The following is a 71,389-nucleotide window of genomic DNA, read 5'->3' as shown; positions in this document are numbered from 1 at the left end:
TTTTTGTAAAAATGTCAGCAATGTTGTCTTCACTCTTAACTACGCCCATATCAATAATTTCGTCGAGCACTTTCTCACGAATGAAATGATGCTCAAGTTCAATATGTTTTGTCCTCGCATGGAAGACAGGATTAGACGTAAGTTTGATTGCACTCAGATTATCTCCATGAATAGGAATGGGTTGATCAATGGGTACGTGCAAATCTTCAAAGAGTCTACGAAGCCACATACACTCTTGAGCAGCCTGAGCAGATGCTTTGTACTCTGCTTCAGTCGTGGATAGAGATACTGAACTTTGCTTTTTGCTACACCATGATATACTTGTTGCTCCTCGCAGAAATACAAAACCAGAAGTTGATCTCCGATCATCCAAGTCTCCACCAAAATCAGCATCTGCAAATCCTTGTAAAGAAAACTCTACACCCTTCTCATAGAGTAGACCCAAGTTAAGAGTAGAATTAACATATTTTAAGATCTTCTTAGCCTCTTCGAAGTGTGGCTTCCTTGGCTCTTGCATGTATCGACTGACCATACCAACAGAGAAGGCAATATCCGACCTTGTTATTGTCAAATAAATAAGACTTCCCACAAGTGTACGAAAGGGACGAGGGTCCGACAAACATGTTCCTTCGTCACGACGAAGTCTTGTATTTACATCAAGTGGTGTAGATCGCTTCTTTCCATCAATCAAACCAAATTTCTCAATGAGTCGTTTAGCATAACTGAACTGAGACACATAAATTCCTTTATCCAGATTTTCAATTTGCAACCCAAGAAAATTACTAAGCTCCCCAAGTTTCTTCATATCAAATCGCAACGAAAGTTCTTCCTGAAGACGAGTGACCTCTGCATAATTGCTGCCTGTTAAAATTATGTCGTCCACATACAACAGAACGATCACCATGAGTCCTTGACGTTTCTTGATAAAGAGACTTGAATCTGCTTCAGAAGTTGCGTAGCCACAGAATCTTAAATATTCTGCAATTTTTCCGTACCACGCACGTGGAGCTTGCTTTAATCCGTAGAGGGCCTTCTTTAATTTACACACAAAATCCGGATGGTACTCGGACACATATCCAAGCGGTTGATCCATATAAATATGTCTATCAAGCTCTCCATATAAGAAGGCATTTTTGACGTCCAACTACCACAATTTCCAATCCAGGCTAGCCGCTAGTGCTAGAACAGTACGTACCGAAGTCATTTTTGCCATGGGACTAAATGTTTCTTCATAATCTTCCCCGTACTTTTGAGAGAAACCTCGAGCTACTAGCCTTGCTTTGAATCGGTCTATGCTCCCATCAGCCTTCCTCTTTATTCGAAAGACCCATTCGCACGAAACTGGTTGCACTTCAGGAGGTTTAGGAACCAAGTCCCATGTCTGATTTTTCTGCAAGGCATCCATTTCTTCTTTCATAGCAGCTTCCCATTCTTTTACTCCTTTAGCATCATCATAAGAGGAAGGTTCATCATCATCAATAGGATTAGCAAATAAGCAAGAAAAATTTGTAACAAAATTATCATCTCTATAACGAGATGGTCGCATAATATTTCGTCTCGGGCGTTAGTTGGTTATTTCCTCCTGAGAGCCATCATTTTGGTTTGGACACAAGCTCTCCTTTTCTCCTTGATTTTCTTTAGATATGTCTTCTGAGAAATGGGATAATGGCAAAGTTATCATATTATTTTCTTCCTTGTTGATATCTGCAGAATCATGGGAAGAAATCTCATCAAAGATAACATCGCGAGAAACAACACATTTATTAGTTGTAGGATCCATACACCGCCAGCCCTTTCTTTGTTCGTCATAACCGACGAAAATGCATTTGATTGCTTTAGCATCCAACTTACTTCTTTGAGAATCAGACACATGAACGTAGCAGACTGAACCAAAGACTCGAAGATACTTCACGTTTGGTTTAGCATCAAAAAGCAATTCATAAGGTGCCTTGTTATTGCTTGATCTGAGTGGCACCCGATTGATAACATAAGCTGCACATTTTATGCCTTCTGCCCATAATGCCTTGGATAAATTCTTCGCATGCAACCAACACTTGCAGGTCTCCACAAGGTGTCTAATTTTTCGCTCAGCCACGCCATTTTGTTGTGGTGTCTCCGGACAAGATAATTCTCTTTTAATGCCATTATTTCGACAAAATGAGAAAAATTCATTTGAACAGAATTCCCCTCCGTTATCTGTCCGTAAAATCTTGATTTTTCTACACAATTCTCCTTCCACAGTTTCCTTGAATTTTAGAAATTTTGAAAATACCTCTGATTTGTGTTTCACAAAATAAACCCATGTGAACCGCGTATAATCATCCACAAACAGCAACATATAGTGACATCCGGAATAAGAAGCAGTTAGAGTGGGACCCATCAAATCACTATGTATTCGTTCCAAAGGAGTTGTGCATCGTGAATTTGAACTTTTGAAAGGAAGTCTATGTGCCTTTCCAAACTGACAACCTTTACAAATTTTTTCATCCTCAACTTTTGATAGATCAGGCAAACCATCAACTAATTTTCTTTGAATCATAACCTTCAACTTAGTCATGTTTAAATGACCAAGTCTTGCATGCCACAAAGAGGAATTATCATTGCTACTCATCTTTTCAATGTATGAATTTGATGCAGATAGAACAAATAAATCATTCACACGCATACCAGTATGAACAACGTCGGCTTTAAATTCTTTGACGTTCCGAAGAAACTTCACATCTCGCGGTCCAAAGAGCACGAAGTTTCCAGCATCCACCGCATTTGCAACAGAGAAAAGGTTCTTTTGTATCCCAGGCACGTGATATACACTGTTTAGTGTTATTGATTCTCCACTATTATTATCAATAACAACGGTGCATTCTTTTTGAATTTTATGAATTGTATTATCAGCGGTGATAATACCCTTGCCGCTATCATGTAACTGAGAGCATGAAAAAGTTGATTCGTCTCCTGTAAGTTGATGACCACAACCGGAATCTACAATCCATTCATTATTGGTTGGATGCTTTGTGTGAGAAGTTTCTTTTGCTACTAAGCATGTTCCTCGTTGAGTATCAACAATATCAGTAAGAAAGCAATTCTTTCAATCATCTTCTTTTTCAAGCTTTTTGTCCACATCGGCCAAATTTGCATAATTTTTTGACTTTAATTTAACTCGATAATTTTTTCTAATATGACCGAGTTTGCCGCACCTATAACATTTGAACGTCTTCTTAGGTGCATTTGAATGATCTGGAGTACTTTCTTCTATCTTACCCTTTCCTTTATAAAAATTGCCTTTTTTAACAAACAAGGCACTCTTTGGCTCCTCCTTAATACTCGTTGTAGTCATTTGCTTGGCCAATGATTCCTGCGACGAGAGAAGATTTTCAAGTTCTTCTAGTGATGGTTGTTGAGCCCATCCTTGAATTGAAGTGATAAACGGAGTATACTCAGGTTGAAGACCACGAATAATATATCGCTTCTTTCTTGCTTCCGAGATTCGTTCTTCAGGATTTATAAGAGAGATTTCTGAACATAAATTTTTTACTTTGAGAAAATATTCAGAAATAGAGATACCTTCTTGCTTCGTAACTGCCAACTCATTTTCGAGCATTTGCAACCGAGCCTCATTCTTTTTATTGAACAATCGATCGAGAGTTTGCCAAATTTCACGAGTAGACTCACATCCGATTATATGCTCAAATATTCCATGAGAAATGGATCTCTTCAAAACAAATTCTGCCTTAGCATTTTGTTGCTTCCATTTCTTAAACGCTTTTGCATTTTCGATGATATTTGCCGGAGCGACAACTCCATTAGTGGAAACGACATCCCACAAATCTTAACCGACTAGATACGACTCCATACACGTCTTCCAGATCCGGTAGTTGGACTGATTCAACAATTCCAAACCAAGTCCCGCTACACGACCAATGCCTTCCATATCGAGAGAGCAATAACCTTCTTCACGAAAATAACCAAAGCTCTGATACCATGTAGAAAAAACCAGAATCGACGAAACTTCCGTCACTCCAAGAATATCGAAGTGACTTACCGTGAAGAAGCTCTTGATATGAAGAAATTTTAAGAGATAAAAAACTGGACGATGGAATAATAAAAACTCTCTTACATTGAAATTCAGAAAAGAAGGAGCCTATAAATAGGCTTTACAAACTATCACTAGATCCTATAAAATAGGATCACGTAAGACCATATCCTATAAATTAGGATCATAAAGATAAATTCTAATCACCTAAAGACTCGGACAAGATTATCCTAATTAAAGACTCGGACAATGATTAACCTTTCAAATTATAAAATAAAATATTTAAATCTTAACTAAAAAATTACGAACCAAAAAAATAAAACATCACTTTATAATTCAACGATATTATATTGCAAGAATCCGAAGGATATAATCACCATGGAAGATGTGCAAGAGTTATGATCATCAATATGAAATGAATACAAAAAGCATGTGAAACATTGAATATATTTGTCTCGTCTACTAAGTTGCACACGTGACAAATGCAGGGGCAGAGATCTAAGAAATAGCACTGCACATATCATACTTGGACTATCCATTTCTAGTGCCTATGTTGAGTATTTGGTACTCTAACATTAACACGGGGTAGGACGCTGAACCACTAAGATCATATGTAAACTAAAAACTCAGATACAGAGATGGACAGCTAGATCAATATCTGTGTTGAATATTTGTAACAAATTAGAGTAATATCGTGTACATGGTAGAGTGCCACCCATTAACTAAGATTCATTTGCTTGGTAGATGCTTGGATGAGTTAGGATTTGGTTACCACGAATTGAAAAAAGAAAAGATGTAGAAGAAGAAGTTGATTACCTCAAAGAGTATTCAAAATCACCACTCCTTGCTGCTATAACTTGATGCGCTTCTTCGAATCCTTTGAAAACGCTGAGGGAGACGAGCCTCGCTGAGGAAGAACAGTTGCTGCTTTAGCGAGGGGGGAGAAGCGGTTGCGGCACTTTCGAAGTAGTTAGGGCAGGGGAGGGAGAAGAGAAAACGGTAGGGGAGGGAGAAGTTGCTGCTTCAGCGAGGGGGGAGAAGTGGCTACGGTGCTTTCGAAGAAGATAGGGCAGGGAGGGAGAAGAGAAAACGGCAAGGGAGGGAGAAGTTGCTGCTTCAGCGAGGGGGAGAAGCGGTTGCGGCGCTTTCGAAGAAGTTAGGGCAGGGGAGGGAGAAGAGAAAACGGTAGGAGAGGGAGAAGGTGCTGCTTCAGCGAGGGGGGAGAAGAAGTCGCAAGGGGGGAGAAGAGAGTTAGGGCACGCGAAGAACAGATTTTGGCCCGAGTGAATTTCATTCGTGTCACGGAGAGAGAGGGCTGAGATGGAGGTGGACATGCGGGTTGCCAATAGGGTTGCGGAGAGTTGTCGCGACCAGTATCATTTCTCTACTAAATATTATAAGGAAATGAAATCATACATGATTCTTTTATCTTGAGTCATAGATAAACTTTGGAGATCGACAAATTATCATTTCAACCAAAACCAATAATTAAGGTCAAAATTTTCTAATTTAAATTTAGTTTCTAACTCTTTTCAATTTGAAATTTAGGCTTGGATTGTGAAATTAATCTACACAATGTTTATTTTTTTAAAAAAATTATGATGGTCCAGTTCTATGGAAATTTTTCATCGACCACTAGAGCAAATATCTAAAAATCTAATATCCTTTGATTGTATTTTCTATTTAGAGAAAATTCTTTTACAAATAAATTATAGGTAGGGATCGACACTACATTACTTATCCAGATCAATATGATCATAAAATTTTTTTATTAATCATTAGAATATATATCCAAAAGTGCTTGTAACTGATGTTTAGCAATTTAATATCCCAATTTTCCACTGACAATTACAAATCATTATAGTAAAATTTGAAAATGCTCGTATGTCGTAACGAACGGTTAAGCAGTCTAATATTTTAAATTTATCATCCTACTACAAATAAATATCCACTATATGAGCCCTCTGTCGATACATCACAGCCTGGGGCTCCTCTTGACAATTTAGATAATATTATCCGGGGTTGAATTTTTGCTTAAAAATATTGATGTTAAAAACACCCTTAAAATAAACTATTTAACAAACTGAATTTCTTTTAGAAATAAAACCCTGAATTTTTCTTTAGAAAAGAAGGCCAACCCCTAACCCTAAACCCTCTCGCCGCCGTGCCCTCCTCTCCCTCTTTCTCCCTCGTTCCTCCCTCGCCGAACGCCGCCTTCAGATAGAAGAAATGCCCAAAAAGAGTAGAGCAGTGAGTATGGATGAGCCTACTATTGCCGAGAAGCTTTCAAGCCTAGAGATGGTTAATGAAGAGAAATTAGAGGACAAACCCATCTCTGAACCAGCTGCGACCGTGGATCCCCCAAGGGCAGACTCCTTGCATGTTTTGTTAAGGCAAGCACTACGTGCTGATGATCGTTCATTGTTATTGGAGTGCCTACACGAAAAAGATGAGAAGGTACAATTTATTTTGTCTGTATTCTCCTGATCTTTGAAGCTGCTACTCTATTTTTGATTGTTTAATTAGGAAGTGATTTTTATCATGTAGTCCTGAATTGAGGTTTAAATTTTTCCTTATTTCGACACTTGTTGAGTCGGGTTAATTCTCAGATTTAGCGGCTCTTCCCTAAAAGACAATGCCAAACTGAATCTTGAAGTTAAAAGCTCTTGACTTAGTTAATTTCAAATATATAACTTTAGGCTACTAGGTGTTCTTGTGATTTAGATCGTTTAGATCAGCTTGTTTTATTATCAATAGTTTATGGAATTTTTTATTTTTTTTTAGTTTGTTCATATGCGATTCTGGAATATCTAATTCTTGCAGGTTATTGCCAAATCGATATCACATCTAAATCCAGCCAGCGTTGCCAAACTTTTGGAGCACCTTTCATTCATGGCAGATTCAAGGTAGTTTTCTACTTTTCTTATCATTGTTTATTTTTATTGGATGATATCAAAGTTGCATGAGAAATCTGTTAGATTAAACGTAAACAAATGGCCTCATTCATTTTTCTATAGTATAATCCTCCAAGATGAATTCTGTGATTCTCATTAGAGAATAGGATATTGAAAAGTTACCTTTGTAAAAGGTTAAAAACACTGCTTTATTTAACTTTTTTTTCTTTTGTGTATACATTTAGCCTGTATGCATTAGCTTGTCAAAAAAATTACTTAGTTGATGAGCTTACCCATTAAGGCATTGTGCTAAACATAATATATTAAAAATTAAAGCAAAAAACACTATAAAAAAAAGAAGAAAGAACCTTGATTCAAAAATTTATCAAAAAAAAAAAAAAGATTCACAATCTGAACTTTGATTTGACAACCTTGATTGTGGTCACTACTCCATTGCACCATGGAGACAGGTCTTCAAAGAAGTCACAACTTTAGTATGCAAAGATTAAAAAAAAACATTTTTTGGCCCTACCAAAATCCCACATTTGTGGTAGTTTGTGTGCTCAAATTGTTGTTTTATAAAATAAAATGAAATATTTACCTTGAATATTGTGGACAAGCCAATCCAAAGACATCATATATACTCGCATTAACAACTGCTTCATCTTTCATTCTTCCTCAGTTTGCTTCTTATGGTTGCAGGGGTGCAGTTATGATCTGCGTACTTGTATGGATTAGAACTTTGCTTTGTCATCAAGCAAGCAGCATAATGCTACAAGAGTCATCTCTTCGCACACTCAATTCTTTGTACCAGGTAATATTGAAGTATTTTACTGTTTCTTAGGGATATCACTCATATCAATTATTAGTTTTCTGATTTTTAGTGTTTTGTCAACTTGCATTTTGTCTTCAAAGAGGTCTTTCTTATAGGTGAAGTGCACGTGAATTCCATCTGAAATATGTTAGTTTCTGTAGGAAAAATATAACAAAATATCACCTGTTATTTTATTCACTTCTTTCTTTGCTTTTAATATTTGAATTCATAGTATCTTGCACATTGCATCTTGCTATAGTTGATTTTTTTTCCACTTTTAGACATGCGCCTCGATCTTGTTTTATGGTCAAATTATTCTTGCAGTTACTTGAATCAAGGACCTCAACATATGGGTCAGCTGTCCAATTATCATGTTCTTTGGATCTCCTGCTTTTTAATGTGAGTTGAGTTCATATAGTTATTCTTCAGTGAACGCTACTCTACTTGTCCTAGTCTCCAATCATGCTTTCTGACTGCAGAATGCCAATGATGAAACTGATGATGAAGGGACTGAGCAACCCGAACCTATTATATATGAGAACAGTGATGACGAAGAATCAGAAGACGCAATTGATGCTGAGGAGGAAGAAGGCACTGATACTGAAGGCCTAGGAGATGTCACTGATGCTCATGAGTCTGATGAGAGCGATGTCATGCAAGAATGACATAGAAATTGCTTTTTACACACTTAAGCTTCTCTACCGTGAACAATGGTGTAACTTGAGATAGACGGTAGGCCGAAGCTATAACATTAAATCCAGGTGAAATTCAATCTTATTTGCTTTCTTATCGATCTCTCGGTGATCAAATTTGTATCTCGAACATTGTTCCTAAGCTGTATCCATTATCTAAAAAGAAAGGAGTAGTGCATTCCTCCACAAGAAAGATGAGTTAAAACTCACTCTTGTGCTGCGTAACAACTGTATTATTTCTTTTTCTTTCTTCAGATATTTGAGGCGTGTGCCAATTTTGAAATGGTAGCTAGAAACTCGAGCGAGTGATGTCTCTACCATCTTTGATATCTTGGCTGAGCCGTGTTTAGCTGAGAATTTTCCAACCTGCTAAGCTAATTTAGAAATTTATTTATTTATAAAAAATATCGGTTAATACAATTTAATCGTCTCAATTTTAAAAATATAAATTCAATTAAAATTATTAAACTAAATATATCAGTCATTGATATGTCATTTGCAACTGTTATTATTTCTTATTCGGTGAAGTTGCTTGGTGCGGTCGTTGGGACTATAGCTAGGAGTCAGAATTTCTTGTACCACTTTTTGTGATATAGGGATGTATCATTTTTATTTATAGTCGGATCGTGATCGTGATCCGGTCGTAATTAGTTGCGAACCCTTCTAGGGTTCATCGTCCTCACCAGGTTATAGTTTTGTTCGGAGCGAGCGGTTGGAAGCCGCTCGGAGGACACCCTCGCTCGTCGTCCAGTAACCTGGCCATTTATCCACCACCGGAGGTCTTCGGGCGACCTCTGGTCACCCACTCCGAATAAAAACTATAATCTGGTCGGGACGATGAACCTTAGAAGGAATCACAACCAATTGCGGCCGGATCACGCGCAAATATGAGTGACACATCCCCTGGACCATAAAAAAGTGGTCCAGGAGATCTCCTCTCCTATAGCTAGGGGATGGAGGAAGGGCAGATCTTTACGGTCCAGGGGATGGTCCCTTGGCTTGGATTGGTGAAATGAATGGTCCTCATTCATAAAATAGGTGAAGACCATTTATCCCCATCAATCCATATCATCCTCTGGACCGCAAAAAGCGGTCCAGAGGATCTGGGCCCGATGGAGGATATAAAGAGTTCAGATTCTCTATACCCATTTCTCTATGTCCCCGTGTCTTATTATCGATGATTAAATTTCAAGGATGCTTTGCACATCATGAGAATATTGCACATATATTAAAGATATCATAATATCTTGAGATTTAATCTGATCCGTCCGATCGATAACGAGACATGGGGATAGAAAAAAATAGGGGATCTGAACTGGGATATAAAACCAAGCCATTCTCTGATTTACACCGGTAATCTGTTAGAATTTCCGTGGCCGGATCTGCCAACTGAAAAACAAAATTTGTGAAACTTCTGGGGTAAAGCAAAATTTTCCAACGATAAAAATCCCTTCGCAGCTTCTCTCACGACTTGGAATTGGATTCCGTTGGAAAGCCCTCGTTCAGCATGCGGCGGACCGCTTCATCTCTCCTTCTCAAATCCCTCTCCACCTTCTCCACCGAAACCCTCAACCGCCGACCGATTCCCCTCCTGCTCCCTTTACCTTCGGCCGTCCCAGTTAGATGGCGCCCGCTTCTTTCGAATCAAGGCCGTCTCGGCTTCTCCACCGGCGGGGCGGCGGTCGATTACCTCAAGGAAGTGGACGAGATAAACTTAAAGTTCGCGGAGGCCAGGGAGGAGATCGAATCCGCTATGGAGTCGAAGGAGACGATTTACTTCGACGAGGAGGCGGAGTGCGCTCGCGAGGCGGTAAAGACGGTGCTGGACATGTTCGAGGGGCTTCTGGGTAGGCTGCCAGAGAAAGACCAGACGGCGCTGAAAAGGTCGATGGGCCTTAAGATCGAGCAGCTGAAGGCGGAGTTCAAACAGCTGGATGATGAATGATTCTAGAGGTGAGTCTTCTTCTTCTTCTTCTTCACTGTTGTCGGATCTGTCTTTGTTTGAAATCTACTTTTTCATCAGTAAAATTCTGTTCTCGCATTCACTGCGTTAAACATTCGATTCCATCGGATTAAATTGCAATAATATATGTATTCTTCCCAGTGGATCAGGTTTGTGTTATCGTTGTTGTACTCTTGTGCATTACTGAGGGGGATGGTGGTTTTGAAAGGATAAATGTGTAAGCCTTTGTGTATTCTAGCTGAATTCTGAACAATTTGCATTTGTAGAAAAGGAAGTAGAGATTGAAGTTGAATGATACAACTAAATTACAAGATTTGGGTTGGTATTCCCTAGAAGATTAAACTAGTTTGCTTTGACTCTGTCATGTCAAGTTTTTTCTCATCAGAGTTATTTTCTCTACATTCATCATGGAGTGTTATTGATATCTATGACATTCTTATTCTCTTTAATCACTGTAGTTGTTTTGATTATTAGACCTTATTGTAAATAATATCTGATACAATGAAAGTTAATATACTCCGAAGGCAATTTGTGATATCCTCATGGTTGTCAATATTCACATTTTTCACATAGTTATGTATGTAGTCTGTACATATATACCTCTTATCTTGCAGTTGGTTTAAGTTATAGTCTAGGTTTGTTTCGAGTAAAGGCTATTCGAGAATCTCTCGATGATTTGTTGAAGAAATTAACTAATCACTTCAGTTGACATGAGTGGCAATCATCTATTGGACAAAAACAATTGTATACTTCTATGGTGCTTATAAATGGACTAGATTTGACACAATATATGTAACCGTGCTACATTAATTCACAAATAGCAGGGCTAAGTGAAGTGACTATTGGCGATAAACTTGTATCATAGCAAACACACACTAAACATGAGAATGCAAAGAGATTTATTTGGAAATGTATACCCTTGATGTATTAAGGTGAAAAAACATGGGAGAGAATGAACTACTATTTAAATTTGAAAATTTTCATATTAATTTTCTCCATGATCTCCAAAATCATCTTGGATGAAATATGATTTATCAGATAAGCTATAGATTAGTACCAAACGACAATACATAAATCTAGAGCCCATTGTTGTTGTGAATATTAATAGCACAACCAGATTTGGTTAGCAATGTGAAAAATCTCCTCTTTGTGAAATGTGGCACAAAACTCTTATCCTTGCTCGAGGACCAGTACAAGCACTCTGATGTCCTCTTTTCAATTTCTAGGTGGCTTCAAGGTTCTAGCTTGTTGTTGTGCAGACATCTATTCGTCATAGAGCTCTTTAATACTTTTAATGCATTCTTGTTTTAGTGTACACTTTTAATTCTCTAGTTAACCTCTACAAACCACTAAGTTATATTGCGTAGTCGTCTTTTCCAAAAGTTAGGTGAATCATCTTCATACATTTAGCACTAACTATTGCATATGTTTTGTAAATGGTGCATCATAGTTTTCCTTTTGCTACCACTATTGATGATTTTCTCAGTTTCTGTTCTTTGCAATGTTAAAAAACCTCTATTAGTCCACAGAAATGTAATGCACCTTGTATTTGTCTGAATTTGCATATCATTATTTCCAGTAAAGAGAGATTCATTTGTCCAAAGCCTCTAGGGTCTAGGTGCATGCTTAGTTAAATGTTTTTTCTTCGTGTCTTTTATCTTTGACTTATCATTTGACGCTCACTTCATGCTCTTTATGACGAGTTTGTTCATCAAATTCACCTCCAATCCACTAGAATCAACATCCAATCATTACATTTAGTTGACTCCTCAATCAATTGACATATTTTAGTTGATTAGTTTTAGTGGGTGATCCCTCCTCCACTTGAAGTTCCTATGACTCGAGACAAGTTGTACTCTGATCAAAAGCTTCATATGATCATATCAAACCGCCAGATAGCCTACCCCATACCTAATTAAACACTTTAGTTACTTACAATAATGTTGCTTAATGATAAATGCATACATGTAGGTGCTCAACACCTAATGTTTGACATTCTGGAGTTCACCTTTTATTAGGTTTTCGATCCATCGAATGCATCAACCTCCTTGAGCTCGTTCCATACCATTAGATACTCCATGCTTATAAGTCCACCTCTTTTGAGGTCACCAAGCCATCGAGCACACAAACTATGCAATCACATGCTTCATGCCATACAGTCTACATCATGTAAGGCCTTTGGTTCTTCAAATGCACCAAAATCTTCTAGTTTGCTATGCGATCCAACTTGACCACATTGAGTCAACTAACTCCACGAGGTTCACATGCATTGTTTTAAGTCATTGCACACTGGATGCACATATTAATAACCCATACAAAATTTAACTTCTTATTGTCAAATATATCATATTAACTTGGTCGAATTTGGCCACATTCAAACATTATTTTCCCAGCAACAATAACTTGAAAACTATTTAATATGTTGGACATGTTCCACCAAGTAATAGAGTCCAACAAGCATACTAACAACAAGAAGAAGAGTACAATAAAAGTCATATATCATTTTTCTATTGCTTGGTTGACTTGCGTTCCTGTAGTTGAACATCAATACATCAGAGTTGTTTGTAAACAAATTGTCCGTAGGGGACAAATAAAAGACCAAAGTTTGAATTTTAATAGGGATAAATATTATGGAAGTCGGTCTTTAAATGTGCATAAATTATGCTTTGGAATAACTCGGTAGGCGAAGCTGGAGGGAAGACCGTCTGCCTCTAAGATTAATCGAGCAAAACTTGGACACTTGGATTATAAAAATAAAAATAAAAACTTGATATTTAGCCCCCATAGGTTGTTGGTCCTCTAGCGGCTGGCTAGAAGGGGAGGGGGGCTTCCTCAAACTTCGGACTAAGTTAGGCAAAATACTTGTAAAACAACAAAAAAGAAATGAATAAAATAAAGATAGAGGCAATAAAGATTTACTTGGTTTGCAATCAGAGGATTACTAAACCAAGACAAATAAAGCTCACTAAATCTCCTTCTTCCAAAGGTGGAGTAGCCTCTTACAACGTTGAAAGCGTAAAAAGTAGAGAACAAAACTAGAAGTGTAAGCACAGAAGTTGTTACAACTGTTGTTCTAACTACAGAAATCAAGACTGCATTTATAGGCCTAATCCAAGCACCTGGAAGGGTTCTTGGCGCCTGGACGTGGATAAAATTTTATCAGTGTCGCAATGGATTGCGACGAAACGGGTTTGGATAAAATTTCTGGTCTGGCCGCTTGGAGGGGTTTCGGGCGCCCGGACCGCCTTCGCAAAGGGGCGCCTTGGCGAGGCGTCCTAGATAAAGCAGACCGGTCCGGGTGCCCCACAGTTAACTTCAAGTTCACTTTTCGTCCGGGTCTTCCACTTTGGCTCCGTTCGCTTGGGTGATTTCGGTCATCCAGAATTGGGCTCACCCTAACCCATTTTTCGGCCTTCTCGAGCGGTCTTCCACTCCGACTTCTCGTCCCTCGGAAACACCACGCGCCTCCTTCTCATCTTCCAGTGTACTCTTCCGCAGCGCCTCGTCCCTTTGACGCACCGAGTCCGTCGGCTCTCTCTTGTGTCGTCCTTCTCTCTAGCTGTGTCTTTCGTTCGACTTCCTGTGCTCCTAAGTTCCTGCACACTTAGACACAAGATATTAAAATAACAACAGGACCTAACTTGGCTTGGTTGATAACATCAAAACCATCACGGGATACTTACATAGGTTTGGTAAAATAGTAAAATAATACAAACAAACAAGAGGATTAGAGTTCAAATCATAATAGTGACAAATGTTATGGAGGTCTATCTCGAATCATAAGTTGTATTATGAAATTATTTTATAGTTGAATCAGGGAGATAGACGAGGTCGTCTATCTGAATTATTGTCTTAAAAAAGAGTAGTTTGTAATACAAGGAACAAAATTTTACCCGGAAATGACTTCTAATTAGTTGGCCAAGATTAACTTATTCTCAATTATGATGATATAATCATTTTTAATATATTAACACAATTTGTTATATTACTTTAGAAAATCACGCATATGAAGTAAGAACTAATCATTACAATTTCCTCTCATTCGGCTAAAAAACTATAAGTAATGCATAAAGCTGAGTTGATGCAGGACAGTAAAAAGAAAAAAAACACCAATTTTGGATGAAGAATTAAAGGCAGTGATAAAATAAGACATTCCACAACCAAATAAGCTCACATAATCTCACCAGAATCATACAAGTATGCAATTCTTAAAAACTCTTGAACACCAGAATCATATAAATATGCAATTCTCAAAAACTCTTGAATCTTCCTTAGTCGAACTGATTCACTCGCTTGTTAAATGCATCGATGTGCTCTTTGGAGACGCATCTGGCTATCAGCCGGGTGCCCTCAAAAGGCACCGGTGCTTTCAGAAGAATGCAGGAAGCAATGTAGTCGTTGTTGGTAAATGGACCACAATACACCGGAACCCCCCATCCATAGTCAACTTCTGAGAATCCCAGCTTAGTCCAATCTGAGATGTATATGGTTTCATAGTTGAATGTCATGCTGAAGGGATCAACTTCGAACTCATCATTAGCCCACTTCTGGACGTCGGTTGCCATCTGGTCCTTGGCCTCCTTGATCAAGTCCACAATCTCGACGACTGACAAGGTATTAATCTTCCCACTCGTTGCTAAGACTTTCACTGGGAAGATTGAATTGCCACAGTAGCCTTTGTCGATCTTCAAAATATGGCGAGTGCTCGCGAAGAAACACAGGCGGATATTGACATCAGGATCCGAGTAAATAGCCCTAGTGCGGCATTGCCAAACTTTGGCGATTATGATGTCAAAGGTGGAACACCATTTGCCATTGCTGTGCACCTTGTACTGCTTTTTTAGTTGGTTGAGATAGCGTGTGGGGAAGTCGACCGCAGAGTACTCCAAGGCCAGCTTGGGCAAGTCGGGGAGCGGAGCAGGTTTGATCTTTGGATTGGGAGAGCTGTCCCGGTTCCAGACAGGCTTGACGATCGGCTCCGGGAGGCCACGAGCAAGGTCACCGATGGCGGAAATGACCTGTGCCGATCCTAAGCCATCAGCAAATGCATGGTTGGTCCTTAGACCCATGACGAACCCACCACATGTGAACTCGGTGACCTATTGTTTTGATGCAATTACCAGAAATAGTTAGGAGTAGATAATTGCATCATTGCAATAGCCAAAGAACCGGCTTAGTATGAAGTTATTTATGTTCATTCAATATAAAAGGTCAATTAAATAAATAAGTTTAAATATCTCATTAAATAAAATAAATAAGTTGTTGAACTTATTAATGTTGATTAACAATGTTCACAAATAGAAAGTTTGTGATCTGTTTGTAAACTATATTCATCAATAAAGTTTTTGTTAATATGATAAGCAAACAAAGAAACTCTCAAAATCAGATTCACTAATCAACTAAAAAAAAGTTGAAAAATATAAAAATTTCAAACAAATTGAGAGTTCGATAATATTTAACAAATTAATTTCAAGTCAAACTTGAAATAAATTTAAGCTCATAAAAAGAGGTCAAGTTAAGCTTGAATTTGAACAACTGTTTCAACGGTTTGGTTCGTTTTGGATAAAGTTTGACTCGTTTACCTGCCATTCCCAAAGTCATGCTTGGCTAGCTAAACGTTTGTTTAGCTAAACATGCGTTCAAATTTATTTATTTAGTTAAATAAATTGTATTGAACCAATATAAATAAATTTTTATTAAATCAAACATCAAGTTTTTTCATGAAGGCTCGATTTATTTACTGCCGTATCCAGAGACCAGAATGCATAAATCCGTCTTTTGAATCGATATGGCAACAGATCAATTTCAACAACAAAGAATCAGCAGATTTATAGCATTCACTTTTTGTTCCTCCAATCTAACAAGATTCACGTTATACTGAACTGAGGCTTACCTGAATCATCACCAAAGTGTTGGCGGGGCTGGTCTCCAGCTCAGTGTAGGGCAGGATGTCATTCTGCCCGAGCATCATGGGACGCTCCAGGTAGTTGACGTCGGCGAGGCTGCAGTCGGCGGAGGCAGCCACAAACCAGACGCCATCACCGGTGCACTCAATCCGGGGCTCGCAGCCCTCCGGCTGCACAATCCTACCCGCAATGGGGTAGTAATGCACCAACGCCCGGGCTAGCGCCTTGCGGATGACCCCAGCGGGATCCTTGCCGTACTTGAAGATGTGAAGGGAGTCGACTAGGCCGCGGTGGGTCGGGTAGCGGCCGATCCAGTCAAGGTTCAGCGAGCCCGGGGGCGTCGGCTCCGCAGGCCGGACGTAGCCCTCGGAGATCTTGGTGACGGTGAAGCCCATTGAGCAGCCGGAAGTCGGTGCTGGCTTTGCTTTGCTTGGCTTGGCGTCTTATTCGTTGTAATTATATAACGGATCGTATCGTACCATGCGATTAATTCAATTCACCGAAATTTCCAACTAATTAATTAATTCATTAAAACCTCGATTAAAAAATTGGAGAATTTTTAATTTGCATCGTTGACTTTTTGTTGGAGAGACCTTATTTTATTTTTATTGTACAAATTATTAGGTTAAAATTTAATATAAAATAATTAATGAATACGGCGGTGGGCCGTGGTTATCAATCACGTGGGTCAATGGTCAAGGGTTGTTAAAAATAAATTGTAAATAATATCTATGATATTTAAATAGATTCAAACTTCCAAAATATAAATAATTTTCGGTTCGAAATAAAAACTGATCTTAAATAATAGAAAAAAAATATTATGAGCTTAAATTTAATTTTAAAAATTATCAAATTTGAGTTTAATTAAAATTTAATAATTTTAAATATCAATCAAATATTTTTTTGAACGGATTCAAAAAGTCAAGGAAAAACTTGGATTCGCTTACCCTCTTAATAGAATTAAAGGAGAATCAAGGAACTAATATTCAAAAAGTTGAAAAATAGATATTATATGTGATATTCAAATTCTGCTCAAAGTTTGAATATATAAATAATTTTAAATTTTAATTCAAAAAAATGGAACTATAATTTAAAATAGTTCAAAATTAAATTTAGTTCGATTCATTCAAAATGAAATTAGAGTATCTTCTAAAAATAATCGAATAAAATATTATAAATTTAAATTTATTTGAATTTATACTTTTTGATATGAAATAAATAATTTTCAAAGCTTTAGATTTTGCCCCTAGTTGAGTAGTACTTTGGACCGAAGAAATTTAGCCTTATCGGCCTGCCCTAAACCTAGATCGACTTTCTAGATCGAAGCTCATTTCCATAAAGAGCTATGATACATTCAAGGAAGAGGTGTTGTTATCATGAGATTTGGGGTTCGAAGTTTGGTAAAATCGAGGTAAATGTCTCCCTTATGTGTTAGTCATTATTCCAAAGACTAGTAACCGTCCATGGTTTACCTCCTCCATGTTGGTCCTGGAACGAGTTGGCGGGGACGCTGGGGCGAGCGTATTCGTCTTTTGCCACTATGATACACTCAAGTAAAAATCTCAATGAAATGTTCAAGGATAGACACATAAATTCATGACCTACTATTTCACTTTTTGTGGATCCCATCATTTTATGTGTCTATTAAGTATTTCATTAAGATTCTTTCTCGATGATATCATTTTTCTTCGCATTACCTAAAGCAGTTTACTGAGACATGCCCTAACTCACTATTTCAATCCCTCGTTTTATTTCTCATAATTATTTTAAGCGTTGAGTTGTTGGCTTTCATTTGAAAAGGAATTTAGGTGTAAAGTTGTTATAGTGTGATTTGTGATCGTAAATTCGTGTTATAGAAAGTCGTTTAAAATGTAGAAAAAGATTACATATAATAAATCTAATATGATCCATTGAAAAAACGTCGTGCACTGACTTTTTCTTTTTTTTTAAGTCGGTTTTGAACCTGCAACTTATATTTGATAGCTGCTTAGCATAAATCTGATCACTCAATTTGTTAACTTGATTTTATTTATAAATTTAAAAAACAAAAACAATTGAAGCCATATTTGTTACAAAATTATAAAAATTCATGCTAAATTTAAGATTATGCAACAAGTAATAAGTAATTATCTCTGGATGTTCTATCTAAAAAGTAAAATAATAATAATAATAATAGTAATAATAATAGTAATACTGGAGATTATTGTTTTGTTGAAATTGAGTTGTTTCATTCAATCAAGTTAATAACTTGATTGACCAAAATGAATAGGTATTGATGTGCAAACTCAACCATAACATTAATGCATAACCCAACAAATTAAACGTGACCATTAAGAGTAATGAATGCATACTTCATGTAGGATCCGAAAGAATGTTAGAGGAGGGATGAATAGCAATCGTCGAAAAATTTAAATTAAAATTAAGTTACGCAGCGGAAAACGGAAGAAACAAACAACACTAACATAAGTTGATTTTACTTGGTTCGGAGCTTTCGATGACTCCTACTCTAAGGCTCGCACTCGTCGAGTGTTTTCGTTGGGCAATCCACTAATAGTTCACAAAAATGTGTTTCAAGATAAGTACAAGAACTAAAAAATAAGGTTACCGACAATAAGGAAAATATGAAAATTTGAGTTGTCGGTTGTCAGAGGAGTTTCATAGTGTCGCAGAAGCTTTTTCGGAGCACCAAGCAAGAAATATGTTTCAAGAACTAAAAAATAAGGTTACCGACAACAAGGAAAATATGAAAATTTGAGTCGCCGGTTGTCAGAGGAACTTCACAGTGTCGCAGGAGCTTTTTCGGAGAACCGAGCAAGAAGAAAACTTGTCGCAATTGTTGTTCTGAAGCTCCGAGTCGAAGGCCTTTAAATAGGTCCATTTCGGGTGCCTGAACCACGTGGTTCGGCCAATCGACGCACTCCACGTCAACTTGTGAATGATTTTTTGGATTTCGAGCGTCTGGATCGAGTTTGGGTGCCCAGATCGCCTGGGCGCCCTCGGCACCCACTGGGCGAGCCTACTCCGGGCGCTCGAACCAGCTCCAGGTGCCCGAACCCTTTTCTTCAGCATCTTCCACCTGCATGAAAAGCTTAGTCCAAACAATCGAAAAATATATTTTACCCTGCAAAACAGAGTTAGCACAACATGATAAAATATGAGTATTAATTAGATCCCGTCTCCACGAGACCAGGACATAGTCAAGATCTCAACTTAGATTTCCCAGATGGACCTAAGTTGGATCGACACTTATAGTTCCCTCAACGGGGAACGCGTCCTCACTGGATTTCTCCTCTAGTTGCTTACCTTCACTTACCATTTGCAATCACTTGACTTATTTCAAATTCTTGTTCCATTAAAGTTCTAAATTCTTGTAAAAAGTTTGAGTTGGTTGAGTCAAAAAATTATGTCGTCTACATATACTTGGGCTATAAAGATATCTTGTTTAACTGATTTTACAAATAAAGTTGAATCAATTTGACCTGGTTGAACTCTTTAGAGATTAGGTAGGAGGTCAGTCTTTCATACCAGGCCATAGGTGCTTGTTTAAGACCATACAATACTTTCTTAAGTTTAAAGACATGGTCAGGATTGATCTATATTTTCAAATCCGAGTGGTTGACCTATATAAACTTTTTCTTTTATTAGCTCATTTAGAAAGGCAAATTTAACATCCATTTGATAAAGTTTAAAACCTTTATAGGCTGCATAGCTCAGTAGCATTCTGATGGACTCAAATCTAGCCACTAGAGCATATGTTTCATCATAGTCAAATCCCTCTATTTGACTAAACCCTTTGGCTACTAGTCTAGCCTTATTTCTTAAAATTTCCTTATTTTCACTTAGTTTATTTCTGAATACCCATTTTGTTTCTATTACCTTTTTATTATTAGGTAGTGGTACTAAGTCTCAGACTTCATTTTTCTCAAATTGGGTCAGTTCTTCCTGCATGGCTATGATTCAGTTCGATTTTATAAATTAATGATATTAGACTTAGATTTCTAAAAGATGATCTAGTCTGAACTCTTAGGTCTGGGTCACCTATAATTTGTTCAACTGGGTGGTCTGAGCTAGTTCTTATTGTTCTAGCCTAAGTTTGTGTTTGTTCATTTTATATGGTATATTTTGTTCAATTTCATATTCGTCAATTGGATTTTCACTTGCTCCCCCTCGATCAGTGCTAGCTCTAGTGAAATCAATTGGTTGGTGTTGCGGTTGAGTTGAGTTAGTTTCTTTAGTAATTTCGTCGAATTTTACATTGGTTGTTTCCTCAATTCTTAGGGTAGTTTTATTGTAAACTCTATATTCTCTAATGTTTAGGGAGTACCCTATAAAGATTCTATTTTCTACTTTTGATGTAAATTTTTCTAAATATTCTCTTGTGTTTAGTATGTATGCAGGACATCCAAATACCTTAAAGTATTTAATACTAGGTAATTTATTATAGTAGATTTCGAATGGAGTTTTATTATATATTTTTTATTTATTGTTGTTCTATTTTGGATATAGCAAGTTGTACTAACAACGTTTGTTCAAAAATATTTTGGTAATTGATATTCATTAAGCATTATTCTAGTGGCTTCTTGAAGAGTTCTATTTTTTCTTTCTACTATTCCATTTTGTCGAGGTGTATAAAGACATGAGAATTCTTGCATGTACCCATTTTCTAGACAGAGTTTTGTAGACATATGATTCTTAAATTTTTCACTGTTGTCTCTCCTAATTCTTTTAATTTTCGAGTCTTTTTCATTTTCAACTTGTTTACAAAAATTACAAAATATTTTAAATGTTTTGTCTTTATTTTTAAAGAATTTTACCCAAGTAAATCTTGAGTAATCATCAATTATTACTAGACAGTATATATTTCCATTAATCGATTTAACCCCATGTGAGTCAAATAAATCTAGATGTAATAACTCAAGCGGTGTGTTTGTTTGAATTTGAATAATTGGTTTATGAGTTGATTTGGTTTGTTTTCCTTGTTGATAAGCATTACAAATTATTGAGTCTAAGTTAGGTAGTTTTGGTAGTCCTCTAACTAACCCATTTAGTTTAGTGAGGTTTCTAAAGTTAGTGTGGGATATTCTCCTATGTCATAGCCAGGTTTCCTCTTTTTGTGTCAGGTGACACTTATGTGAGGGGTTATTTAGGTCCATTGTATAAATATTATGATTCCTAAGTCTTTTTAGTTTTATTATAAGGTCTTTCATATATTTAATTAAGCATTCAGTAGATGTAAACCTAACATTATATTCTGAATCACACAATTGACTAACACTGAGTAAGTTAAATTTAAAATTCTCAATAAGGAGTACTTTCTCAATAACGAAATTAGATTCTAACTTAATATTACCTATTCCAATTATCTTCAGTTTGTCATTGTTTCCAAAGGCTACTGTTCCTAGTCTTTTGAGGTTAGTTTTGTGAATATTGTTTGATCCCTAGTCATGTATTGGGAGTAATCACTGTCCAATATCCATTTAGATTCCTGAAAAATTTAGGAGAAATAAAAAGTTCAGCTTAAGTGTGAACTGGTTTTAACTTGATTTTATTTTAATTTTAACTTAATTTAATTTAATTTAAATTTTATATTTATTCATCTCACCTAGTCTAAGTTTTCAGACAAATTAAGGAATCCTATGATTTTGTGAGATGAGTTTAAGTTGAATTTCAAGGTTTGGTTTAAACTTGTGTTAGTTTCAAGTTTAGCTTTGGGTTAAACAAACAGATATTCTTTGGATAAACGTCTAAGCTGTGGTGAATTACCTAGACATCATTAGAGTAACCACGCCTTCGAGGTTTTCCAAATAATCCTATCCACTGAACTTAATGACAAAACTTTAGTCTAACCAACTAGGATTGGTAAGGGGTAACTGTTAGATCGTAGAGCTTGCTAGAGGGGTGAATAGCGATTTAAAAATTCGAATTAAGTACGCAGCGGAAATACGAATGACAATGCTAACACAAATTATTTTTACTTGGTTCGGAGCCTTCGTCGACTTCTACTCCATGGCCCGCACTCGTCAAGTGCTTTTGTTGGGCAATCACTAATAATCTACAAGATGTTACAAATGTAAGTACAGGAATAATCAAAGCAATACCGACAAACGAGAAAAGAAAATTGAGCATAGGGTGTCGGAGAGGCTTCGCAGCGTCGCAGGAGCAAAGCGCAATGGAGCAGTCGTAGAGGCAGTTCTTATGTTTGATGCTCCGTGGATGCCTTCTTTTATATGCATGCTTCGGGCGCCTGGACCGTGAGGTAGGTCCGACCAATCAGCGAGCTCCAAATTTGTGATGAGATAGATTTTGCCTTCCGGGCGCCCGGACCACCTTTCTCCAGAAAGTCCTTTTCCTATTAGAAAATGTTAGTCAAAGGTAAAATAAAAGTTAAACTACCATGTAAAATAGAAGTTAGCACAATTATAGTAAAGAGTAGTAATTAGATTCCGTCTCACCGAGATCGGAATCTAGTCAGGATCTCAACTTAGATTCCCGAAATGGTTTGAAGTTAGATCGACGCCTATTGTTCTCTCGAACGGGGAACACATTCTCACCAAGACACTCCCCTCCAGTTACTTACCTTAACTTACCTGCCAGACATTTGGTCAACCCGTCGACCTGTCTGGACTTCGTGCCAACTATCAAGTCAGCCCGTCGACCAGTCTGGACTTTGTGCCAACTATCAAGTCAGCCCGTCGACCTAGCTGGGCTTCGTGCCAGCTACCCAGTCGGTCAGTCGACCTAGCTGGGCTTCTCCTGCATACTTCGTCAAAATGTTAGATCACAATGAAACTAACTTAACCTTATTTTGTCATTCATCAAAACATGAGTTAGACCGTCAGTGCTAACCTCATCAACAGTAGCTTCAGTTAGTTCCACTAAGCCAAATGCACCAGGTCAAAGCTATATCTTCCTAGACATGCATAGACAGAGCTTCCCTAACCTACTATCATCCAAAACTTCTCCAGTGCTATTTTTTTCAAGTTAAATTTTTGTCCCTTTTTAATCTAATCCTAATTACCCTGCTGGGTAACCTATTATTTTGGAGGTGCCAACTAATTTGGAGTCTCTCGCTGAATTATTAAAGTTTGAGTTTTAGGTTTATGTCGATTACTTTTGTAGTTATAATGGACTTGATGATAATTTGAGTTTGAGTTGGTTTTGCAGTTATTTGATTTAAATTTATTTTTTCGATTTGGATTTGGTTTAGTTGATTTTGTTTTACATTTTAGATTTTGGTTTGAGTTAGGTTTAGATGGATTTATGTAATGAATTTCGTGTTTAGGCACATAGAATTGATTGAATCCTACTTGCGTGGTTAGACACGCTTTTAGAACCCAAGCTTTAGTTAGATTTTTGTTTTAACTTATCAGTGATGTAAACATTTTGTTTGTTGAGTTAGACTTATATCCGAGCCCGAACTTATTGTACACACCTTTTTGAGTTTTAATAATTAAATCTAAATTTTTCGATCTAGTGGTGAAAGTTTCTAATAACCTTTAAGTTTATTAATTTCACTTTTTAAATTTGTATTTTCCTCCTCAAGTGTTTAGACACGCTTTTAGAGCCCAAGCTTTAGTTAGATTTTTGTTTTGACTTATCAGTGATATAAACATTTTGTTTGTTGAGTTGAACTTGTATCCGAGCCCGAACTTATTGTACACACCTTTTTGAATTTTAAGAATTAAATCTAAATTTTTCGATCTAGTGGTGAAAGTTTCTAATAACCCTTTAAGTTTATTAATTTCACTTTTTAAATTTATATTTTCCTCAAGTGTTACATCTTGATTTGGATTTTTATTTTTAAATTCTTCTTTGAGGCATTGATTTTCCTCAATAAGTGATTCATTTTGTTTTCATATTTAATTAATTTTTTGTTTAAACATGTAATTATTCTAAAAAAATTGGAGGTTAAGATGGAGGATACCTCGTTCGAACATTCGGAAATGAGTGCGGACTCGTAGCTTGATTTGTCCTCGGACTCGCTTTCTGATTCTGGTTCCGTTGCCATCAATGCGAGGTAATTGTGATGCTTCTAATCTTCAACATCTGATTCTTCCGAGGATGTCTCGTCCCACGTCGCCTTGAGTGCCTTTTTCTTTTTGGTTGGTTTGGGTTTGTCGTCTTTCATCTTCGGACACTCGTTCTTGTAGTGTTCTTTCTTGTTGCACCCGTAGCATGTGATCTTTGCCTTCGAGTCACTTGCTTTGATCACCTTTTGTAAGTCCTTCTTCGTGAAATTGTTCTTCCTTCTCGTGAATATTTTTCTGATCATGTTCACGAGTTGTTCTTCTTCGTCTTCTGATTCAAATTCAAATTCTGGCTTTGGTTTGTTCTTATGTTTAGCTTCTTTTGAGGGACATGTAAAAAGAGCAATACCTTTCTTGATCTGCTTTGAATTAGTCTGTTCGTGGAGTTCAAATTCACAAAATAACTCATCTAGTTTTAAATCAGACAAATTCCTCGAAATTTTGTAGGCATCCTACAATGCATTTCGAGGAAATGCGTTTAGTGCATATCTTATAAGATCACGGTTCTCCATCTGGTGGCCGATTGTGTGAAGTCCGTTGAGGATGACCTTTATCCTCGCATGTAGTTGACTTGCAGATTCTCCTTCTTGCATTTTTATGTTAAATAGTTTATTTAAAAATTGATCTCTTTTTGTTACCTTTGCGTCGTTGGTTCCCTCATGCAGTTCTATGGGTTTGTCCCATAATTCCTTTACGTTTTCATGTGGGGCGACGAGGTTCAGTTCTTCCTTTGTTATCCTGCACTAGATTGTGTTGAGAGCTTTGAAGTCAATCTGAGACTTCTTCATTTTCGGATTCCAATTTTCTGGGTCCATTGGAATTCCGGCGTTGTCGACGGGCGTCTTGTATCCTTTGGTGACGTTGAACCATTGGTCGAAGAGGAGAGGACATATGATAGAGTATCCCTCGTTTTGGACCATGAACCTTGCACACAAAAGAGGAAAAGGCAAAAAAAAATCCCAAGACTAGGCTTTTGGATTAGTAGCGTGGGAGAAGAAGAAAAAAAATATTAAGATTCAATTGGTGTTGCATCAATTAAAAGTCATTTGCAACGAAAAAAAATTATCCAAAAAGGTAATTGTACCAATCTGGACTATACCGAAAAAGCTCAAAATATGAAAGAGAGAAAAAATCACCCCTGCCAGATTGGTGGTTGCACCAATTCAGAGCGGTACCCGCTCCGAAACATTTGTAGGATCGGAAAGAACGCTACAGGAGGAGGGGGTGAATAGCGATCGTCAAAAAATTCGAATTAAAACTAAGTTACGCAGTGGAAAATGGAAGAAACAAATAACATTAACACAAGTTGGTTTTACTTTGTTCATAGCCTTCGACGACTCCTACTCCAAAATTCGTACTCGTCGAGTGCTTTCGTTGGACAATCCATTAATAATTCGCAAAAATGTGTTACAAGATAAGTATAAGAACTAAAAAATAAGGTTGCCGACAACAAGGAAAATATGAAATCTGAGTCGCCAGTTGTCGGAGGAGTTTCACAGTGTCGCAGGAGCTTTTTTGGAGCACCGAGCAAGAAGGAAACTTGCCGCAATTGTTGTTCTGCAGCTCCGACTGAGTCAAAGATCTTTAAATAGGTTCATTCCGAGTGCCCGGAACCCCTCCGAGCGCCTGGACCACGTGGTTCGACCAATCGACGTGCTCCACGTTAGTTTGTGGATGATTTTTTGGTTCCGAGTGCCTGGACCAAGTTTAGGCACCCGGATCGCCTGGGAGCCTTCGGCACTAGTTGGGCAAGCCTAATCCGGGAGCCCGAATTCCAGACGCCCAGACTCCTTCCAGGCGCTTGAATCCTTTCTTCAGCATATTCCACCTGCAAGAAAAGGTTAGTCCAAGCAATCGAGAAATATATTTTACCCTACAAAACAGAGTTAGCACAATATGATAAAATGTGAGTATTAATTAAATCCTGTCTTCACGAGATCAGGACCTACTCAAGATCTCAACTTAAGTTTTCCAAATGGACATAAGTTAGATCGACATCTACAATTCCCTCAATGGGGAACGCATCCTCACTGGATCTCCTCTCCAGTTGCTTACCTTTACTTATCACTTTTTGTCACTTGACTTGCCTCTGACTCAGCAGGTCTTCCCGTCAGTTGTCAGGTTTGCAGAACCAACTGGACTTCGATCGGTTGTTAGGTCCTGCGGACCCAACTAGAATTCCCGCCAGATATCGAGCCCTGCGGACCTATCTTGACTTCACACTAGCTATCGGGCCCCGCAAACTTAGTTGGATTTAAGCCTGGTATCAGGTCTCTCAGACTAGTCAATTCTTACACACTTGATAAAATAATTAGACAAATAACACATCTAATTTTAATATATTTATCATACATTAAAATTAAATTATTAGTACAATTTACGCCAATACTTTATATTAGTCAAGTTGTTATTTGAGTAGAGTTTGTCGTAAAAAAAAATATGATTTGATTCTGGTCTTCGGATTATCTTGTATAATCCGCTATCTAGAAAATCGCTCAGTTAAAACTGAATAAACTCTAATGATTTAATCCTTTTTAAAACATACGGTAAATCTTACTGGCAATAATCTAACCTGTTAAAAAATAAATTGTAATATATATCATCTTAAATTATAATTAATTATAAATATCAAGAGAGATAATTTTATTTAAATATTCTTAATAATGATTTAAAAATGTTTTTTAACTTACCAAATTCTAACATTTAGTATTATCTAAAATATATAAGATCACCGCTAAGATGACAACCGCTCAACTAAGTTAATAGGTATTGATGTGCAAACTCAATCATAACATTAAATGTGACCATTGGGAGTAATAAATGCACCTGCTTTATATGATTTTAAATGATTTTTTTCTTTTACTTTTCTACCCATGTCGTACTTACTCACAAAAATAATTAAAAAGATCAAAATTTAAATTCTAATAGAAATAAAATTTTGAAAGTCAATTTTCAAGAACGCATAAGCGATTATTTCTAACTTAAAATGCCCCCCTCCCCCTAAAGACAGCTTATGTTTATTTTTCAATAGTATTCTCACTTTTGTTTCAAAATTTATAAATCAATTTAGATGATATTTAGGGTCAAGATATTATAATATGTACCACATACACTGCCGCTTCTCCATCGACTACCCTTAGTGATGTAGCCAGGATTTTAAATTAGGAGGGACTATTTACAAAAATTTCAAATATTAGTACTGGTTGATTTTCACAATTTAAAATCTAATTTTAAATTTAAGGAGCAAAAAATAATGTTAAACTTAAAATTTTCGACCTAGCTTTAAGTTCTAATTGAAACAACGATCCGCCAATCTTTAAAGCTTATCTATGCCTTAAATTTGAAAAATCATTTGTGATATCGCTTTCTCATAATATTTAGCATTCCTATAGCGATGATGGCATATGACACGATAGAGGCTGCAGTGTGTAGAGAAAAAAGTGTAAGAAATTTTTTTCTCAAAATTATCATAATTTATTTTAAATCGGTCGAACTCGTTTAAACTTTAAATTTGCTTCGGTCATAACTCAACCAAATAAATACAACAACAACAACAACCAAGCATTTTCCCACTAGGTGGGGTCGGCTATATGAATCATTTTACGCCATTGAGCTCTATTTCTTATTATATCATTATCTATATTTAAATAAATTTTATCTTGTTTTATTGTTGCTAACCAAGTTTTTTTTTGTCTTCCTCTTACTCGTTTGATATGCATGTTTATCATAGTTTCACATCGCCTAACTGGAGCATTTATTGGTCGTCTAAGTACATGTCCGTACCATCTTAAACGTGTCTCTCGGAGTTTTTCCTCAATAGATGCAACTCCGACTTTCTCTCTAATGCTCTCATTTCTTATTTTGTCCATCTTCGTATGTCCACACATCCATCTTAACATCCTCATCTCTGCAACTCTCATCTTCTGCTCATGTGCTCAAGTCATAGCATAACATTCAGCTCCATATAATATAGCAGGTCTAACTGTGGTTTTATAGAACTTACCTTTAAGTTTAAGAGGTACTTTATGGTCACATAAAACACTCGACGCTCCCCTCCATTTTACCCATCCTGCTTGTATTCTATGTAAGACATCTCTCTCAATCCCTCCATCATTTTGTAAAAATGATCTTAAATATTTAAATCTCTCGGTTCCGGACAACTCGTCTTCTCCTATCTTAACAATTATTTCATTACTTCTAATATTGCCAAACTTAAATTCCATATATTTTGTCTTTAATCTACTAAGTTTAAAACTTTTCTCTTCTATTGTTTCCCTCTAATATTCTAGCTTAGCATTTACTCCTTCACGTGTCTCATCTACCAAAATAATATCATCTGCAAATAACATGCACCACGGTACTGTGTCTAACTCAACCAATCATTATCTGTGTGTCTATCTATTGGATTTAGTTCAAATCCGATCCACTTTGTGTTCTACATTGAATTTATCCATTTACTATTATATATTTTAATTTAATATTAACATTCCAAGATATTTTTTTTTTATAAAAGTGGTACCAATGGATAACTTTGGCCAAGAGTTTTCTAAATATGTGATCAATTTCAATCTTCCAATGACAAACGATGATGAATCAATCGGTCAAAATAGCGATGAGGACTTTTCAAATATAATATATACTATTAATATTTTTTTTTTGAAATTCTAAAGGGGGCGGTCGCACCTCTCCTCATAATGTAGCTACGCCCCTAACTACCCTAATTAGTAGAATTGTCAAGATCACTCCACCTTTTTAAAACATTTAAATAACATTTAATTTATCATCAAAATCATTTTAAAATATCAAAATCACATTAAAAGAAAAACATCGCTATAAATGACTATTATAACAACAATAGTAGCCGCCCATTAATAACGACAATGTGGTATCAACCATTAAGCAGCCAGTTAATAGTTGCTATAATAATTTTAATCAAATTTATAAAAGTGCTATATATATAGATTGATTTTTTAATTATGATGGGTGCTTTTTTAATTGTTCTTTTTTATTTTTCCCTAAATTATATGCACTTCGCGAAGGTAAGTCTGGCTTTTCATATCATTGGATAAAACACTTGAGAAAACAAATAACAAGATCAGAATTTAAATATCAAAAAGATGAATAATTTGGAGTAGGCGAACTAGGAGGAAGATTATCATTGTTCAAAATAAATCTGACAAAACTTGAAGATCTGAATTATATATATAAAAAAAACAAACACTGTCGTTTACCCCATGGCAGCCCAGCCCTACCTACTACTGACAATCTCAATTGTGTCTGTACTAAGTCGCTGGAGACCCCTTTCACAGAGTGCTACAAGTACCACTCTCTCCTTTCCACTCTTTAACACCTAAATCAAAGTCCACCTTATCTGCCTTGTACTGCTGTGAGATCTGATGGCTAATTATTCAAGAAGAGGGAAGTGTTAGCTAGGGCTGGCTCAGGATCTTCTGGCTTAGGTGCCATTGTTAATAGTAGAGAGTAATAATAGTGACAGTGGCTCAAGGATAGAGAACCTGTCTCTTTGCAGGCCAACCTGATCTTGCCATAATTTCAGGACAGAACCTTGTTAGGATATCTCTATGTTGGAATATTATGTTGAAGTTGACTTCCAAGATGATTAGCACATGAGCCTATACATGAATTGAATGGACAGGCCAACAACACAAGATGTGGGTAGCATCCACTCTAAGGAAAGCCAAGAACTTGCCATAACCTTGTGATCCTCATTCTGCCTAGCTACACATGATTGCTGACAGTCTTCTGATGAATTATGGCATAAAAGACATGTGAAAAGAAAGACCTAAGGACAATTGACAGAAACCAAGGAAAAAAATAATAGTAGCTAAACAAGTATAAGACAATCAGACTGAAGTCAAGAAAAACACCAATATTCAATGATTCATTGATCGATATGAATCTAGTTGTTTGTATCAATGATCAGGACCATGATTCTTGCTTCATTTTAATTCTAGACAACAATCTAACAGAATGCTTGCAGCAGTTAAGATTGCAAACCACTTCACAATTGATATCAGTAAGAGAAAGCTGTAAAGAAGAGACCAAAAGGATTTTAATGAGATCAGTTTCAGATCATTCATCAAAAAGCCAATTAGAGCTAGATCCCAAAAGTTGTATGCTTGGCCAGTAAGAACCCCTGAGATTGATGGCAGTGCTCAATTGTGATGTGCAGTATGTTCAAGACACTGGAGAAATAGATGTGAGTCCTACTACCACTTCCTAGTTCCATAGAACAACCAAAGAGACATTTATTTATTTTTTCTCTAGAACAAAATACTCAAATTGCTTCCTCACTCTGTTCAATCCTCCTACATTACTAGCAAATCATTCATCCATGTTTCTCATCAATTGTGCTTCACATTATTCTACCACTAGTGATTTCAATTTTCATACATGTGACTTGGATTCAAAAGCATGAACAAATGCATTACGTTTCAACCTTCACTAAATTGATACAATATCAAATGACGACAAGGTAATGGAAATCACAATTTAACAGGAAAATAGGGAATAGGTTATGCACTCATCTTCGATCAAGGACGACGGCTGAGCAAGGCCAAGGATCCGGGCCGAGGGAAGCAGGTCGCTACGGCGCACGTCGCCTTGCAGGATCCGTAGAAATCGAAGATCCGGAAGCGACCGGAGACGGTTGCGGTCGATCGCCGCGGGACGGAAAGGTCATCCTCATCCATGAGGGCCGATCCCCGAGGGACGGGAAGGTCATCGTCATCCATGAGGCCCTTGGCGCAAAGCGCTAGGGCGGCCGCAAAGGGATCAGCAGGGACTTCCGCGCCCCGCGAGGAAGAGGCGGCGGCGGAACGCTTCTTGCGGGGCGTGGGGAGGTCGGAGTGGGAGCGGATCGGGGGCGGGAGGGGGAGGACTGGATTGGCGACGGAAGACTCCGGGGATGATGTGTCCTTGGGGATGCCGGGGCGTTGCTCCCAGGAGAATGGGACGGCGGAGGACGGCGGCGCCGGAGACGCGGAGCTGGGGAATCGCCGGGACCGGGACCGGGAGCGTGAGGAAATGTGCGAGGAGAGGGAATCGTCCTTCGATACTCCGTCGGTGGTCTTCGGCGAGGTCGGCAGTGCTTCCTCCATCGCCGTCGTCATCGTACACTTTTGTTGCGAGATCGTTTAATTTATAAGGCCTTCTTCCACCGACAAAATTCAAAATTTAATTTCGATTCGCTTGAGAAATAACAGAACGAAATTTATTGACCTCAAATAAAATAAAATCATTTTTCAACGGGAACAAATAAAAAGCACACACTTTGTTATCAGTCTATATCCTATTTTAAAAGGATATTAAAATAGTACTCTATCTTAAATTTTATATTTATTTATTTTTATCTGATTAATTCATTATCAGTATTCCTCAAATAATATTTATTATGTAATTAATATTTATCATCGTATGTTACGCTTATCATCCATAATAAGGATGGATTAGATTTCTTATTCTATTCATAATCGAAGATGATATTCAATTTAAAATATTTTCTATCTATACTATTTTGTTTGTTGACAAATCTCATCTACCAACTTGTCCTAACTTAATTTATATTCAATCACTATGATAACATTATAGGTAGAATGACCATGCTTAATTGAACCATTCTCATATTCAACATTAGCTCCCCAAAATAAGTTCATAGGAATTGGGCATTCTAAAACCATACTAATAACCTAAACAACCCTAATTACATGGTATATGCAATATGCCAATATTTACACACACAAAATAACGTGGATATTCAGATTATACAAAAGTTTCATCAATGGATAAGTAACTTAGCAAGAATGCCAATAATAGTAAAAGAATAAATGAGCAATGATGTGGTGATGATGAGGGGCATCATCCCGTTGCCACATTGGAGGTCAAAAGAAGTCAAAGTCAAGATGGTCAACAGGTGGACGATATCAGTCGGTTGAGAGAATCATGCTCCGACCGGAGATTAGGTTCTGACCCACCGTCTTCGACACGGGGAGCATTCAAACAACTGACGCTCAAGAACGAGATGCAGAAGCTGAGCCGAGCAGCTACCCCGCTCAGCCTGACGGTGAGGCACGACATCAACAGAGTTCAACTTCGGCCGAGCGACTTCTCCGCTCGGTCTAGCAGCAAACTCAACATCAGTCGAGCACGCGGAGAGTGAACTTACGGTTGAGAGGCTATCCCGCTCGGCCCGGCAGCAGACAGTACACGGGCAGTGGACTTCCTGCCGAGCGGCTATTCCGTTCGGGCCGATAGCAGACAGTACACGGGCAGTGGACTTCCTGCCGAGCGGCTATCCCGCTCAGCCCAACAGCAGACAACACGTAGATTGTGGAATTCCGGCCAAGCGGCTATTCTGCTTGGCCAAGCAACAGATATAGCAGGATATCTTTTGACATCCTTTTGGAAGCTAGTGCCACTGACAGGTGGCATGGTCAGACAGAAGATCGTACGACAGAAGCTTCCACTATCACTTCAGAGATATGCTCGTCCCGTTAAGGTACCGTGTCAAGGACACTTTACTGACACATCTTTTCAGAGAAAGCTTTGAAAGATGTGCTCGCCTTGGGAAGCGTACACGCGCACTTCCGGAGCTCTATATAAGAGGGGGGGGTCCAAGCATCGGCGGAGGTATGCTTTACACGCGATTTCTACTGTTGTGTTACAGTTCTCGTTGCTTCTTACTTCGCCGGAGACTAACTTGAGCGTCGGAGGGCCATCGCCGGGACCCCTGCCCTGGCTCGGCACTGACGCTGATTGTGTTGTAGATCGGAACGAAGTCCACCGGAGGTCAACAGGAGTGCCACATCCCCAGCATCCATCTCATCGACTTTCGGACATGAGGAGCTGGAGATGCTCGTGCAAGCACGAGCAGTGAAAATGATCAAGCAACAACAACAACAGGCGCTAGCCGATCGGATAGCGCTGTTGCCTGCAACATCGGTGGCCGACAGGCGAGCGGGGCAAGAAGACTGAGCGGAGCAACTCTCCGTATGGGGCCAGAACCGAAGGCAGACATACACCCAGGGGGAAGCGCCGCCCACACCGATCCCCTTCCATCGCGCCTTGTTCCAGATCCCCTCGGAGATCGCCCAAACGCATTAGGAGCGAGGATCGTCTTTAGACGATGCTCTCGTTCGAGACGCATGGAAAGACAAAGCGCCCCATAGCGCCACGTCTCCCGAATCGATCAACAAGAAGTTCTCAGAGGAGATCTTACAAGACCCTCTACCCGACACTACACCCCGTTGGCGATCGGGATGTACAACGGGTCGATCGACCCAGATGATCATCTAGATCAGTTCGATAACGAGGCCACGCTGCACCAATATACAGACGGAATGAAGTGCTGTGTCTTCCTCATGACTCTCTCCGAGTCGGCGCAGCGCTGGTTCAGAAGACTGTCGGAAGGCTCGATATGAAGTTTCAAGGATTTCTGAGCCGCATTCCAACATCACTTCGCCAGCAACTGACGCTATCAGAAGATAAGCGTTAGCCTCTTCGCCCTAAAGCAAGGGCCCAAGGGAGCGTTCCGAGCGTACATTTAGCGCTTCAATCAAGTGGCTATGGACTTCCCCTCGGTCTCGTCCGAGACCATGATGAACGCCTTCACCCAGGGGCTCGCCGAGGGAGATTTTTTCCGGTCACTCATCAGAAAACCACCCAGGGACTTCGACCACATGCTCAAGAAAGTCAACGAGTATATCAATGTGGAAGAAGCCCAGGCGGCCAGAAGAAAAGAGACGTCGACTAAGCATTCGGATGACCGAGCGCCGACCGTCAAGCAGCCATCAGCCACCCAAAGGGTCGAGGGTTGAAGGGTTACGACCGCACCAGGAGACCAGGGCACATGTTGTGCAGCATGTGGCGTCCGGTCGGCTCAAGGCGTGGAAGGGCAAGGTATGGATGCCTATGTTTTGTTCATTCCACCAGTCGGCGACGCACAACACGCGGGACTACCGAGGACTGACACCGATTGTCAGCCGGCCAGTCCCGAAAGGATACCGTCGTCGATCCCCCTCTCACGATCGACGACAAAGGCATTGGCCGATCGAGCGACAAGAGGAAGGAAGAAGGGAGCCTGAATGTCATCACCATCAACGAAGGGAGGACACCAATCCCTCCAGGATCCCGACCGAGCGAAACATGTCATTTTCTCGAGAAGAAGAAAACAGGAACAACACTTCCTGAGGAGGGATAGGCATGATCACCGGAGGGCCGACCGGCGGCGATTCCAACCGAGCCTGGAAGTCATACGCTCGGTGGTTGGAGATCCACACTGTGGGATGCAACAAGGAGAAGACCGAAGGCCCCTAGATCAATTTCGGCCTGAGAGACTTGGAGGGAGTAGAGATCCCTCATGATGACGCTCTGATCATCCAAGCGGTGATCACCAACTACACCATTCACTGAACCTTCGTCGACATGGGGAGTTCGGTGAACATCATTTTTAAGAAGGTGTTCGATCAGCTGCAGATTAATCGAAGCGAGTTGCTGCCCATGGTGACCCTACTTTACGGGTTCACTGGCAACGAAGTTTTGCCGATCGGCCAAGCAAGGTTGGTCATCTCTCTGGGGGAAGAGCCGTTGAGGAAGACCCGGACCACCAACTTCATAGTGGTAGACGCACCATCGGCCTACAACGTCATCTTGGATCGACCGGACCTCAACGAGTTTCGGGCGGTAGTGTGGACCTACTGCCAGAAAATAAAGTTCTCAGTGGATGATCAGGTGGACAAGGTCAAAGGCGACCAACTAGCCGCTCGGCGCTGCTATGCAGAGATGGTCAAGGCCGAGGCAAAGGCCGCTCAGAAGACTCCGCGGCTATAGGTAAATGCTATCACTGAAAAACCTCCCACTTTGGTATATAAAGAAAAAGGAGGAGGTCCAGATCCACCCAAGCTGGTCAGAAGCCACGACCTTCGTGGCCGCCAACCTGGAGGAGGAGGAGAAGGCAGAGCTCATCGCCTGCCTCAAAAGCATCACGTAGACTCTCAGCGTCGTCCCCATCAAACCTAGACTCCATGAATGTGTACCAGAGTCCAAGGACAGAGGCAGACGACTGTGAGGAGCTTGCCATCATAAAAACAGACGAAAAGGAGAAGAAATGCGATCGAAAAGGAAGAAAAGCTACTGGAAGGTCGCCGAAACAAAAAAGAAATGCCGAAAAAATTCTAAGGCGGACCAGATGGGGAGAAGGCTTACGAGAAAAAGGGTCACCGGGAAAGCATAGGTTGTCAAAGAAGAGGCACGGAGGATCACCGGAGAGAGGATCGTACAGGAGCACAAAGAGATGGCCACCGGAGAACTCGAACGCGAAGTGTGCGAATGAAGCGGCGCAGGGGGCTTATAATACATGGGCTCGGCTGACCGGAGTCGTCCGATCTAGGTTGCAGAAACTCAAGCCAAGATCTCACCGATGAATTCAAATCGTCAAACATCACATCACGCCTGTCACGTCAAGCGTGCGGCGGCAGCGGGCGTGACACAGGACGCACCGCCACGGGTCGATAATTAATGGAGGCATAGGAGCATGCTCAACCTTAATGAGCGAGGATTTGCACGAGTTTCAAAAAAATTGGGTGACGTCAGCCTAGCTCACGCCTAAGACAGCCCAAGGAGAACTTTTACAAGTGTAAACCTTCGCCACATCGATCGGATCAGGGAGAATACTTATGCCCGAGCGACAAGCTTCAACATGCCGAGTAACGAAGGCCGATCGGAATCTGCTCACACAATGGTCCAATCAGTCGGACTTACAGCCTCCTTCGACTAGACTTGAGGGGGAGACTTATGATGCGTTGATGATAAGGGCCCCACCCCGCTGCCACGGTGGAGGTCAAAGGAAGTCAAAGTCAAGATGGTCAACGGGTGGACGATATCGGTCGGTCGGGAGAATCATGCTCCGATCGAGGATTAGGCTCCGACCCACCATCTTCGACACGGGGAGCATTCAAACAACTGATGCTCAAGAACGAGATGCAGAAGCCAAGCCGAGCAACTACCCCGCTCAGCCCAACGGCGAGGCACGACATCAACAGAGTTCAACTTCGGCCGAGCGACTTCTCTGCTCGGCCTAGCAGAAGACTCAACATCAGCCGAGCACGCGGAGAGTGAACTTACGGCGGAGCGGCTATCCCGCTCGGCCCAGCAGCAAACAGTACACGGGTAATGGACTTCCTGCCGAGCGACTATCCCGCTCGGCCTGATAGCAGACAGTACACGGGCAGTGGACTTCCTGCCGAGTGGCTATCCCGCTCAACTCGACAGCAGACAACACGTAGACAGTGGAGTTCCGGCCGAGCGGCTATTCCGCTCGGCCAAGTAACAGATATAGCAAGATATCTTTCGACATCCTTTTGGGAGCTAGTGTCACTGATAGGCGGCATGGTCAGACAAAGGATCGTACGGCAGAAGCTTCCACTGTCACTTCAGAGATATGCTCAGCCAGTTAAGATATTGTGTCAGAGACACTTTAATGACACATCTTTTTAGGGAAAGCTTTGAGATGCGTGCTCACTTTGGGATGCGTGCTTCCGGAGCTCTATATAAAGGGAGGGTCCAAGCATCGACGGAGGTATGCTTTACACGTGATTTCTACTGCTACGCTATAATTCTCGTTGCTTTTTTGCTTCGCCGGAGACTGACTTGAGCGTCGGAGGGTCATCGCTGGGGGCCCCTGCCCTGGCTCGGCACTGACGCTACTTGTTTTGTAGGTCGGAGCGAAGTCCACCGGAGGTCAACAGGAGCGCCACATCCCCAACATCCATCTCATCGACTTTCGGACAGAATCAAACAACTATATCAAAACAGATAAAATAATGGAAACTTTAATTCATTTAACCGTATAAAACCTATAGAATTTTCCAAAATTTTGTATCATTTTGGATTATAATAATAAGTTTTGGCTGAAACCTATTGATTGACCTAGAAGTTTTGGATTTCTGAAATTTTAGTATGGCATGGAAGGAGTGAGTGTATAGAATGTATACATGCCCTCTAACCATGGTTTTGAGACTTACACACGAATCTATGGTCGCACGCCATATGATATAAACATTGGTGCTAATCTTTGCAAATTGTTTGGAACAACGCTATGAAGTACTAAAAAGAGTAAATGAGGGCATATTCAGACTCCTATTACCCATATGATCCTATAGGTCTTGGAATGGGTCCAATCAGAGTTCTCTAAGTCCATCAATGAGTTTTGACTGAAATTCATTGATTAACCTAGGGGCCTTAAGTTTCCAAAATTTTGGTATAGGATGGAAGGGGTGAGTGAATAAAATGTATATATGTATTCCAACTATGGTTCTGAGACTTACAAAAGAATGTATTGTTGCATGCCAAGTGGCACAGACGTTGGTGATGATCTTGCAAAAGTAGCACCACGTTGGTGCTACTCTTGTAAAAGTAGCAAGAACGTTGCCTCTTGGGTGTTCTTCAAACTCAATATGTTGTTTCAATTACTAGATCACATTTTATGAATGATAGCATTAATGGCTTCTATCCAATCATATCATTTCACTGTCAATATTGGTAAAATTCACATGCAGAACTGAGTTTCATAAACAAATGTAAACTTTTGTTAAAAATATGACAGATATAAAATATCATCCAAGAATTACAAATTGTAGTTTTACAAATTCTAGTTCATATTCGAAAATTTGTCTACACGTAGACCAATCAAGTCAAATGTGATGTCTCACACAGGTGCAGATTAACGAAGCACTCCTAATCCCAATACTAAGGAAACTTCAACTTGGTTGGGGTATGGGGCATGCCCAGTTCTCATATATAAACACGTGTATGATGCAAATCAAAGTAAGCAAATTGCAATAACCACGTTGGTTTATACAGAATGAATTTCCAAAGTCTGTATCTTTTGTGAGCTTAGAAATCTTTGCATTCGAATACACTAAAATAGAATCATAAAAGACTTAACCAATCTACTTCTAAGCAAGTAAAAGACTTAGATTTCCATGTATAATCATAAAACATGAGAATGTTCTATTTTTGTATGAACAGAATAAGTTAGCAATCCTATCTAACTTAAATAAACCTAGATTAGGATATATAGCATACAAAAAAATCATAATATATTTCAATTTGTGAAATATAACTAGCAATAACTTGTAACTATTAAATGGAATGTAAAATGATTTAAGTATAGGGTTGAAATCTAACACTGTGACTGGCGGATAAGATATAACAAGAAGCAACTGCAAGTCCTCATTCTCATCAATATTCCAAATCTTTACAAGATATGAACTCTAATTTATCTAGACAAAAATTCAAAGTAGTTACTTCACCATTCTCAAGCTATAATTTAGTTAATGAAACCTTTTACTGGTAAGCATGTTGAAGAATACAAATAATATAGATGATGTTGCAATATCAAAATTAAGAATACAAATAAAAGAAAGATGTCAAACCTTCATTCATCCTAAGGCATGTTGTTTAAACATGCAATAATAATGACAATTACTAACTTAAATTTCTTAATCAACCACTAAAATTTAATAAAAAAAACTTTGATAGTACCGGCTACAAATGGTAAATCTTCTTCATATGTGTCGGTCATCGCTTGTCACATGCTGATTATCAATAATTGATCTGAAAATCAATACATCCTCATATTTATAAAATTTAATAAAACTAATTGATTGATAATTAAAATTATGATACAAATGTAGAATTAATCGACATATACCCTTGTCGTAAAATTGGACAGTTGCGCTTGTCATGTGACACACCTCGAAGCCCGCATCCATGACATAGCCTAAATTTAAAGGTTGATTTTTTTTTTTTGATAATTTTAATCTCTTTCCACATCCCTTTGTTCTTACTAAAGATGGATCAACAATACCAAGGGTCTAATCCATGAATTTCTTTCTTTAACTTTCCTTTCTGCATGTTCTACTAATATTCAACTCTTGAATTTTCCTATAAATACAATCTAATTGTTAATCCAAGAAATTTGTACCATCATCCGTTAAAGATGCATCATCAATTAATACTGAAGCTTTAAAGGATAACCTTGAGTGTCTTGTCATTAAAAATATTTTTGGATCATTCATTATATTTTTCTTCCTCAAAGAAAAACCAACACCAACCTTTGCATCTCGTGTCCATTGTTTGAATATATATTTATCAGGTAAATGAAATACTTGGTTGATACAAAAATAAACTAATATATGCATACATGGAATACCCTCGAACTCAAATTTCATACAGCTACAGGATATGTAATCCCTCTGTTGGTCATGTGTGAGCACCCTTAGTTTGGAGGAAGAACAACTTTAAAAATTTAGCACATGGTAAATTACTGAGTCAACTAATGTAAATGTTTGTTGCACATAATAACCGTGACTATCACTCATTTCACTTTGAAACTCTAGCCATATTTTTTTGTGTAGTTTAACCATTTGAATTTCCATTAGCCAGTTTATCTTAATCTTGGAATGCTCAGTCATATCAATATTATTCACAACTAACTCATTGTGTCTTTGGTGTCTTAGTGCCCTATTGAAACGGGTGATAAAATTCATCAATAAGTTCTTATTTGAAACATATCTCTTGAAAAAAATGTGACCACTCAGATCTCTGACTACTTGATATTCTAACATAAAATATTTGTCTAAAATAAACTGGTGTCCACTGTGTCGTAATTTATACATCAACGACAACCAATTATTTTTCTCTAAGTTAGCACACTTGATAACCTCTTGCTATGACTTCTTAATTTTATCAGGTGTTGTAGAATTTGCAATGATATTCTTTATGCTTTGATAATAGTTTAGAAAAGTCAAATGATATAATTTATCTGGGAATTTGTTCAGTATGTGCCACAAACAATATTGATGCACTGTTTGAGGGAAAACTTAGGCAATGACTTTCATCATAGTAAGATCTTGATCAGTGATAATCACATTTGGTGCACCTTTAGGTATGTCTTCTATGAACTTCTTAAGCAACCAAGCAAAAGACTCAGCTTTCTCATCACTTAGAAACCGTAACCAAAAATAATTATTTAATGATGATGATTAACTCCTACAAATGGTGCAAAAATCAATCAATATTTGTTGGTATTATATGTCATATTAAATACAACTATATCACCAAATACACTATATGCCCTCCTTGATACATGATCCACCTAAAAACACTTTCCAAATTTGTTATCTGATTTGATATCATAATCAAAGAAAAAACCTAAATTCTTCTCTTTATCAGAGACAAATAACTCAATTAGTGTTTTGGCATCGATACATTTCTGTTCATCCGTTATCTCTTTCTCAAAATTTGTAATATATCTTTCTGTGCAACCTACATGCTCAGGACCTCCATATTCTATATTCAATAATCTTACTTGTTAATAGATTGACACATTAGCCTCTAAAAATCGTTGAATCAATACTTTCTTTGCCGCTGAAATACTATAATGTGAGCATAGCAAATGCATCTTTGTAGGAGACGAGAGTGGATGATTATAACTTTCAATGAAGTTAGTGATAAACCAATTAGGTCTAATTTGTTCCTTCACTAATGAAATATGTCTTACATCCAATTCTAACTTTGCCACGTGCTCTTGTCTTTTTTATTTTATCACCTTGTGTCTGCATATTTCGTTGAATATCTGTATGTTCTTCTTTAAAGAATATCAATTTTTTCCAAGCTACTTCATTAGTTTTCTTATTTTTTTCGTCTATTCCTTATTCTTGCACTAAATCTAGCTTCTCGTGTATATTGATTATAAAACAAAAATATCTCCTCCAATGATACAAATTTCATCCCAGTTTTTGACTTTCAATCATCATCAACTTGGGGAATATATATTTGATCATCATAGAGATTTTCTCCCATTAATGTAGAATGTCTAATTTAGAAAATCGAGCAACATTACTGGTGGGAGTACAAACAGTATATCAGTTACTGGACAACTATAAGTCGAGCGACAATTTTCTTACTTGATTCTTGAAGTTCACTGCAATCAGAATCTCATCCAAAATGTAGTATGCTTGTAAATTTCTTTGTTCAGGCAAAAAATGGAAAAAATTCTACATAGGTCAATATGAATTACAAAATGATTATGATAATAATAATAACGATATAAAATCTAGAAAAAAAAATTACTTTGTAATACTAGATATGTTGGTGCTATTTTTAAAAAACAGCACCAACATGTTGTTAATGGTTTTGCAAAACTAGCACCAACGTTGTAGTTGATTTTTCACTATATTTCAGTATTAATTTTGTAGTTGATTGATAGTTGGGCATAGAAGTTAAAATTTTAAGTATTTTTTGGAAGTTTCATATACAATAGTTTTGTTGCTTTGGATGTATTGACCTTTTTTTTAAAAAAAAAAAATCAATATCATGTTTTTGCTGGTTTTAAAAGACTAGTACCAATGTGGTGCAGGTCGGTGATGGTAGTTGGTACTGGTTTTAAAAGACCAACACCAAGTTGGTGTTGGTTTTGAAAGACCAGCACCAATGTGGTGCTGGTTTTGAAAGAAAATCGGCACCAACGTGATGGTGGTTTTAAAATACCAGCACCGCGTTGGTGCTGATTTTGAAAGAAAAACAGCTCAACATTTGTGTTGGTCTTTCAAAATCACCACGCTGGTGCTGGTTTTGAAAAAAAAAAAAAGTAGCTCAATCTTTGTGGTGGAACCTTAAAATCAACAATTGGAGTTTATAAGATAAATATAGATTGTGGATTCTAAAACACAAGTAGAAAAAGAAGATGAGAGAGATGATCAACTATTTAGTTGTGAGCAAAAATCCTAACTCACTTGGCGCGAGTTGAGAGTTAAAGAAGATGACCTATATCTAGGATTGAAAGTGGAGGAAGAGAGGAGTAGAATCGCAACAAAGAGGGTTTAAGGCTTTCGTTTTAGGAGAGAGAGGTGAGCGAAGGAAGAGAACGAGAACAAATAAGCTCACACGAAGGAAGAGAGAGATTAAACAATTCAAGTATATATATATATATATATATATATATATATATATATATATATATATATATATATATATATATATATATATATTTATATAAACTGATTTAATTATGTTGTTTGATCAATAAGATCACCTAACCCAACCTAGTTTAGTGTTGGTTCCTATTGTGTTTCTTAATGAGTTGGTTAGGAAATACGAGCTTGAAACATTGAATTCAACATACTCAAAATAAGCTAAAATACAAAATTAAAAATCGTAAGACATGTCACATGTAAATTACAAAGAAACAGAATAAGGACGATGGTCTTTGTCTATTTACAAAAATTTAATCATTCATAAGAATTACGCAAATGATCTCATCTAGATTTTTTCCATTCATTAAACATGTCATTGGCGAAATTATCTCGCCAATCACTAAATTCATCAAAGTCTCAATGGTTAACACTGTGTTTTCACAAATGTCATCAACTTCATCTGGTTGACTATCCAACCTTCTCTCCAACCCTCTTTATACAAGATCCCAGTCATTTCTCTCCTTATAAAATTGTGAAGAAGGCAACATGTCATAATAATTCGATTTTGAGTTTGTATCAAATAATAAGCTGGACTTCTAAATATTGCCCAACGTATTTTAAGTAGCCCAAAGAATCTCTCTATCACATTTCTAGCAGTCGAATGCTTCATATTGAAAAACTCTTGAGACTTCTAGGTACTCGGCCTTCTTTCCACTCATTTAAATGATAGCTTTGGCCCCTATATGGTGCTAAAAGCCTTCACAGTTTGTGTAACTAACATCGACATGGTAATAATATTCTATAAATTTAATAAATATATTAAAATAGATCACAAACTCAAAACACAGTAAAGTATTTAGGATAAAAAAGGGCAATCCGGTGCACGAAGCTCCCGCCATGCGAGGTCCGGGGGAAGGATCCATTGTACGTAACCTTACTCTGCTTTTTGCAAGAGGTTGTTTCCAGGACAATAAAGTAGAAAAATTAATTAGCAAATCATGTGAGACTTTTAATCCATTTTTCCTTGTGATTACATCTCGTAGTACTCTACTATCTGCTGCTGAACCTTCCCATCCAAACAATACATATGTAAATTGCATATCTTGTGAACAAGCAGCAAGCACATTAGTAACAATTTCATCCTTTTCTTATCTGATATCTAGGTATATCCTCTCGTGATACTCTAACTTTAATGTGTATCCCTCTAAAGCTCCCAAACAATTTTAAAAGGAACAACAAGAATAAAATTTTTAAAAAAATTATAAATCATTACTTTAAAACAAATATAATAATTACCTTAAACCATTTCGATCTCCAATCTATTGAGTCTGCTGCAATTGGCTGTCAATTTTTGAAAAACACATTTTGTAGACGAATAACAGCATTCAAAAATTGAGAAAAATGTCTACTTATTGTTTCACCCGACCTTTTAAATCAAAATTATATAGTTATATGCAGTGTTGAGATAATCGAACCAGACCGGTCGGTCCGACCGGTTGAATCGCGAACCGGCTCTTGATCTGGTCCGGTCAACCATTAAAGCCAAAAAAATTTTAAAAAAACGGTCAAGCCCGTTTAAAATCGATCAAAACCGCTTAAAAGCGATCAAAACAGCTCGAAATTGATCAAAATCGCAAGTTCAATCAGGATTAAAGTATGATTTTTAATTATTGAAGCATGGTTTTATATATATATATATATATATATATATATATATATATATATATATATATATATATATATATATATATATATATAACAGTTGAACCATCGATTCGACTGGTCAAACCTTAAAAACCTCGATCGGGTCATCGCACTGATTCAATGACCGGTCCGGTTTTCAAAACATTGGTTATATGAGTTAGCAAATGTAATGACATTGATACTTGTTCATCTACCTCCATATATCTTATTCCTTTCAGACCCCCTTCACTTTTGAGCATACAACACAACTTTGTAAAACTAATCCTATTCATTCATAGCTGTACTATGCAAGTAGTGTCACTCTCATATGCTAAATTATATATATCATTCCTCTCCTAGCAAGCAAAAAATGTCATTCACATATCGCCTTTTCAAGCAATATGATCCATTAAGCAATTCTACTAAAATACAACACATTTTAAAAAACCAATTCACTATATTCAACCAGTTTCCTTTTTAGCATTATATTCTTGGTCTTTTTCTCATAATTATTCCCTTTGTCGAATATCTACTTTTGTTTGGTTATAATTATTTCTTTTCTCGGAGATCTGTTTTTGTTTGATTTATGTTGACAGAATGCATTTTCGAAGAAAAATAGAGTTAAAATGTGATTCGGAGAGAAAAAACATAAGAGCAAAGCTTTATCCGTGTGATTTCACACCGTCGTAACCCTTCATATGTGGACGGCCATGCCAACCTAAAAGAATTAGGTCAGTAAAACTCAAACATCTATCTCTAATATTAGAAGGGTGAACAAACAGATTGCTTAGTTTGTATATACATGAGTTATTGCTCTAATAAATTTTAAAGTTAATTTTCAACCGATATAAAATATGATTAATCTATTAATAAAAATGCGTTGAGACAAGTAAATTTTATAAAATAAACTAAAAAAATTCAATCATACGAAACCAAACAAACATAAAGTAAAATATAATATTCATACTGTAAATTTTTTTCCCACACAAAAATACATTTAATAAATCACAGCAGTCAAGTGACAACGGAGACGGCAGTCAAGTGACTTTTTTTTTCTTTTCTGTTTTCGCATCGATCTCAAGGAGGAGGAGGAGCGGCGCGGCGTGGAAGCTTCCGTCGAACGGAGACGGCGACCTTTTGGCCGAGGCGGCAGTAATTCCCGAAGCTGCACACGAAGTAATGCACGCCTTCTTCGTTTAATCTCACCGTCGCCGGACCCTCCGGGAACGACCGGAAGGGATTCTCCGCGGTGCAGTCGTCGAACTCCCGCCTGGAGACCTGGACGGCGTCGTAAAACCCCACCTCGAATCTGAACGCTGGCCGGGGAATTAAATCTTAGACAGGTTCGTTCGCAGACGACGCGGCGCGTCGAGATGGAGAGAGAGAGAGAGAGAGATGAATTACTCAAGGAATCGCCGACGGAGAAGGACCGGTTCTCGGCCCAGCGGGTGTAGAAATCGTCGCTGGTGGGAATCGACCAAATGGAGTCGCCGACGAGATGAGGAACGCTGGCGGCGGCGGCGGCGAAGAGGCAGTGACCGGTGAGGAGAAGGCCCAGCGCTCGGACGATCGAGTGGGGTGTCGTCCGCATTGTGGCGATGGCTTGTGTGTTCGAAGGGTTTTGGCTGAAATTCAAGAGGTTTAGGGTTTCTTTCCCTCTTAAAGCCAAATTTTCAACTGCTCGAAACTACTTGAGTAACTGCCGATCTTTTCTTAGGTATAAATGTGCATAAACTATGCTTTAAGCGAAGTGCAACATAGACGTCTAAATTATCGAAAAAAAAACTAAAAACCCAGATTCAAAAGAATAGGATGAGAGTGTTATTCTATATTGGAAGATGGAGTGCAACAAACACTTTTTTTTGAAAAGTCAGTGTATAAATTCATAAACTCACAAGGCTATTTTGATAGTGTTGAAACTTAGCTCTCAGTTCCAAGTTTATGTTACAGGTTTAGTAATTTAATTCTATTTTTATAGAAATGTGAGAGAAGACAAGCGTGGGTCATTGCTATGTACATCGCCAATGGCATCCTTCATCAATGGAACCATACTTCAATAACCTTACTACTGCATGCTAGGAGTGTCTCACTTTCTTCCACCGAATCGAGGTAAACAAATTCCAATTTCTCCTCTTCCCTCCCCTTCTTAACAACTCGTACCTTCTAGTTGAATCAGGATTCCCTCTGAACCAAACAAATCGATACAAGTTGTCTTCGAGCTTTATTTGCAACACCGGTCTGAGCGATTGCGACAGTTCAAGTGCAGGAGCCAAGCTTTGCCCGTTTTGTCTGAGATTGCTTCATCCAATCAAGACATTCGTCGGCAGTACCTTGAGGATGGGCGAGCTGCCATTTCAGTACCCTATTTTGCTGCCAAACCGTAATTCGTTTATCAGCATTAAGACGCGACAAGGTAGTGCAATGGAGCTGTGATTGCAAGTGTGTTTCTTACCCATTCCTTCACCAGTGGGCCTCCCGTTTTAAGCTGTAGAAAATTCATGATCGCCTTTCCATCGAGCAATGGTTTGGCATCCCACACCTGATCCAGATCTGCAATGTAAGACACTTGTTATCTTTATCTTACTAAACTATAAAATCATGCGATCACGTCCTGGAAACCAAAGTATGAATTAAATGTTACCGGCAAGCATAAATCTTACCGAGTTGACTAATAGCACTTTGAACTCTTAGAAAAATTTCCTTCGCTGTATCCAGTTCAAATTGTATGCTTGAAGCATCATCACTGGAATCAACTCTATTGTATAACAGTGTTGATGCTAGCAAAGACACGCGCCAGTAATCTTTAATTTGTCGCAGAAGAAGACCTGGAAATGTAAAAATATATGTATATCATCAAGGATCGACACAATTTTCTCAGGAATTTAAGGTCCGAAGCGACTAATAATGAATGAACAAAAGCAAATTTCAAAATACAACTTGGTGAATAGAAACATTGTTCTGGATCAACTTATAGGATGGAAATCCTAGCTACCAACGGAAAGTGGTTAATAGGTTCAAATTATAGGATCGAAAAGTAGGATCTTAAAGATATCTTTATATATATCAAGTAGCAACTTTTACTTTTACAAGGTAAATTGTAATTATAAGATGATGAAAATAATAATAGTTAGAGATAGATGATAATAATAATACCTAAACAGAATTTTTACAGTTGTACTTAAAGAGCCAAAAAGAATATTATATAATTGAAAAGTTTTAAAACGATATGACGAGAAAAAAATTATTTGAAATAGTAAATGTTGATTGCAATTGAATGTATATATATTGTAATCATAGATGTTGGACAAGTATCCTACATGAGAACTTAAATAGGTAAATTATTGGATTGTATTGGAGCAAATGTGATAAGGCTCACCCAGGCGGCCCAGTATCATCACCCCCCGCTAGATATTGGCAAGTAAATCACCATGTTCATTTTGCCCTATCACAGCGGCCTTTTGGATGGGGGAGGTAAAGCACATCTGATTGGACTGTAGGCCCATAAGATCCTAGTTAAATTAATTCAACTTGGGGAGTATTGATCTTATTGATCAATTTGAACTGGGGATCGTACAATCCAAAGGTCTCATGTCACAATTCGACTACAATGAAAATAAGGTGATCAAAGTTGTAAGAAACCTCTATTTCCTTTAGGATGCCCAAATGATGCATGTTTAATCCATCTAACAGAATTGCCACTGCATATTTATCAAATTAACAAATCATGCGAACTATTCAGACCATAGAAACCACCAATTGGGTTGAATAATTATTGATTTAGTAGTAAATCTGCATGCAAGGTCGACATAACTCATGGCTTTGTATATCAGATATAGTTTTTTATGCTTATACAGCTATAGCCTATGTAGATTAGTCAACTGAAATACTATAATCAGAACACACAAAAAGACAAGTTTGTTTTAGATTAAAAGCAATCACTTGGTAATACAATGCAGCATTTTCTGACCTGCCAAAATCCTTCTTTTTGAAGCCATAGGCACGTCAAGAAAGTCACCATCAAGTTCAGACTCAATAAATTCTGAATCGTTATTCGGATTCAATAGAGGAATCAAGGATAGGAATCTCTCAGATGCAAAATGTAAACTCATCACCTACAAATAGTATTATGTGATGAAGAATGACGAATGGAAATAACTCATCCTATGAAAACATATACATAAATCAAAGAGAAATGGGCACATGAGAATATAGCAAGTTGGTTAGATAAGAATACTGACCATATCAGCATCACTAGCCTTCAACTTAAGGGACTCCCGAATGATGAAGTTTGTAACAGGAATCTAATAAAGAAGACATTCAGATAAAGCTAAAAGAAAGAACTTGATAGAAAAAAAGAAAGAAAAAACAGTTAGCTAACTATTGGCTTTATATAACTAACTTTTGTATAACTTAAAAGCTGTAAAGTGACACTAGAACTTCAAAAAATAAAAAAATGAACTTGTAAAAAAGTAAAACTCTACAAACTCAATTTTTCTTTGCGAGTAGGAAGTATGCCTAGAAGCCTTGATTTGTTGTTTCAGTTTCTGCAAAATCAATCTAGATATGCCCTAGGTAATCACTCTACCTATACTTATATCAAGTCTCATGTTTATATTTTACACCTTAAAAATATGTGATATAGGCAATTATACACTATTTTATTCTCAATTTAGTTCTCAATACTATTCCTCAAACTGATTTAAGAATATTAGAAAATCCAACTTGTTACTTATATGGTCAAGCCTAGGACCTTTCAAAAACTTAGTGAACCAATTTGCTAGCTAATGATTGGAATTGACATGAGATATGATCTCCTTGGATTGCACTTTTGCTCAGGAACCAATTTGCTAGCTAATGATTGGAATTGACATAAGAGATATGATCTCCTTGGATTGCACTTTTGCTCAGGCAAAGGGACAATCAATCTCTGATTATAATATTAATCAATAGCAAGATATAAATCAATAACTAATTGGTAATAATTAATCATCTAACTTTTACTATTACAAACATTTACTAAATGAACAAAAAAATCAATAGTTCATTAATTAGTGTAAACATTGATAAAAATTTAGAAAACCTAACCCATCAACTAATTACTGCAATTTTGATTGTTAATCAATTAAGTTGTATAATTATATAAAAAACTAAAATTAACAGATTTTAGTTAAAATTTGAAACATTAATTTATATGTAAAATCTAAGTAATTACTCAATTAACATCCAGATTCTTCCTCCCTCTTTTGCCAGTTAATAAAATTCAAATTATATAAGTATTGATTTGATTAACCCCACTCACACCCTGCCCACTCTACCTCCACATTCTTCCCCTGCTCAACCTAAACATTAATTAAAATTTAAATACCCATCCCAGATCCCAACCATCAAATTTAATTAAAACCATGACTAGCTACTACCACCTGTGAATCCTCTCAACCTTGCACTCCTCTTTATCTAATTGAATCATTTGGCACTCTTCTCTGAGCCTTTAGTGGCTTCATTTAGTCTGATACAAGGTACATACAGAAGGTCAAATGGTATATATGGTAAGAAACTAAGAGATTTTTAATGAGGTTGCTTAGCCTAGGTCTTGAACTGCCACTATTTCAAGTGCATTTGTAAAATTCACAGAGTTATATAGCTGTCAAATAGTTAAATTGAGATTGAAAAGAAAGTCCCAGAACAAACTATGAGTGAGTCAAACCAGAACTTAACCTTTTAATAACTAGTAAAATCTTAGATTCATAAAATATAAGTCAGATAAACCAACTTACCTTTTTAGATTTCTTATCCATGTACACTACGTTTCTGAATGGAAAGAACAAAGCCTCATATAAGTAAAGTCTTCGCTGGTCATCCTGTCATTTTTGGGGGCATAGTTACTTGCAACAAATAAACCAGCAAATAAATAAAGAAAATGTTTTTAAAAATTATTTTTTGAAAAAAAAAAATCTAGTGCAATTTCAGCAGATATATGATTTCACAATATAATTGCATCAAAATAAAGCAGAACAATCTAGAGCATTCTTCTGTGCCAATTCAGACAACCTAATATTTTATCAAATCTTCTCTGATAACATAAAATATCATAGATGAACTCTGGAACCCCTTCTACTCTCTCGATCTGGTTCTATAACTTACTCCTAAAAGGACAATATGTCACCTTCACTAGTGTAGAGTCTTCTTAATAGTTAACCAAGTGTCCATGGTTGAATCACAACCATAGCTCACAATATATCACCCATTCTGCGCATGAAAAATCAACATTCCAAAGTCAAGCCTCAATGTGTCAAACCCCTCCTTAAGGATAGCTCCATCTCAATCCCCCAAAGCTGTCCCTTCACACAAGACAAGTTTCTTCTCTGAATATCTGAAAGACTCAACTGATCCTCTGCTATCCACGCAATGCCAGGTGAGATATCTACAATCCCATGGGTAGCAAGTAGCAAAGTTCTCTCTACTTCAGCACTAGTTAGTCTATTCTGTCTTCTCATTCCCTCAAAGCGAAGAAATTTGTGTAGAAGGCACAATAAGATTTGCCTATAATCTATATGTTCGTGTGAGCTGGCTGCGATTGGAATATGGCGTAACCGTGTGGCATTAGTGATGGGTGAGATGTTTTGCATGGATGCATGGAAATTGCAACTTGATTTTACATGCCCCTACCAGGTCCCTTTTCAATGAAGAAAAGAAATAAATTGATCCTTGGCAGAGATAGGCCTTCTCAAGCGAGGAATCTCTCTCTTTCCTAACCCACGGAGAAAGTTCATCTCCCAGAACTAAACAAAAGGTTTTGCACATAAATCAATAAAGGAAGAATATGCTCTTGTTGCAATTTAATCCGTAACTGCTACTATTGAGTCTACTGCAGGACACCTAGAAAAGAGCTTAAACTAGCTTGGTAATACCCATCTGTTCTTTCACAAAACCAACCACAAGGATGCTTGCAAAATCCTTGCAGCAATGTTTTCTTGCCATCTTCCGCCTCAAACCTACACTTTCTACTCTTTGTAGAAGAGTAATTGTAAGAACATCTCCTAAAGTCATCGCTTTCATTGTGAGACCTTGATGCAAGAAGCTTGATTTTATGGAAGAATTACTTAGTCTAAGTAAATTTCTTAGCATGGTTTCTGAGCAATAAGGCCTTTACTATCATTATCCAATTTGGCAAGCATTTACCTTTACTTTAGTGCACCTTCCTAGTTCATGACATCTACTATTAGTGTCATAAGTCAGCAGCTATGAATAGGGCCATGTGCCACATGGAAGTGTAAAATTATGTGTTGAGTCATATATATATCATACCAAAGTCCTCTTACAATAAGATCAATACAATATTATTTCCATTGAGATATTACTCAAGCAAGCCTAACCATAATAAAGGGCTATAATACCATGTTAATTTTGGAGAAATGAGATATCCCCTTCAACATGATATAGTGGCTACAAGGTACATATATGACTCAACTTGAATTCTAAGCCAACATTATCAAATGTTAAACCCACATGACTCACAATCCTAATACTCTTAACATACTTGATATACTTGAAGCAACTGGTATAATATGTGAAATATGGCATATTGGTTAGTAATTATCTTAAGAGTTAGTAGATTTGATATCTCATTTATTATGAGTATGGTTAGTCAATTTCATGAGTCTCCATAACAAGGTCATTATGAGGCAACTTCAAAGCTTATTTGGCATCTCATGGCTGTCTCAGGCAAAGGTCTGTTGTATCATGATTGAGGACATTTTCAGATTACAAATTATGTTGCAACAAATTTAAGTTATTCGTTGACATATAGATGACCCACATCAACTTATTGTGTTCTGATGGAATCCAATACCATGGAAAAGCAGAATTTAGTGGCTAAATTAAGTTCAGAGGCAGAGTAGAATGAATGACACTCACCACATGTGAGCTTTTATACTTGAACAACTAATCGCCAGCCTAAATTTTGGTCCTTCTGAAATAATGAATCAATATTGTGAAAGTTAAGTTTACATGCACATTATTGTTTCATGAGAGGAAAGGTACAGAGGTAGATTGTCGATTTTACAGAGAGAAGATACAATCTGAGAATAGTACATCTTTGTTACTTCTGACAATCAAACTTGTTAACTAAGCCTTGAGGACCCTAAAATTAGATATGTTAGTAATAAGTTAGGGCTCTGTTATATCTTTTAACCAATTTGAAGGTGAGTGTTGAGGACTAATTGTAAACATAAGGACCATTTTAAGTATAGAATTGATATAAAGGTATAGGGGGTACCTAATCTGAGGTACTGCATCAGTTCTTAGCTCTCTCTGACATACTTTTTCTACATACATACGTCACTCGCGATCTCTCGCATATGGAACTATAAGGTCATAAATCAAATTCCCAAATCTGATAAATTGTGTTAAGGATTTCAAATAAAGTGGTAAAAGAAGGAAGCAAAGCAAGTTTTAAAAAAAAAAATCATGCTCTCAAAGAGATAGATGGCTAGCTAATGAAGTTGCCCAGGTTAAATGATACAAATAAACTGCATGTCGAATGAAAAATAAAATTACTTCTGGAAAAGTAAAGATAATTAACTCACACTAAGTATCGAGCATCCAATAGACTGCAGAAGATTCCATGCTGCACCCAAATAAGAAACTGCAACGCTGCAATGTAAGAATACCAGAGAGAATTAACTTGTTTACTTGAAAAAAAATTTATAAAGAAAAGGGTCACAATTTCTTTGAAAGTATGAGTTTTCTTGAATGATACAGTAGACAAGATAAAATAGAAATGGTGATTGTTTTGTGACCAAAATTGATGAAGGAACAAAAGGAAAACAGATTTTGGAGTTGTAGAACAACTGAATTCTTGACAAGATAAAACAGCTGCTCAAAACCTACAAATCTACTAATTGTAGGATTACAATAGCTTTTTAATCAGCCCAGATCTCCATCCCCAACTAACCCTCAGTAACAGTCCTCCAAACTTACCGAACACATTAAAGCTAAGAAAACTATGCCAAGCAAACCAAAACACTTCAAATGAAAAAGAAGAATTCACAACAATGACTCAACAGCCAACTTATGAAAGAGAAAACCAGAAAGCAAAATATCTTTTCAAACTATCTATCAGGCTTACTATGAACCCAGCATTTCAGATTTGGATTGTCTTACACGTTGCCATTGAGTTTGAATCTCTCAAAGGAATGCTAAATGAATGAAATATAAGTGGTTATGTTGCAAGCTTAGATGAATCCAGGAGTAATGTAAAGCATCTTTCAGCAGAGACCTATCAATTTCTTCATTTACTGCTGGATTCACGTTTGCAGGTAAAGTGAAGACAACAAAAAATAGTTGTAGGTCCACTATGTTCGTAATTGCTGTCACTGGTTGCTTGTCAGATATCATCAGATCAATCTGTGGAGAAACAAAGAAAATAAGCAGTCGAAAGGAATTCAAGGGCGAGTTGAAATCAAAGTGACTTCAAATATAATACATTGTGCAAGGATAAGCCAACATATGAAAACTGGGAATAAATACAATCTTTGCTGAGCATCAAACCAATCATGAAATGGAATCAGTATCATCCAACCAAACAAAACAATGAGAAATTAGAAATTAGAAAACAGCTAGAAATTCCAGGAAAAGTGAAATCTTGATTACTGAGGACCATCCCTGGAAATAAAGCAACCCTTAACATGATCAAAGAAATACCTCATGACCAATACGTTCTCGGCTAATTTTTTCTGCAATTGCAGCTTTCACTTCACTATCCATTGCAGCTTTCTTTAAGTCTTCATCCAATGAAAATTCAAATCTGGCCCCTGGTGTGTTGATAAGAAAGCTAACTAATGAGAAAACTTGCAACAACATCAACTATAAAATATTAATGTTTTGCATTTCATATTATATCCCAAGAATATACATCCATAGCAGTAACCTTAAATTCATCATAGCATGGAATAAGAATATTATACCTGTAAAAGACAAAGAACCAAATTGAAAATCTTGCATCATATTTCAAATTTTTAAAAAAAAATTGAAGTTAAGTTGCAGAGAGGGGCCAGCTACTTCTGGTGTTCAATAACTATTAAATGCTACTTATTATTGGCCTGTCGCTAACCTGTAACTTAGTCGCAGGTACTTGCTTTTCCAGATATGTTATACTTAACTAATCATTAGAATGCGGGTAGTCTCCAACAAGACAATTACACCTTCAGTGAGTGTAGACAGAGTTCTTCTCCATTAGAGAGCAAGGGGAAACTCAAAAAATCGCACTCAATCATGCTATGAAACATTAGACCTTGTATAGAAATGTTTCTTGATGATATTAGCTTCACATGATACTTTGTACTTTGCTAGCTATTACACATGACCTTATATTGCATTTTTACGACTAGTTCTCTACCTAACATCCTTTATTGTCTTGCCTCTAGATTTATCCGAGGCAAGCATTGAAGGTGTTGAACCAAGACATTAGATTACTCTAAAACATTAGAACATCCACACCGGCTTTCATATCTAAAATTCATAATTTAGAGTAAAAAAAAGTTTCTTTATTAAATTTGGGTATCCAGTTTCACTATACAATATATCAGTTTTCTTTTTTTTTCTCTTTCCTCTATAATGTTTAGGAAATGAAATACATTATCTAAATTTAGAGAAATACTGTTTATACATATAAAATTTAAGGAATAAATAGGATAACTGAATAACTGATGCAAAAAAATTTAGCTACCTTATCCAAAATTTAGGATAAAATTTTTAGATAGGGTAACTATTGTTGATGCTCTTAAATTGCTATTATACAATTGTAACAGTTATAATGCTACAACAGTATTATATTAATTGTTACATATTGTAACGACTACTCGATATTACTATATACTATAGCAACTAGTCATAGCTGCTACAAGAATAGTAGAAGTAAAGAATAATATTATAGCATGCGGCTACAGAGTAGTTACTACACCTTGTATTAATTAGTTCTAACTGTTGTAGAAAGTAAGACTATTATCAGAATAAAACATGTGATAGGACACTCTTTTGACTTTTGCCTTTTTAAAGGAGCACCTTTTGATGATTTACATAATTTTGAATGCTCTTTTGGGTGTTTTGTACCCATTGAGCATCCTATAGTGTTTTGAATCCTTTATTGTCTTGCCTCTAGATTTATCCGAGTCAAGCATTGAAGGTGTTGAACCAAGACATTAGATTACTCTAAAACATGCTCTGATGGGCTCTTTTGAAGATTCATTTGCAACTCAAGGGTTTGTCATTTATTATTATTTTTCTGCTTCAAATATTTGTGAATTATGTTATTTACAATTTTCTATTATTTCTAAAACATATTCATTTGTTAAAACATGTTTATTATGCTTATGTTTACATGCTAAAAAGGAATAAAAATGATGCTTAGCTTTGGAAAGTACTGTGCGAATGCATCCTATAGTGTTTTGTCAGTGTCACACAAAACGACAATTGGCACAAAGGATGCTAATAGAATCATCTTTGACAAAAATGAATTTCACCTCACACATTGGGGTCAAGAGCCATTTGGGTCGTGAAGAAATTTGTAAATGGAAAAATATATGGTTAAATTGCAAGGAAGCTAAAGTGACACGCTTAGAATGTCCATTTAGTGTTATTGCTATTGTTCATGTCTATCAAAATTTCTCTTTCTATATTAGATAAATCTCTCTAATACGTTCTCTAACCAAAATTTACATATAAAAAATTAAAAAACCTTTCTAGCAAACCATGTTCGCCATCAGGAGTATAATTTTCTTAAGAAAGAGATAAAAAAAGTTGGTAGGTTCACATAAATTTGTTACCAAAACGAATTGCTCGAAGAACTCGAAGAGGATCATCAAGAAAAGTAGCCTTTGGAGGCAATGGAGTGACAACATATCCATTCCTCAGGTCTTGAACACCTGAACAAAGTATCCTGTTAGTCAGGCTAGGAAAGATTTTCAAATGAACAATGAAAATTATTGCATAAATTCTAAGGAAAAAATCAGACGGACCTCTTCCAGTCAAATCTTCTACAGAATTGGTGTTGATATTGTAGAATAAGCTGCCACAGAGAAACAAATAAACATTATAATGTAGTAGTAAAAACAAAAAAAGTAATATTTTGCACAAGTGGTACCCACTTTGTGCATGTTATTATGTTAGGAATTCTTGGAAAATCTTTTTGTATACAACTCAATTGCATAGTCAAGCTAATAATTCCAGGAACATTCTACATGGAGCTTCAGTCACAGGAGACAAGGGTGCAACATTGGTTCATTGAGTCAAAATATATAGGGATTTCTCTACGAGTTCTAAGAAAATAAGTTAAATAAAAAAGATAATGGACATTGGTATTGGAGTATTGTGATACACCACAAAACGTGTTCATATGATTAAAAGGCATGAGAAATATTTGAAAATACCTGTTTATTGTCAGATCCCTCCTAAAGGCATCTTCTCTAGCAGTACCAAATTTCTGTAAAAAATTAATAATTAAGAATGATGTAACAGTTTATCAATCATAATACCAAAATGCTTGATCATGACTTAAATTCACATGATGAATATTCTCAAAGCTTAGCTAATAATAGAAGATAGGCTTTTGGAATCAGATGGAGATGTGAATGGCCTGTTAACTCTTTAGGTTACTAGACATTCTGCCCACCTAAAAGATTGGCAATGAAATAGTTGCATTCAACCAAACCAAAAAGATTACCTATCTTCCATCATTCATTAACGCTCAACCTACCATAGTAGTTTAAAGTGTGAACCTACTATTGACACTGTTACTTCTGCATCACCTACCTTGAGGTGTCATTCTGCAGTTATATTCAATCTGAAATTAACAGAACTGAACATGACCATAAGGATTCTATTACTGACACCGACCTTGTGATATGAAAAAATCAAAGTACAGTTAGATGGAATGTCTAGGCAAAAGATTGGTTGAATTGGATTTTTGTAAGACACATTTTTGGCCAGACTCACTTTAAGATAGTTGATGAAAGAAACATTTAGTTGGATGATTGTGTTAGAAAACCAAAAGACTAATTTCATCTGAGATTGGATCCGCCATGGCTAAAACTAGCATGTAGAGGAGTACTCAGTAGACGTGTCAGCTAATGTCAAGGAGTAATCAGGTGATGTAGTTTACACCATGCTAAGAATGGGATAAAAATATATGTGCCCCCACGGGCTGGAAGTTATAGTGGTGTTTCCACAGATAGGGATGTAAATGAACCAAACGGTTCGCGAGCTATTCGGAGCTCGATTCGGTAAAAAGCTCGTTCGAGTTCGTTCGTTTATCTTATCGAGCCGAGCTCGAGCTTAAGGATATTCGGCTCGTGAGCTCGCGAACATGTTCGCTTATAGGCTCGCGAGCCAAAAAAACGAGCCTTAAATCGAGCCTTAAAACGAGCCTTAAACGAGCCAAAAAAAATGAGCTCTAAAACGAGCCAAAAAAACGAGTTCTAAAACGAGCCTTAAAATGAGCCAAAAAACGAGTTCTAAAACGAGCCAAAAACGAGCTCTAAACGAGCCCAAAAACGAGTCCGAGCTCGCTTAACGAGTTAGGCTCGTTAACTTTGATAATCGAGCTAATAACGAGCCGAGCTCGAACTATTCGTGAGTCTGATAATTCTAAAACGAGCCGAGCTCGAGCCTTGTGATAAAAGCTCGATTCGAGCTCGAGCCGAGCTCGAGCCCGAATATAACTTAAACAAGCCAAGCTCGAGCCTGATACTGTTCGGCTCGGTTTGGCTCGTTTACATCCCTATCCACAGATAAGCCTAGGTCAATTCCCAGCGAGTATGGAAGCCACACAGGTTACCTCAACCCCCCCCCCCCCCAAACACGTGCGCGCGCTATTGTTCCCGTGATTTACCTGCATGTATCTAGCCGAGGGGCCGGCAATACTGGGCCGCCTAGCGTGAGTGTTATCACCTTTTGCCATGGATAGCAATATCCGCCATTAATAGGTTAGGAACTTTGGAATCACTAAGAAGAGACACTATAATACAGCCTCATAAATAAATAAAAAATGAAGAAGAAAAAACATTGCTTTCAGTAGAAAAAAGGCAATGTAAATTTGATCTGCAAAACCAATCCGAACCATAGGGTGAAAGAAAAGTTATATTTCCAGCAGAGCATCAATACAGTAAATTTTCATAATGAATCTAAGTGCCTCCAACGAAATTATAGGGCATTTTGATATGACCCAGAACCAAAATCTTCCCATTAACAAAACAAGAGAGTCAAAACATATTTTATCATCCATCTGGACTTAAAACAGCTAAAATACTTAAGTGATTTGAATGGTGTTCTTACAATACTACAAAAAATATAGCAGGAATTAGATACTCTACAATAAAAAAAATAGTAGGAAGGAACTAAAAGTACCATGGTAGGGATTCGGCTGTTCTCAGCGTAGGTTTCAGATCGCAAGTTAACAAAGTCAACCCAAGTATCATAAATTCTCATCCTTGCAGTTTCTAGATGTTTAGATTGATCAGGATTGCTGCATAAACATCCATTTCATCAGTATACAAACACAATGAATCATTTAAATTGAAGAAAGTATCGAACATAAAGCATCATCAAGCCATATTTTTCCTGAGGATGGTTATATGAACTTCATCCCTAAAAACTTATATCATTAATCATATTCAAATAAACTAAATTATTTTTTATCACATTGAATTGTTGACTAATATATTCTTCAGCTCTCTCGTGCCCGTTACACCTTCCACTCTAATAGCCCTATATAATATATTTGTCACCTTTAAATATATTCATACCATTACAACCTATTTTACCTCATTTTCTCATTTAGCAGAGCTACACCTAATAGTTCTAAATAATTTTTTTTATTTTATCTTTTCTAATAGCTTCACATATATCCACCTTGGCATTCTCATCTCTACTATATTAACTTTTCATACATGCTCCTAACATTCCAACACTATATATAAAGTATGGCAAGCAATACCATAGTTTTATACAGTTTCCTTTTTATTCTAAGTGGGACATGATGATCACAAAAGACTCCTAACTTTTATTATTGTTAAACAGGTAATCCTTGCATCTAAACATCCCTTACAGTATTTCTTGTCCATCGATCATAACAATCCAAGTGATTATTTTCTTGTTACTAAAATTATCTATCATATGCTCAATTGTAGTTCCACTTATCTTAAAATTACAATAAGCCCTCCAACTGTTCCTTCTAATTCAAATGTAGTTAAGGACTCAACTAAACCTTTAAGTTTTAACATTGAATATTAAATAATAACACAGTTAATTAAAAATATATTAACAATCTAATAGTTAGAAAGTAATTTTATTAAAATATGATTATTTAGTAATTCTATATTAATTTGATATGACAATATTTGTTTATTGCATTATTAACAATTGCACACATAATGATAAATAATATTCTTCTTAAGATTTTAGAAAATCCATTGTAATCTCATTTATTAAATAACTTAGTATAACTTTCTTTCTCATTTTTTTATTTCTCCAGCCAATTTCAATTCACTGATCAACTGATATTTGGATTTGACAATCGGATACAAATTTGACAACTATGCTATAATCTAAAACCAAAGAAAGAAAAAGTACCACTGGATAACACCTATTCCTTGTTGTTCTTCACCAGTTGACTGAAGAAATTCATTGACCTTCTCACAAAACTCTCGACCCAACATGTTGTCCAGAGCAATATCGATGTCATAACAATCTTTGCCTAACAACTGTTAAGTAAAACAGGGGGAAAAAAATCATTTTTCAGAAAGTTTCCAAGAACCACAGACAGAGTGTAGCAAAGTACTATTAACTTTCCCAAAGATATAAAATTGTACACAGCATCAGCTCATGATTTAACATACATATTTCGTCTACTTCAGAAAACGAACACTTGAGAAGTAAAAGTCGGGATAAGAAACTAAGTGAAAATCAAACATAAGAAAAAACAAAAGATCAGTGTGGAGATATCCCAATGCATGCAAGAATTAACGCCAAAATATTCTCTTTCCCATTATTTTAGTCATAATGCGGCGAAGAAATCACGACCCAGAACGAACCTTATCACGAACCCACCCGCCAGCGACTCGGAGCTGGGTCTCTAGATTGAAGCGGTCGACGACGTCAAGCAGCCGGCGGAAGATCTTCTCTTCCTTCTCTGTGAGATCGATCTTATCCTTCACGGCCACGGACGAGCCCATTCCGCTACCGCCTCGAGCGGTGGCGCCGCTATGGAGCAGACGGAGGCGAAGCCCTAAGGCTCTATTGGGAGAGGACAAGAGGGGGATTTGGGAAGGAGGAGCACGGAGAGGCGGGAATCGAAAGAGGCGGCAGGCGAATAAGCGAGTGGGTTTAAGATGGAAAGCCATCGGACTTGGCATGGCCCTCGCTTCTCATATACGTAGGGCAATCTGAATCAAGTGGTTCGACCATGGTACGAGATCAGGAATCACTAAATCGATCCCGGATCGATTGGGATCGTCGGCGTCTCGGCGGGCAGAGACAGCGGAGGGGACGCGCGAGGGCGGGCGAAGAGGCAGCACTGGCAACTTGCGGAGGGGGACTCACGAGGAGGCGTCGCCGGCGGCTGTTCTCCGAGCAATGGGTAAGAGGGGAGCAGCGGCGGCGAACCTCTCGAGCGCCCGGGTGAGGGGAGAGAGTTGAAGTGACGATTGGACTTTAGGTTTTTAGGAGCTGTTAATTTATCCTTGGATAGTTTAAATAGATTTTTAAACCCTAATTAAATTGTTTTATTAAAAATATATATATATATATATATATATATATATATTAAATTTTAAAATTCTTATACAAATATTTATTTATTATATATATTTTCAATCCAGAATTATGATCAATGATATTATTATTATTATTTTATTTTAATTCATTTTTAAAAAATAATTAAATATTAAATTGATTTAGTCTTTATCAATTTCATCATCTATCAAATATTAAAATAGATTTTTTTAAAAAAATTATAGAATCGTACTATGCGATTCCGATCGATCGGATTTTGATTCCAAATCAATTTTAAATAGAATTACAATTTTATATACTATGTTTGAGTTTTGACCCTCTAGTTTGGTACAATAACCTAGGCTAGTCTAGTGGTGCCAAATGAATCAAACTTGTTCGCTAGCTCTCAAAAATAATATTTAGTTTTTACTCGATCAATAGATAAGTTTTTAAAATATTCGAATCACGTATTATAATTTTAAAATTATTAAATCATATATCTATTTTTTATTTTATCCTTAACTTCAAATCAATTCGATTGGAAAAATAAATCAATCGACTAATTATTTTTCCAATCAAATTGATTTCATTCCATTTGAAAAATCTATCAGTTGATTTCGATCAAAATCAACTAATAAATCTAGAAATCTCGAAATGATATAAAATTGGTTTATATATGTTCGTCTAGTTCTCCTGATTGTAAAAATATTATCAAACATCAATCTAACTCAATATATTGAGAACGGTGATTTTTTTAACATGAATTAGTCTTTCGGACACATTCATATTCAAAAAATCACTGATCTCATTATATTTAGTCAAATTGATGTTTGATAGTATTTTAATAATTAGAAAACTAGACGAATACATGGGAACTGGTTTCATTGTTGGTCCCTTGGCGGCCGACTATAGGGGGTGAATAGCCTGCACAATAAAATGAACAAAACTTTTCTCAATCTTTATAGCTTTATTAAAATAGGCACTTGCATAAAAGAAATTAAGAAGTAAAATGAAGACAAAGGCACATAAGGAATTATTTGGTTTGCAATCAGTGAATTGCTGCTAATCCAAGGAAGTTGAACGCTCACTAATGTCTCATTCGGATCGAGAAGTTTTTTACAGTAGTTAAAGCTCACACAGTAGTAGAATAGACAAAGAAATTGATTACAAGTGATGATTTGTAACTACTGGGATCAGAGATATATTTATAGCCCTGATCGGGGCACATGGAAGGGTTCCAGGTGTCTGGAGAGGGATAAAATTTTATCCCCATCGTAACGGATCGCGCCACATCGCATTTTGATGAAGTTTCTAGTTTGGGTCTTCCATTCTGGTTCCACTCGCTTGGGTCTGGGTCTTTCGCTCCGACTCCGCTCACTTGGGTGATTTCAGCAATCCTGAATAGGGCTCACCCGAACCTATTTTTCGTTATTATCGAAAAACCTTCCGCTCCAGCATTTCGTCCCTCGGAAACATCGCGCACTTCCTTTTCGTCCACCAGCGAACTCTTTCACAGCACCTCGTCCTTCGGACGCACCGAGCCCGTCGACTCTCTCCCGTGCCATCCTTCTCGCTAGCTGCGTCTTCCGCTCGACTTTCTGTGCTCCTAAGTTCTTGCACACAGGGATATCAAAACACAATAAGATATAACTGAACTTAGTCGATCACATCAAAATTACCCCGGGATAATTACAATCTCCCCCTTTTGATGCGAGCAACCCAAGTTAATTTAAGGTAGAAAAACAAATAATAGAGATATTTTACATTTAAGAAAAAATATGCAAAAAAAAAAATCTACTTCTCCCTAGACTTATTCTCTAATTCTCCCCCTTTGATCGCATTAAAAATGGGGCATTTTAAAATAACTTGAAAATAATACTAAAACAAAATCTAAGGGAAACAAAGTCAAGTAATTGAACTCTTCTTTCTCCGAGAAATTAAGATCAAATTAATTTCAATCAGAAATTTTACAAACTAATTTATTTGAAAGTATTAGATAATTTTATAATAATTAAGTACTTAACAGTTACTCAATTAAATATTCATTTCAATAATTGGCTTCTAGGTTGTGACCAGACATTAGGTCTTCATGGTTATTAGAATAATAACCATTTTTAGACAAAACATTTTAAAGGAATTAAATATTTAATTTTCTTTCTGAAAGCTCTAGGTCTAACAAAAAAACAAGGCATGCACAAAAAGTTAATTTAATTTAAATATGACTTTCGAACCCAAAACATATTTCTTTCTACCAGATTAATTAAAAATTTTATAGGAACATACTTTTGTGATATTCTTTTAAGTTGGCCCTTATGGTATCTAAACTGACAATTCAGTCAATTATATTTTTTAACTTGTTGAATATGTGAGCATGCATGATTTTTCAAATCTTCTATTTCTACTTTCAATTTTTCATTTTTATCTTGTCGAAATCTTCTAATCAACAAGATATTACTAGAATTCCTTTTAATTCATCATTTTATTTTTCTACTTTATAGGAATTTTTTGATAATATTTTTATAAACTAAAATAATTTATCATGAGGTAGAAATCATACCTGACTTACCTTGTCAATCCCATAATCTGAAGCTCCTCCTGAAGTGCTGCTTCCTTCTGATGTCGCTTCCCCTTCATTGATGTTCTCGATGCTCATTTCAGACGAGCTTGCTGCGTCTTCATATTCTTGGTGACTTGCCACTAGCGCAAGTCCGACGAGAGCTTCGATCTTTGATTCGGACGACGTTTCATCCCATATTGTTTTTAGATTTAGATGTTTGTCTGGACTGGTCTTTTGTCCTTGCTCTTGCTCTTGTCCTTGTCCTTGCTTTTTAATCTTGGGCAATTATCTTTCACGTGCCCTTCTTCATTGTATTGGTAGCATCTTACCTTTATTTTCCTTCTTTTTCCCTGTACTTGATTAAATTTATTAGGTTTAAGTAACTTTTTAAATTCCCTTACCATGAACATCGTTTCATCATCATCGAGAGAAGATTCAGAATCTGGTTCGTCCATTTTTGCCTTTAAGGTAATGTTTTACTTTGGCTCATTCTTCAGATCTGCGCATCTCGTTTCATGAACTTCAAAAATTAAAATAATTATTCTAGAAGTAAGTTCTTATTTCTAGATCTTTAGAGATATAATAAGTATCTACTAATGATGTTCATTCAGTAGACTTAGGAAATGTATTAAGTGTGTACCTTAGCGAATCTCTGTTGGTTACCTTTTCTCCTAGATTCATGAATCCGGTGATGAGTTCCTTGATCCTTAAATGGAGGTGTCTAACAGTTTCTCCTTCTTATAATTGGAGGTTGCTGATATGATTTCAAAACATGTCTCATTTCGCAAGTTTGGCTTCGGATGTACCTTCGTGTAGCTTAAGGAACTTCTTCCAAAGCTCCTTTGTTGATTTGTAGGCGCCAATTCTGTTTACTTCTTGCGGAGGTAACACACTTAGTAGATGGAATTTGGCTCGTCTATTTGCTACAAAGTTTGTCTGCTTCTTCTTGGTCCATTGATACTCTTCTTTGTCCTTTGGTGCTAAAAAATCATATTTCAATATTAGTAATAAATCAAAGTTCGTTTTGAATAATACCTCCATCTTTCTTTTCCAAATCACGAATTTCCCATCGAACTTAGGTGGGTAGATGCTCGTTCCGACCATCTCTTGTGCTTCGGTCGACGGTTAGTCCTTCTGAAATGTCCTTGCTCTGATACCAATTGTTAGTCCCTTGGCGGGCGGCTAGAGGACGGTGAATAGCCTGCTAATAAAACAAACAAAACCTTCCTCGATCTTTATAGTTTTATTAAAACTTGCATAAAAGAAATTAAGAAGTAAACTGAAGACAAAGGCATACAAGTAATTACTTGGTTTGTAATCAGGAGATTACTAATCCATAGAAGTTGAAAGCTCACTAATGTCTTCTTCGGACGGATAAGCCTCTTACAGTAGTCAAAACTCACACAGTAGTAGAATATACAAAGAAATTGTTACAAGTGATGATTTCTAACTATTGGGTTCAGAGCTGTATTTATAGCCATATCGGGGTGTCTGGAAGGGTTCCAGGCACCTAGAGGGGGATAAAATTTTATCTCCATCGTAACGAATCGCGCCACATCATTTTTTGATAAAGCTTATGGTCCGAGCGTCCGGAGCAGGTCCGGGTCTTCCGCTCGCTTGGGTCTGGGTCTTCCGCTCCGGCTCAGCTCACTTGTGTGATTTCGACCATCCGGAATAGAACTCATCCGAATTTATTTTCCGTCCTTCTCGAACACGCTCGAACTTCTCGTCTCTCGGAACTTTAATTTTGATTGACTTAAAGTTAGAACCATTCAAATCAAACTCAAATTTTAGTTCGAATTCAAATTTTATTTTTAACTAAACTCGAACTAAAATTATTTATATTTTTAATTTTTTTAATTTAAATATCATATATATTTTTCAAACTTCAACTAGAATATAAAATATTTTTATATTGCATCATAACTGAGTGAGTTAAATCAAATCAAATTTAAAATTAATATAAATAAATAAATAAATTGTCATTTTAGATGCCTTCCCACCTGGCCAGCCATGGTAGCTCTTCCGAATTACTCGGACAATATTGTGTTCGATGTTACCTTTGGACTGTAAACTATTACTCTTTTGGGTTAATGAGCAAGAGCTATCATTGGAATTCCATGAACAAGAGTTGTCATTGGAATTCCTTTAAATGCGATGAATACTTTAAGTTGTCAGATCAGAAGTGATTGAGCATAGTAAATTTTTAAACGGTATTAATTTATTATTCTTATGATTTGATTAATGTTCGATTCGCCCTTGTAAAAATTTCTCATGGAACATCTTATTGAGAATTGATCTCAAATGCTCCAAAAATGCAACAAAAGGAAGAAATGAAATAAAATAAAATAAAATAAAATACGGTAATATAATAATTTATATGATTTAGAGAATTTAATTTTACTATATATTTTTTTGAAAACAAAAACATTTGTCGAGATACAAGAGTTGAAGTCCCTATTTGCCAAAAATAGATTATTATTTTTTGGGTAAGAAGAAAAAGATTTAAACAAAAACAACAAAAGAATGGCATCCATCGCCGGCGTCGATCGGTCGCCACCGAGAACGCTGGCAAATATACGTATAATCCTTCACCTCGCTGCCGCGCGCGGCCGGAGCCGCCACGCCGACACGGAAACCAGCCTCCGCCGCCGCCAGCACAGCGCGATCGAATTCCCGTCACGGCTCTCCTCGATCCCGAAGCCGCCGTTTCCCACGTGTTCCATGCTCGACGCGTGCCCCTTCATCTTGAGCAGCAGCCTCGCCTGGCTCACCGACCTCGAGCTCAGCTCCGTCTCCTCGAACCCCGCGCTCGCCATCTTCCCCCTCCACTCCCAGTCCCCGCCCTGCACCGCCCTCTGCATCTCCTTCCCCAACTGGTCCCGCTCGATGCTCACCCTCTCGGCGCTCTCCGCCGGCAGGCAGTCGTGCAGCGACTCGAACATCGCCGCGAAGTAGCTCAGGTTCTCCACGAACCTGCCCACGAAGCCCCCCGCCGGCCGGCCGGTTTCTCTGTCGACCACCACCGTGACAGAGGGGCTCAGCGCTCGGACCGCCGCCAGAGTCGCCCGCAGCTCCGCCGGGCTCTGCCGCGTCCGGAGGTAGAAGGCCAGGTTGACCACCAGCGTCGCGCCGTCGTCGATCATGAGATCGCTGGCGGTGGAGCCGCGGACGAGTCCAGTGAAGGCGAAGGCCAAGTTGGGGCAACCGTGGGCGAAACTGACGAGCCGGAGTCGGGTCTCCTCCAGCTCGGCGGCGGTCCGGCCGAATCCGGTGAGGTGGAGTGACACCGGCGAGTCGGGAGTCGCCTTGTCGGAGAGGGACTGGAGCAGCGACGGCCACTGGAAGCCGTACGAGACGTCGAAATCGATGACGTGGAGCTTGCCCCCGTTGCGGCTCTCCTCCGCCTCGAACGCCTCGACGATGGTCTGGTTGGCGGTGAAGTGGCCGAACTGGAAGAAGGGGGAGGCGCGGTAGAATTGCGTGAAGGCCGCGAACTCCTGCTCCGGCGAGCAGGGGAGGCAGGCGGAAGTCATTGCGGCGGCGAGGGCGTCGGCGAAGTAGGCGGCGACGCGGCGGAACGGGTCATCCCCGCGGGGGGACACGTGGCGGTAGAGCTGCGCGAGGGCGTCGACGGCGTCCGAGCTGGGGGCCGGGTTGTCGGGGTCGGAGGCGGCGGCTGCAGCGAGGAGGAGGGAAGTGAGTTGGTCGTGGGTTATTGGGGCCTCCAAGGGCGCCGCCGCCAAGGGATATGACGGCGATCGAAGAATGAGGCCAGCCGGCGGCGGGGTTTCGGCGAGGGACATGCTGAAGCTAAGGAGCTTCCCTTCCATGTCTTCGGACTCTGTCTCCATGAATCAATCCTTGTACAGGGAGCGAGAGAAGAAGTTTTATAGACGATCCTCTTTATCCCATCACGTATCACGTGACAAAAGGTGAAATAACTAGTCCTCAATATTTTCGTCCCACTCGACCCTATGTCATCACGAGTGAGATAAATCATACACTCGACTCTAGATCATCACGAGAGAGATAAATCATGGCAGCCGAACTGATAAGTGATAGTGGGGTGAGGTGCACAAGGTCCAGAGATTTACATCTCGAAAGTCCTACGATTCGATCCCGCGATCTCATGTGACAAGCATGTCACCACTTACCAACTCAGATGACCCCGTAGAGTCCTTCTTTATCCCATCATTGCAGCAAAAGGCGAAACCCTCGCCCCCAGGGCCCCCACCGACCGGACCCATGACCATTGTGAGAGGTAAATCGCAGCACCCGAGCTAACGTGGGACGGACTAGGTGGGATACAGGGATAGGAGATTTATTCCCCCGTTGCCATTGAGTTTCGACCCGGCAGCCTCCTTGCAGTAACTTTCACCCCATGTCATCTCGGATGACCTACGGGATCCTTCTTTATTCTATCATACGTCTATGGCTAATGATATGTTACTTACATATATCTTGCTACATATTTGTAGAGTCTGACACTAAAATCTTAAGAAAATAAATCTTTGATTTTTATAGACAATATTCACATAGTCTATTGAACATACATGACAATAATATTTTTAGGATATCTAATGTAAAATTGACGAGAGGTTTGTAAAATTTAAAAAGTTAAATAATTTTTTTAAAATTATTATGGAGGTGAAGTTTAAGATTTATAATTTAAGAATGAGAATAAAAATTTAAATATGTTATTTTTTCGTAAAATTGATGTAATAGGTATGAAATCATATAACTTAACTTATGAATTGAATAAAAAAAATTATTTAAAACTTTAATTATTGAAGATAATTAAAAAATATATATATAATTTTTAATAAATTATTATATTATTGATATGATTCAAGATAATTTTAAAAAATTCTTTTAAAGTTTTAAGAATTGAAGATGTGCTTATATGAACCAATACTAATCCGTGAGGACAACGTAAATGATTCAATGAATCTACAAAGAAGGAGAAGTAAAACGAAGAACGAAACAAAGAACCATCATTTAACACGACTTATCATTTTATCTAATGGATATCTCAAAGAATAGTATAAATAAATTATTAATATTTAAAACCATTAATTTGTACATAAACATCCGACTCATTTACTAATTCAACGAGAGCACTTTGCTTAATTTTCAAGCATGAACATGCTTTAATTGTGATTTTAAATAGATGATGATGTGGCAATAGGTTTGACTTGTGGATTTGGTCAAATTTAGATATGAATTCGGATGGTTGAATGCGTATTAACATTTTTTATTTTTTAATTTATTTTGTGGATATTATTTTCCTCATATAGTCATCCACAAAATGGCATGTACATGATATATATAAAAGGACAAGGTGAAGGATGAGTAGGTGAAGAGCAAATTAGATTCCACCAAAGAGAGGGTCCCACCGCTAAATATTGTGCTCGGAGGATCTTTGACATGGTGAAATTGCCTTAGATCCTTTTTGTTTTTTTGCTACACTTTGTTGAAATTGGAATTCTTCTTTTTTTTTTTTTATGTTTGAACGAATATTAAAAGTGTAAAAGAGCATTCTATTTTTAAATAAACTTAAAATGGCACGCTATAAATATATTTACTTTAATGATATTTTAATTAAAATTACTCTAATAGACCAAACTTATTCCAAATAATTTTAGTAAAAAACAATAACAAAACGGGTCTTTTTAATGTTTGCCCTGTGTTTCTATCGAAACAAAACAAAATAAAAAACAACGTTTTTTTTTTAAAAAAATGGATAATCAATGTTGAATAGCAATTAGAATTCTTACATACTACAGGTCAAAATTTGATTAATAAAACTATGAGGAAGTTTCCTTGTCCGGATTCTCCAAAAAGCTGTCTTTTTGATCAATTCCTGGTCAAAATTCGTATCCTGACAAAAGAAATTTTATATAATAAAAAATTTTATGGGATCCGACTCCGATAAGTTGATCCTTAATGGATTTTGGATGCCGGCGAATCTTGAAATTAGATTTGATGGGGGCGTGGAATTTTTAAATTAAATTTAAAAAAAAATCAAAAGGAAGAGGAGCAGGTGATAAAGTAACCAACCAACCCAATTACTGAAAAGAGAGAGATGATCCATTAGTATGGTTGTGAATAATGGCAACTATATTTTTTTTTAATTTTAAATTGATAGGAATATAATTTGATAATTAAAAATATCAATTTGATTGAGTGAACTTGATATAAATTACCCTAGTTCGATGCAAGTTATATATATATTAGTGATCGTGCACACGCGCTGCTTGTGTAATATAATACATTGAAATCACATTGACCCTTTACTAATGAAATTATTAGTAGAGTCATTAGGGTAAAGTACCAGACTTTTGAAAATCTGAATTATTTGGGAATTGTTTGGATTTTCGAGTGTCACCCTTACAGTTTCCCTATGAAAAAATTAATTTAATTTACTATTATACTTATCTTAGTAAAAAAAATTAAGAAAAGTATATTTGTTAACATTGTCGGCCTAAAATATTTATAGAAGCTTTTTTGATCATAGTGTTATCAATTCTAAGATGTGGGATTAAAGAGAACTATATTTTTTATATAAAACAACCAGAGAAAATTAATGATGAGAAAAATTCATAATAATATGTCCCAGCTGAGTCTCGAATTCTAGATCACTGATTATTTCGCTTGTAGAATTACTAATAAACCTTAGAATTATTTTTAGTGTGAAAAGAAAAAAGGATATTAACGTAAATTCATTTTAGGCTTCACCAAAGTTAGTTAGTAAAGGGAGAAATTTTTAATAAAATAGTAATATATATATATATATATATATATATATATATATATATAGTTAACTTGGTCTTAACATATATGTAATTTTGTCTAATAGATTCATCATAGTCTGACATTAGGTTGTGCTAAACCTAAAATATTAGAGGAGTTTGCCATATCATATTTGCTGTAGGGTTGTCTTAGCTATCAGCTTAAAAAAACAAAAAATTTAGTATATATGTAATACATTTTTTACTTGGCCCATTAAAATCCATCTCTTCTATACCTTCCATACCCAAAGTCCAGCCCACCTTTTATTTCTAAAATCTGTCTTGGTTAGTGTCTCTCGTGAGAAAAATATCAAAATTTTATAACACATACATCATACCGACATATATCAAGTTATATTGATTCTATGACATACTAAAAATTTTGATATAATATAATATCGTACTAAAATTTTTTATATCAGTATCGATATAATATCTTTCTTAAAATTTTGGTGTATCATAGTGATACTAAAATTTTACCCTAAACGGTATGAAATTTAATTATACTAAAATTTTGATATACTGAATTTTCGATATACTAAAATTTTAGTATGATACATCACCACTAACTATGATTTTCGACAATAGGAGAGGGGTAAATTGCTTGCAAATAAAGAATACCCTTCTCAAGACTTTTCAACTCAAAAATTAATAGCAACAATAAAATGTAAAACAGCAGTAACAAAAGAGAAACAGGAAATTTAATTTGGTTACAACCCAGGGGGTTGTTAATCCAAGGCAGTCGAACAACTTCACTAGAATGTCTCCTTCATTGTAGGCGGAGAAGTATTTTTTACACACTAAGAACATTCAGAAGTTGCTAGGAACTTAATACAGAGTTGATTGATTTATTCCTAGCTCCAGGGGCCTTTATATAGCTCCTGGAAATTCTATCTCAGGTCTTGAAGGCGCCTCCAAGAGGGTTGAGGGTGCCTCCAATGGATTTGACCGGATAAAATCTTATCTGCTTCGCAAACGACCATCTAGACTGGGTTTGACGTGCCTCAAATGCCCTTGAGGCGCCTCAGACAAGGTTGAGGCGCCTTCAAGGTAATGGAGGCGCCTCCAAGATTGCAATCAGCACAGGCGCCTTCAGCAATTCGTTGAAGGCGCCTCCAGCTAGCTTTTTCAGCTGCTTTTGATTCCTTTTCTTCTTCCGAAGCTCTGATTATTTGGGTGATTGCGACTAACTGAAATAGGGCTCATCCGAACCCAATTTCCATCATTCTCCTCAAGAAGGCTTCCAACCCGGTTTCTCGTCCCTCGAAC

The 71,389-nt window shown here is 37.3% G+C and overlaps 7 protein-coding genes across 9 annotated transcripts; 2 read left to right on the top strand and 5 right to left on the bottom strand.

Moving 5' to 3' along the window:
- The first annotated feature begins 6,132 nt into the window (after positions 1-6,132).
- LOC122037031 (WD repeat-containing protein 43-like) lies at positions 6,133-8,653 on the top strand. The gene is made up of 5 exons (XM_042596483.1): positions 6,133-6,487; positions 6,854-6,936; positions 7,627-7,738; positions 8,063-8,137; positions 8,218-8,653. The coding sequence occupies exons 1-5, from the start codon at positions 6,260-6,262 to the stop codon at positions 8,401-8,403; spliced, it is 684 nt and encodes a 227-aa protein (XP_042452417.1). The 5' UTR covers positions 6,133-6,259; the 3' UTR covers positions 8,404-8,653.
- A 1,244-nt stretch (positions 8,654-9,897) lies between these two features.
- LOC122037032 (embryogenesis-like protein) lies at positions 9,898-10,932 on the top strand. Of its 3 annotated transcripts, none has more exons than XM_042596486.1 (2): positions 9,898-10,383; positions 10,660-10,932. In XM_042596486.1, the coding sequence occupies exon 1, from the start codon at positions 9,938-9,940 to the stop codon at positions 10,373-10,375; it is 438 nt and encodes a 145-aa protein (XP_042452420.1). In that variant the 5' UTR covers positions 9,898-9,937; the 3' UTR covers positions 10,376-10,383; positions 10,660-10,932. The 3 variants fall into 3 exon arrangements, with proteins under 3 accessions (XP_042452420.1, XP_042452419.1, XP_042452418.1); XM_042596485.1 differs by lacking the exon at positions 10,660-10,932 and adding an exon at positions 10,543-10,625; XM_042596484.1 differs by lacking the exon at positions 10,660-10,932 and adding an exon at positions 10,535-10,625.
- A 3,541-nt stretch (positions 10,933-14,473) lies between these two features.
- LOC122037033 (acyl transferase 9-like) lies at positions 14,474-16,725 on the bottom strand. The gene is made up of 2 exons (XM_042596487.1): positions 16,287-16,725; positions 14,474-15,492 (listed from the first exon to the last, which is right to left on the bottom strand). The coding sequence occupies exons 1-2, from the start codon at positions 16,692-16,694 to the stop codon at positions 14,665-14,667; spliced, it is 1,236 nt and encodes a 411-aa protein (XP_042452421.1). The 5' UTR covers positions 16,695-16,725; the 3' UTR covers positions 14,474-14,664.
- Positions 16,726-30,880: 14,155 nt separating this feature from the next.
- On the bottom strand, positions 30,881-31,459 carry LOC122037025. The gene has a single exon (XM_042596474.1). It carries the CDS (start codon positions 31,457-31,459, stop codon positions 30,881-30,883), a length of 579 nt encoding a protein of 192 aa, XP_042452408.1.
- Positions 31,460-44,988: 13,529 nt separating this feature from the next.
- LOC122037029 (umecyanin-like) lies at positions 44,989-45,627 on the bottom strand. The gene is made up of 2 exons (XM_042596479.1): positions 45,410-45,627; positions 44,989-45,321 (listed from the first exon to the last, which is right to left on the bottom strand). Exons 1-2 carry the CDS (start codon positions 45,594-45,596, stop codon positions 45,083-45,085), a joined length of 426 nt encoding a protein of 141 aa, XP_042452413.1. The 5' UTR covers positions 45,597-45,627; the 3' UTR covers positions 44,989-45,082.
- A 217-nt stretch (positions 45,628-45,844) lies between these two features.
- LOC122037028 (tRNA nucleotidyltransferase cca2-like) lies at positions 45,845-60,707 on the bottom strand. Its single transcript, XM_042596478.1, has 15 exons — positions 60,091-60,707; positions 59,630-59,760; positions 58,406-58,523; positions 56,431-56,483; positions 56,020-56,069; positions 55,828-55,926; positions 53,708-53,817; positions 53,283-53,410; positions 52,591-52,657; positions 49,780-49,863; positions 48,244-48,306; positions 47,973-48,117; positions 46,666-46,830; positions 46,458-46,555; positions 45,845-46,375 (listed from the first exon to the last, which is right to left on the bottom strand). The coding sequence occupies exons 1-15, from the start codon at positions 60,409-60,411 to the stop codon at positions 46,262-46,264; spliced, it is 1,746 nt and encodes a 581-aa protein (XP_042452412.1). The 5' UTR covers positions 60,412-60,707; the 3' UTR covers positions 45,845-46,261.
- A 5,085-nt stretch (positions 60,708-65,792) lies between these two features.
- LOC122037034 (scarecrow-like protein 23) lies at positions 65,793-67,179 on the bottom strand. The gene has a single exon (XM_042596488.1). It carries the CDS (start codon positions 67,157-67,159, stop codon positions 65,918-65,920), a length of 1,242 nt encoding a protein of 413 aa, XP_042452422.1. The 5' UTR covers positions 67,160-67,179; the 3' UTR covers positions 65,793-65,917.
- Positions 67,180-71,389: the final 4,210 nt, after the last annotated feature.

Source organism: Zingiber officinale, unplaced genomic scaffold (assembly GCF_018446385.1).
Source record: "Zingiber officinale cultivar Zhangliang unplaced genomic scaffold, Zo_v1.1 ctg230, whole genome shotgun sequence".
Lineage (NCBI taxonomy): Eukaryota > Viridiplantae > Streptophyta > Magnoliopsida > Zingiberales > Zingiberaceae > Zingiber > Zingiber officinale.
The sequence above is the reverse complement of the archived record's forward strand: the minus strand, read 5'-3'. Positions and strand labels throughout refer to the sequence as shown.

What these genes read in the sequence shown, in the direction of transcription:
- LOC122037032 (XM_042596486.1), top strand. Translation starts at nt 9,938, where the DNA reads ATGCGGCGGACCGCTTCATCTCTCCTTCTCAAATCCCTCTCCACCTTC.
- LOC122037028 (XM_042596478.1), bottom strand. Translation starts at nt 60,411, where the DNA reads ATGCCAAGTCCGATGGCTTTCCATCTTAAACCCACTCGCTTATTCGCC. An exon ending in GCGGGTGGGTTCGTGATAAG is followed by an intron (nt 59,761 to 60,090) that starts GTTCGTTCTGGG and finishes TTTACTTAACAG; the next exon opens with TTGTTAGGCAAAGATTGTTA. An exon ending in AGGGATCTGACAATAAACAG is followed by an intron (nt 56,070 to 56,430) that starts GTATTTTCAAAT and finishes TCTCTGTGGCAG; the next exon opens with CTTATTCTACAATATCAACA.
- LOC122037029 (XM_042596479.1), bottom strand. Translation starts at nt 45,596, where the DNA reads ATGCGGACGACACCCCACTCGATCGTCCGAGCGCTGGGCCTTCTCCTC. An exon ending in CTCCGTCGGCGATTCCTTGA is followed by an intron (nt 45,322 to 45,409) that starts GTAATTCATCTC and finishes TTCCCCGGCCAG; the next exon opens with CGTTCAGATTCGAGGTGGGG.
- LOC122037025 (XM_042596474.1), bottom strand. Translation starts at nt 31,459, where the DNA reads ATGACGACGGCGATGGAGGAAGCACTGCCGACCTCGCCGAAGACCACC.
- LOC122037031 (XM_042596483.1), top strand. Translation starts at nt 6,260, where the DNA reads ATGCCCAAAAAGAGTAGAGCAGTGAGTATGGATGAGCCTACTATTGCC. An exon ending in TACACGAAAAAGATGAGAAG is followed by an intron (nt 6,488 to 6,853) that starts GTACAATTTATT and finishes TAATTCTTGCAG; the next exon opens with GTTATTGCCAAATCGATATC. An exon ending in TCATTCATGGCAGATTCAAG is followed by an intron (nt 6,937 to 7,626) that starts GTAGTTTTCTAC and finishes TTATGGTTGCAG; the next exon opens with GGGTGCAGTTATGATCTGCG.
- LOC122037033 (XM_042596487.1), bottom strand. Translation starts at nt 16,694, where the DNA reads ATGGGCTTCACCGTCACCAAGATCTCCGAGGGCTACGTCCGGCCTGCG. An exon ending in ACACTTTGGTGATGATTCAG is followed by an intron (nt 15,493 to 16,286) that starts GTAAGCCTCAGT and finishes TCAAAACAATAG; the next exon opens with GTCACCGAGTTCACATGTGG.
- LOC122037034 (XM_042596488.1), bottom strand. Translation starts at nt 67,159, where the DNA reads ATGGAAGGGAAGCTCCTTAGCTTCAGCATGTCCCTCGCCGAAACCCCG.